The sequence below is a fragment of the Labeo rohita genome, chromosome 16 (genome assembly GCF_022985175.1).
Source record: "Labeo rohita strain BAU-BD-2019 chromosome 16, IGBB_LRoh.1.0, whole genome shotgun sequence".
Lineage (NCBI taxonomy): Eukaryota > Metazoa > Chordata > Actinopteri > Cypriniformes > Cyprinidae > Labeo > Labeo rohita.
Window position 1 is genome coordinate 38,037,453 of NC_066884.1, and position 72,089 is coordinate 38,109,541.

At 38.5% G+C, this 72,089-nt stretch overlaps 1 protein-coding gene across 1 annotated transcript; it reads right to left on the reverse strand.

Moving 5' to 3' along the window:
* Positions 1 to 21,930: 21,930 nt before the first annotated feature.
* Positions 21,931 to 26,314, reverse strand: irx1a (iroquois homeobox 1a). The gene is made up of 4 exons (XM_051132104.1): positions 25,957 to 26,314; positions 23,534 to 24,542; positions 23,232 to 23,304; positions 21,931 to 22,398 (listed from the first exon to the last, which is right to left on the reverse strand). The coding sequence occupies exons 1-4, from the start codon at positions 26,191 to 26,193 to the stop codon at positions 22,341 to 22,343; spliced, it is 1,377 nt and encodes a 458-aa protein (XP_050988061.1). The 5' UTR covers positions 26,194 to 26,314; the 3' UTR covers positions 21,931 to 22,340.
* Positions 26,315 to 72,089: the final 45,775 nt, after the last annotated feature.

Here is a 72,089-nt window from a genome sequence, read left to right on the forward strand (position 1 = left end):
GCAACAAAATGTTGATGGCTGTGACAAAAAAAGGTTATTGGCTACAAGCTTTTCGATATGCCCCGCCTCCACTTCAACAGGAAATATATTAGCAGAGAAAAGGAAATTACTTGATATAGAGTAGAAAGTGATCATTGAACAAAAGCCCCGTGCATGTGATGGGAACGGCTCTTCATGAGACAGCTGATCCTGACTGATCTGAGACCTCAGTAAATATGGAGTGCATCAGTCTTTCTTTCGGCACCAGCGTTATTTGTTCTCTCCTCATCCGTCCCACCAAACCAGCCAATGGCAATCACTAATTACGATTGGGATGCTTTCAATTATCTAGAAGGAGTGGTGACAAATCGCAGACTCCATGTCGTCTTCCTATTACACGCCTGCCCTCAAATGTCCTGTTGATGACCTTCTAAATAAAGAGGACAGAGAGAGGAGTAAAAAGACACCTTCCACCAAACTCAACCCGTCCTGGGGCAAAGCCGTCTCAGTCATGAACACTTCAGCATTAATTGTCACTGTCTGTCTTTTTCTTCCTCGTTTTCTCTTTCAGAGCTGTCTGACGTAAAGCATTCGTCAGGTGGAGCAGTAAAACTCCCTGTGGAAGTGAGAATAATAGAAATCATTTGTTCAGCTGCTGTTGGGAGACGAAGCAACAGAAACACACCGGATAATGAATAATGTGTGTTGAATAATGTGTAGTTATTTCCATATTTACTCAACAAAGCAAACCCAATTTACAGTAATGAAACAGTAATGAAAAATAATAATTAAAAAAATGTGAAATTTAATAATAATAATAATAATAATAATAATAATTCCAGCTCTAAATTTTGAGTTTTGTTTGACAATAAAATACACAGTAAAAAAACAAAAAACACAATTTGTTGAGACAACTTAAAAGAATTTGTTACCCTGTTGCCTTAACATTTTTAGTTCAGTCAACTCCAGTAAGTTCAGTCAACCTGAAATGTTGTACTAAGTGACAACTTAGATATTTGGTATAAAAAATTTGGTTTGTTAAACTTAAAAGCTGTAAGTTACCCAGCTGCCTTAAAAATTTAAGTTGAATCAACTCAAATATCTAAGCTGTCACTTAGTGCAATTTAACATTTCAAAAAAAGGCAGCCAGGTAACAAATTATTTTAAGTTGCCTTAACAAATTGCTTTTTACAGTGTAGTTGAAATATAATTTATAAAATATAAAATTCTAAGATAATTAATTCTAAGATATATTGGTGCTTAATTTTACAAGTCAGATTTTTTTTTGTTAAATAAAAAAAAAATTACATGAACCAAAAAATATTCTAATTGTTTAAATGAGTATTAAAGTGACAGTAAAGGCACATATTTCTACACATAGACGTTTTTTTTTTCTAACTTTTAACTTGAACTTTGTATTTGACAAATATTGCAACTGACCAGAATATAACACATAAGAAAAAAAAGTGACAAAATAAAAATAAAATAAGGAGATAAGAAGGTAATGTATCTGTATATAATATATCAGTGATTCCCTAGACTAGAATCATTTTTTAGGACTTCAGCAGGAGTCACTATAAAGAAGGCAGATGTTAATAGAGTGTAGATGCAGATTAAAGCTGCTCTTTCATGAATGGATGAGGTTAGTTTCTACATCCTTAGACCAAACAACTACACACATTATTAATAAACATCCACACGATCGCTGAAACGCGTTCACCGCATGTGAACCGTCATAGCATGTTTGTTAGTCAACTCAAATAGAGAGGGAATTTTCAATTCAAACTGGGTCAGGTCTCTTGCTGCCTGCAAATAAAAAAAAAAAGACAAAAAAGGCAAGAAAAAAGGCAGAAACCTCCCAGGGGGACGGAGAGATTACCCCAAACGATTGAATTAGCTTGGCAGCTATAGGGGGTGGAGGGAGGGAGGGAGGCGGGAATGCTAGAAACTAATGGTAAATAACAAGCTTTTGACAATTCTTCTGCTCTGCTCTCGGAGGGGAGGGCGGCGGAGGAATGCCAGAGACGGGACCTTTCCCCTCCGCTGTGTTCCTCCAACAAACAGTGTCAATGAGATGGCATCCTACCTCACACAAATTTGCATGGTTGTCACTGGACTGAAAGCGAGTTTAAAGGTACATCCTTTATGTGCCAGAAAAAGGATTAAATGCATCCCCACAAAGAGGCTTTGATTTCTCGCAAAAACATAAGAAGACTGGCCAGGACTCCAAGTTAAATCTACACCTCGCTCTTCTTCTTCAAATCTATTTTGCTTTCTGGTTTTTATTTTTTTGTTCTGTCTCTCAAGAGTCTATTGCAAAGAAAACTTTTCTGTTTTCTCTCTCAAAGGCAGGCTTTTAAACATGCACGAACTGTTAAAATAGCAAAAAACTAAAATAAGGATAACGTCTGGCCCTCAGAATGCTTTTCAAATGCAAAAATTTGGAGAAAGAATCTCGCTTCAAGTTAATTAAAACACTTACTGGCCAATAATTAACATATTACAGGAAGATGCAGCTAGAACTCTTATATATATATATATATATATATATATATATGTTGTTATATATATTTAAATTATATATATATATATATATATATATATATATAGCAACTGGGTTGTTTTGACCCAGCAGTTGAATTAAATGTTTACTCAACCTTTTCAGTAGTTTATTTAACTCAAATCACTATATGGTTGGCTTAAAATGCACCCAAAATAGGTTGAAATGAGCAGTCAGACACATAATTACTTGAAGCATCAGCAATAATCAAAAGGTGACCAAATAAAACTTTATTATTTAATTATAATTTTTTCTACTTATTAATAATTATTCACTTATTTAACATATTCATACTTGTTCATTTCCAACCTATTTTCGGTTCATTTTAAGCAAGAAATATAGTAATTGTTAAGCAATAGTTGAGTTAAATACAACTACACAGGAGGTTGGGTTAAACATTTAACCCATTGCTGAGTTGTTTTTAAGCCAGCATTTTTTAGAGTGTGTGTATAAGTATGCATCTACACTTACACTTTACTCATATCTATACTTATACTATGGATATAGTTATGGAATTGTAGGCCAATTATAATTGAAAGACATCTCATTTTAGCAGCCATAATTTACTATATATTTCATATATGTTTTATTATTCAGCTTTGGCTGTGTTGTTCCAATTTAGCAAATAATTTTAGCAAAATAAAAAATAAAATAAAATAAAATAAAATAAAAAAATAAAATAAAATAAAATAAAATAAAATAAAATAAAATGTATTCAACTAAATTGATATACTTAAAAAAAAAAAAAAAAAAAATAACCTACCTACCTATTTTTTGGATATTTAGCCTAGTATAAATCATGTTTTATTTGAAAAAATATTAATTAATTAATTAATGAATTAATAATAATAATAATAATAATAAACCATAAAACACAAATGATTGCTTCAGTTCAATATGATGAATTAATAAGCGAGGTGTGTAACTTCTGTGACTTCCTGACCACACCCCCTTTCTGCCATTGGTCAGATGCACTGATGGTCCCGCCCCCAAACTCACATTCAGTGCTTGTGATTATCAAACAAACTGCACTTTTAGCATCAAAAATATTTATACACATCACCTTTAAATCTACATGGTGTTTAAATTCAAGCGATCATTTAATCAGAGTGTAGTCAGTGGAGTATTTGCTCTTTCAGGATGTCTTTTATATAAATATGATATGTGCTATATGAGTCTAAGGGCGAGGGAAAAAACGTCAGTGAGAATTATTATTGTCTAAACCAGCATCCTGATCAGACCGGTCTTCACAGAAGCTCTCAAACGGATCCGGCTCTGTGTGGCGCGAGCTGGACCCCAGATGAACCATGAGGGTGGCAGATCAGATCAGATGAGTGCAGAAGGACCTGCATCTGACCTCTCCAAAAACTCCTTCAAGCGTGCCGTAGATGGCGCACATGTGGGCCATAGATCACGCTCTCGTGTCCCTTCATTCCAGCACATGGAGGCCGGTTTGTTTTTAATCATTCAGCCCATTAGCAACTGCACAGAGAGAGAGAGAGAGAGAGAGAGAGAGAGAGAGAGAGAGAGGCTGCTGCTTTGTTTTGGAGATATGAAGACAGGAGATGAATGATCACTGGCACAGGAAGGAGAAACAGAACGGAGAGCAGCCTAAAAGAAGCAGCCCGATTCTTCTGTGAGTTTATATTCACAGCATTACTAATGTGGCAGCGTTATTAATGGAGCGTGTCCTCAGATGAAGTCTGTGTCACCATCTGCAATGAACTATAATTATACATTTGCTAAAATAAGCTTACAAATGACAATGTGACAGTAAAACATTAATAACATTAAGGTTTTACAAACATATAATTTTCATTTAATTTTATTCATTTGTTAATGTGTATGACATTGCAAATCTAAATAGTCTAAAACCACATCCTCAAAACATAACTCAGTCATTGGTATGGATAAACATATATAAAAATGATATGGTTTGTTAGGATAGGACAATATTTGGCTGAGATACAACTATTTGATAATCTGGAATCTGAGGGTGCAAAAAAAAAAAAATCAAAATATTGAGAAAATAACTCTTAAAGTTGTCCAAATGAAGTTCTTAGCAATGCATATTACTCATAAAAAGTTCAGTTTTGATATAAAGTAGAGAATTTACAAAATATCTTCATGGAACATAATCTTTACTTAATATCCTAATGATTTTTGGCATGAAAGAAAAATAGATCATTTTGACCCATACCATGTATTGTTGGCTACTGCTACAAATATACCCGTGATACTTAAGACTGGTTTTGGTCACATATTACACTTAAGAAAGAAACATTATTAACATATCTTGTCAGAGGTCATTTGTCAATTGGAGAGGTGGAATAAATAAATAAATTCATAGCCTTCATTTTGAGAGACTTCCATATTTATTGTTTTGCATTTTTTTAAAAATATTATTTTTATTTTTTATTTATTTATTTATTTATTTATTATTACTTAGCTAAGTCCCATTTGTTGCCAGCTAACAATGGAAAACAAAGTGACTTCTTCATTAAAAGCTGCAGTACAGAACTTTGGCATATATATTGCCTCCTGTGGTATAATTGCTTTTTTGATTACATCAGTTATGCAGTTTCTAGACTTACCGTAGTGAATTGTAGCAATAACAGAGTTTTGAACTTTTTTTATGTACTTTCTTAAATAATGCAATTTTGTTCCATCCAAAATACTAAGTCAATAAACACAAACTTTTTAAAGCTGTAGCCTATTTTGTCCCAGTAGCCTACTTGAGAACCAGTACATTATTATTTCATGTGCATTAGATCGTGACTTTTGCCTCAATAAACTCCTAATTTGCTGCTTATTAGCAGTGTTGGGGGTAACGCAGTACAAGTAACATGAGTTACATACTAATATTACTATTTTCAAGTAACTAGTAAAGTAACGCATTACTTTTGAATTTTTAAGAAAATATCTGAGTTACTTTTTCAAATAAGTAACGCCAGTTACTTTTTCCCCCATTTATTGATTGTAAAGTCTCCTGTCTGGAAATTGGGAATAAACATGATGTTACTGTATTCTAGACTAAATGTGAACATGCATTAATTCATCTCACTCACAAAAAAACTGATTCAGTATTCCTCAAAATTAATACAAACAGTGCAATGCAAATTCAGAATATGAAGCAACCCTGCAATAATTAATATGTTAAATAAAACAAATATCCTTTATGTATTTAATCCCATTTTATGAACCAGTGTCTTTGGTGCTGACCTTCCATGATGCAATTCAACCATACTAATAAGCAAAAATTACTTTTAAACTAACATTTGTGCTTCATATATATATATATATATATATATATATATAGCAGAAGAGTGATCTCTTGCATAAATGTACTTTTCTTTCAACCTGAGGTGAATTCTTTTCACTTTTGGTGTTAAAGGGCTTTTACATTAGAATTCATTTATATTAAAACAAAGAATCAAGCCCTGCCCAGATTTAAAAAGTAATGCCAAAGTAACGTACATATTACTTTCAGAAAAAGTAACTAAGTAACATAGTTACTTTTTCAGGGAGTAACACAAAATTGTAATGCATTACTTTTAAAAGTAACTTTCCCTAACACTGCTTATTAGTAGTTAGTAAGGTAGTTGTTAAATTTAGGATTAGGGATGTAGAATATGGTCATGCAGAATATGTGCTAATAAGTACTAATAAAAGGCTGATATGTTATGAATAAGCATGCTAATAAACTACTAGTTAATAGTGAGAATTGGTCCCTATACTAAAGTGTTACCAAACATGCATGTCATTATTATGTGTATGCAACATATATTTGATCTGCACCTCTAAAGCATGATATAATGTAATACTGTTTATTACAATTATCACAAAGTGTTATGATGAATTGTTTTTGTTGATCCAAGTGAATTAAGCACAACAACAGCAGATTATGGGTAAGGTGTTGTGGAGTCTCTGTGACGTGTATTGCGGGGATCGGTCGCTCCGGCGCTGAATGAATCAGGAATCAGGCATAGAATGGCGCTACTGTGAGTCAGGAGCATGTCGTCAGGATGCAGCGATTGGGGCCGCTCTTTTACTTACACAAAGAGCCGGTCTACAGGGACACCATGGGAAGCGACTCCTCCTCCTTCTCCGTCCTCGCTGCCCCCCGTTCAGCCCTAGAACTATGGCATGTTGTTGGAAGTGTGTGCTTGTTTGTGTCTGGCTAACGAAAATAGATGCACTCTAATAATGCCCTATTCTCAATTTATATGAACAAAGATTGAGAGGGCCCCTCGAGAGGGAAGCGCCGTCCCGTAATGCGTCTTCATGTAGTCGGGGGGCCGTCATATTTCCAGAACGGCGGAGGAATCATCAAACAGTGGGATGCACTGACATCATTATTTCATGGAAACTTATGATGTGATTATTTGCTCTCAGAATGTACTGTGAGCGTAACAGTACCGCAGCAGAAATAACAGTGTCGAGCTTATTTTGACAGCGTTGGGCCGAGGCTGACTGAGCCGGAGATGTTGACTTTACTCAAATACATGCAAAATTAATTTGCCCACCAGCGGTGACTTTACATGATCCGATAATATGTGTCTATAGTTGTTGTAAATATTCACAACAAATTCCATCATTAACACAATATGTTTTTATATACACACCAGCAAATAATAATAAACCGCTGGTCTGAGTTTTAAGTCGACATGAGTATGAGTTCATGTTCTGGGTGTTTTAAATATTTTCCCAGCCAAACTGGGTTTAGGTTTGTGAAAAAGAAGTGCACTTAATTGTACCAAATGTGACCCTGGACCACAAAACCAGTCTTAAGTCGCTGGGGTATATTTGTAGCAATAGCCAAAAATACATTGCATGGGTCAAAATTACTGATTTTTGTTTTATGCCAAAAATCATTAGGATATTAAGTGAAGATCGTGTTCCATTAAGATATTTTGTAAATTTCCTACTGTAAATATATAAAAACTTAATTTTTGATTAATAATATGCATTGTTAAGAACTGTATCTGGACAACTTTAAAGGTGATTTTCTCAGTATTTTGACTTTTTAGCACCCTCAGATTCTAGATATTCAAATAGTTATATATCGACCAAATATAGTCCTATCCTAACAAATCACATATCAGTGGAAAGATTATTTATTCAGCTTTCAGATGATGTATAAATCTCAATTTGGAAAAATTGACCCTTATGACTGGTTTTGTGGTCCAGGGTCACAAATGTGCATTTATAGTGTACATCACATTTTGGATGTAATTTGTTTGAAAATGTGCAGATAATATAATATCAATGAAATAAAAGCCCACTTCAGTGTACTTAATGAGAGACACTTTAATGACACACTTAAGTACACTTTTAAAGTTCACTTGGTAATAATGTCAAGTTAAAAGAATTACTTCAAGGTACTTTTAAATCATTCTGTTCTTATAGATTTAGAGAAGTACACTTATTTTGATGTGTTGACTAACATATTAAAACATGTGAAGTACTTGATTATAATTTTCATTTATTTGAGTGTGTCATTCAAATTTAAAGTAATTATATTTTAATTGTACTAAACTGCAACTTAGTCATTATAAATGTGTAATGACAAATATAGTTAAATTCATGACATGCAAGTATATTTTAGTTTATCAGAGTTTATCATAAATGCTTGTCAGAACATTCAGAAGTAACACTTTAACCATATTTCACTACACAATAGAAGCAATTATTAAATTCAATTTTAAAAAGTCCTACTTAAGTGAGTCAAATGAACTCTAAAGTAATATAAATTTAAACTATTATACATTTTCATTTACAAATAATGCAGTCAAGCATCCAGTTTGCACTTAATATATTATTTTAAAGTATATTACTTCTGCAATAAGTACTCGTTTTAAAGGTATGTGAAAAGTGAACTTCTTTTTCACAAGAATTGTATTTCCATCTAGAAAATGATTGTTGTTGTGTTTTTAAAGACCCCATGAAATCCGGTTTTATTGGTGTTTTGTGTCTTGTAGGTCATGTCTGCTGATCTATAGGCAAATGTACCATAAAAGTTGACAAAACCAAGTGTAAATGCACAATTAAAATTCCCATGGTAGGAAAAAAATGCTACTAATTTGCAAGTACAGCCACCAGATGCAGATCATTCTGACACAATTTAACCTATTTTGATGACCCATTTTGGTCACACTTTATTTTAAGGTCCATTTCCCACTATTAACAATCAATAAACTTCTAATTTGCTGCTTATTAATAGTTCAGGGTAATTGGGTAGGATTAGGGATGTGGAATTTGGCCACGCAGAATAGGTGCTTTATAAATTCTAATAAACAGCCAATATGTTAATAATAGGCATGCTAATAATTAACTAGTTAATAATGAGAATTGTTCTCTATGCTAAAGTATGGGGAACTTATCCAATCAAATGCTCTCTAGAATGATAGCAAACCACACCTGCCTCTGGATAGCGATAGCAAGTAGCAAATCACGGTTCACAAATGTGACAGAAAAAATGATTGGGCATAGCTTTCAATATGTCCCATCCCAACTTCCTCTTTCAACAGGAGTATTTCCTGTTCATCATCACAGGAAAGAAAAATGAGCACATCAGTTTATAATGAATAAATATGGTGAGCAATCATGCAAACCGTACTTTTTTAATAGCAAATGTATTATAAAGCAAATAAAGGCTAGAAAAACACATCAATGAGTCTAACAGTAGTTTAAATAAGCAGACTTGGGAAGTGTAAAACAAGTACCTTATATTTGGAGCGGTGGTTTACCTAAACGAGTTAATGTGTGACACATTAGAGACCGCAGTAAGATGACACGCTACACACTTAACGAGTCAAACACATGTTCTGAATCTGCGCGACTGCTGGCAGACTTCACCGGCCGGTCGAGCGGCGAGTTGGATTACTTAACCCGATGGAGAGATTCTCCAATTTATAACAGAAGGAATAGAGAAAGGCTACAAACCACAAGGGGGCCCAAAGAAAAATAAATCTAGGGTTTCCCATTTCTGACACATGTAGAGGTAGTATGTGTGCGTTTAAATCACACGCCTTGTTGGAAAGGCTTGTGTATTTACCCAGAGTTTGCCGTCTCTCTCCCCAGAGGTCATTACGTAGAGGCATGGCTTCTCTCAACGTTCGCACTGACTGATGTTGTCCAGCATGTGTGCGTGAAACCGAGCCTGTCCTGCCTTGTTTGGGAGAAAGAGCTAATCAATTGTGGAACTGATATGCAGCTAAAACAAATTAGACTTCAAACTAATTCAAATATTCCTTGAGAGATGGATGCGGGACGTCGCTGCGGCGGCATATGCTGCGTTTCACCGCGCACGTCCTGAAAGCGAAGCCTGCAGAATGTAAACTTCGTGGCTGTGTTCGAATGATGCCAATATTTGGAAGAAAATCGGTCTTGAAAGCCTTTCTTGACATTAAAAAAAACAACAACTTAAAAAACAAATATATGTTTATTTACAACGCTGTCAGAATCAATTTTTCTCCTGCCATAACTCTCTTCATTGTCACTCCCTTTAATTGGGGTTACTATTGTGTTTTTATAAAATCTTAAATGTGTGTATCAGATTTAGCCAATTAACATACGCAAAGAGCAATGCAATGCATTTTTTTCTCAATAATATATCTCAGGCATGCTTATGTACATGTATTTTAAAGCACTGACACCGCTGACTCATTTTATAGTATACAGTCAGACCAAAATTTATTTAGACACCTTCAACATTTCTCACATTATCACAGTTTAGAAAATGGTAATAAACTATGACAAGAACTTAGAGTTAAACTGCGTCAGAACAAATTCATCTTGATAATGGCAGATAACTTTAAAAGAAAAGTCTGCAATGGATTACAATCAACCAAACATTTAGACAACCATTAGTATGACAATACTTACACAACTATCAATACTTTTTTGACCAATTACCAAGCAATGCTTAATTTCGTTCAGTCTCTGGTGTAAAAAAGGTCACATTAGCAATTAAAGAAAAAAACACTTAAGCAAAACATGGTCAGAAGCGTCTGAATATTTATTTATTTTTTATCAGTTTTATTGGTAGTCCACTGTATGAAGAATTTTTGGGTACATCATGTCACAGTTTGGTTTATTTTGCTATCCTCACTTACATAAATGAACTTCAAGTGTCCTGTACCCACTAGTAAAAAAAAAAAATATATATATATATATATATATATATATATATCAAAAATTATATCTGGTGTCTGAATAATTTTTGGTTTGACCGTATATAAAATGTATATAGTAGCCTATATATAGTCATTTTTACTAAATATAGTAACCACAGGTGAGTATTTTATGCATTGAAAAAAAATGTATATTCTTCAAAGTTGTAGATAGAACAAATTTCATGTTTAAATGTGTTACTTGGCATTTTTACTAGCAATTTCTGAGTGAAAACTATTACCACGCCATTTATTTTCTCACTGTGAACCATTATTTTTATTGCTCTAATAATCATTATATACTTAATGGTTCATATCCAGCTAAACTTCTTCATGACCTTCCCTTCACTCTCAATTACATGGCACAGCCACTTCTTTTCATTTACAAATCCATGAAGATGATCCAACTGGATGCGTAGCAAGTTTCAGCCTGTGGCTGTTTCCAGCACGATTAGCTAAACCTCTGAAATGAAAACAGGGCCAGCCATTTCTGAACTCCTGTTCAAACTTTTGGTGAGATTACAGTGGAGAAGCGCTCGTCCAAAAGTCCTCCTACAAACCAAATATTGCGCGTTGATAATTGCTCGTGCCACGCCTTTGGTAGCGGCGTAATCGCTACAGGCTGCTGAGGCTTTTTCCGAACTAATGTTTACAGTTGTTTTGGAGTGGACAAAGAAGGCACCCAGAGGACAGCAGGGTGTGTGTCTCTTCTCTGCAGATTGTGGTTAACCAGGTCTCATCTGGAGACCTTATGCTTGGCTCATCTCGCTCCAGTCCCCTTGTCTTTCCCCCTCCTGATATTGTCTACATTCCACATCAGCTATCTCTGGCTGAACATGTCATCCGCTGGTATGTGCTGATGGTTTGCTTTTATGGAGCTTTCATGTGTGCAGTGTGTGCAGTAATTGCTGGATGGGATGTACTCATAATAAATCAATTTGTCATATAAGGAGAATTCGCTGAGTGGAAGGGTTCACGGACAGGTTTGTGGCCTGTCGCGCTGCCTGATTCCCTGACTGTCGTGTCCCACCCTGAGCGACTGGGCCGCTGCCATCGATTGCACTACTGTGTGGCGTGAAGCTTTGCGTTTTTACAGCGATCGCTTTGTGATTTTGTGGTGCATCTGCAATTTGACAGACTTCGTGCTGAACTAAAGCTTTTTTAGTCAGTGATTGCACAATTAGGTGTGCATCCCAAAAATCTTTTTGATATATCTGCTGTAATGCTTTCCTCCAACACCAGGTTTTTAAACCAAACTTTGCAGCCAATGAAATTTCTTACACAGCATTTCAATAGTCTGCTTCAGTGTTCACTGTGAGCTGGTCAGAGTTCTTCTGAAACCCTCCACCTCCCCCAGCACCACCTGTCCAAATCTCGATTTTTTATTACACCAATTGTGCAACTTAAAGTTAAATATGTAATGCATGCATCAAAATGTTTAATTTATTTAGTTTTAAAAACTTTTAATACCAAAGATACAAATAATAATTATGTTTGAAAGTTGCCATGGGTATAAATGTGTGTCTTTGGTGCATCAGCGCTTGCGTTCTTGTTAACTTGTCCAAAAATTGTTTCCTCTTTTGATAGCTTTGCATACACATGGAAAAAAAACAATGATACATGCAAATTACAAAACGCAACTAACTGCATAATTGTAAATAGTAATAATGGGCTGATCAGTTACAAAAAATAATTTTAAAAAAAGCATGCACAATTAGGTCTTTTTGATCTTTTTGATATATTTGCTGCAGTACTTTTCTCCAACACCATGTTTTAAAATCAAGGTTTGCAGCCAATTAAATTTCTTACACAGCATTTTAATAGTCTGGTTCAGCATTCGCTATAAGCTGGTCAGAGTTCCTCTGAAACCCTCCATCATCCCCAGCACCACCTGTTTAGATCTAGATATTTTATTACACTAACTATGCAATTTAAAGGTTAAATGTGTAATGTATGCACAAAAATGTATTTAATTAAATATTTTTTTTTTATCAAAAATATAAATAATTATGTTTGGAAGTTGCCATAGGTATAAATGTGTCTCTTCAGTGCATCAGCACTTGTGTTCTTGTCCAAAAATGGTTTCCTCTTTTGATAGCTTTGCATACACGTGGGAAAAACAATAATAAATGTTGTATAATAGGCTGATCCTTAAAAAAAACACTTCCTGCATCTTTTGTTGTCAAAAAGCCATTATGTGGCTCAAATCTGACCAAAATTCTCCAAAGATTTTAAGGACGTCTCAACGCAGAGACCCAGTACAGTGATCACTTTGTGAATTGATGGTGCATCTGCAGTTTGAAAGACTTTTAAAGTCTAAAGTTCGAAAGCTTTTTAAGTCAATGATTGCACAATAAGGCATGCATCCCAAAAATCTTTTCGATATGTTTGCTGTAAGCTGGTCAGAGTCCCTTTGAAACCCTCCTCCTCCCCCAGCACCACCTCTTTAGATCTGGATTTTTTATTACACTAATTGTGCAACTCAAATGTTCAATGTGTAATGCATGCATCAAAATGTTATTTATTTTAAATACTTAAAAAAAAAAAAAAATCTTTTATTACAGAAGATACAAATACTTATATTTGGAAGTTGCCGTGGGTATAAATGTGTGACTTCGGTGCATTGCAGCTTGTGTTCTTTCCTAATTTTTGGCTGTTAACTTGTCCAAAAATGGTTTCCTCCTTTGATAGCTTTGCATACACATGGGAAAAACAATGATAAATGTAAATGACAAAATGCAACTAACTGCATAATTGTACATAGTAACAATAGGCTGATCATTAAAAAAAAAAAAAAAAAAAAAAAAAACACTCCCTGCATCTTTCTTTGTCAGTCTTATTGTTAAGTCAAAAGCGTTATGTGCTATTTGACCAATTATAGTGCACTTTATTTTAGTGTAAATTAGGCATGAACAGGTTGTGTGATGCCCTCATTCTCATACACCAGACAAATCTGACCAAAATTCTCCACTGATTTCGAGCACCTCTCAACGCAGAGACACAGTACCGTGTTTGATTACTCCGAGGGACTGGTAAACACCGACAGCTTTACCCACAATCCACCCTGATGCTAAGTCAAAACAGAGCACAGAGGAAATCACATCCTCCCGTACCGTGTCACACCAGGGCAGAAACTACATTAGCGGAGGAGAAAGAGATGAGGAGGAGGACGGGGGTGAAGGGATTGGGGGGTTGGGTGCTTTTATTCTGTAACACAACAGAGGACTCAGGCTGATACTCAATCGGAGCAGGCCTGTATTTTCTTCGCAAGGTCAGAGAGGGCAGCAGTCGGAGTGAATTGCAGAAACGGGGAGGGCGCTGGATAAACGTTTGCTTTCCCCGGCCGTGCTGGGATTAGACGAGGCCAGGTATAGCACACTTTAGAGCCAGCCAATTAACACCGTCAGCAGCGGAGGCCGTAAAGAAAGGCTCCTGCTACGGTGCGAGTCGCACGCTTTCGCTCGCCTTTTTTCATCGCGGGCCGAGCCGCGCACAGCTGTTAAACTGGCAGGTTTTTAAGCATTGCTGATGGGCGCAGGAGCTCCTAAAGATTTCTCAGCAGTGCTTCCTGAGGAGAGATGGAGGGTAAGCAATCAATGTGCCAGACCTTACAATGTGGCAATGGATGGCAGATAGCGGCTCCGGACCCCCCATCCCCGGCCCCAACCCTTGTTTTTTTTTAAGAGTGAGAAGTGGCTGATATTGATGTCGGGCCTGCACACAACAGGCTGGAATGGCCTGCTGGGAAGACTTGGAAGTTGGGTTGACTTCTTCATCCAATCCTTCGCTCCCCTGCCTGCCACACACCAACTGCTGGCATTTCAACAGCTTTGATACATATTTTAAAGGCTTCGCTGCATCAGAACCGTACTAATCTTAGTTAAAAGGGGCGGCGCTCTACACAGATTTCAGTGCGGTGACCCACTGACTTTTGATGGAAATCTCTGGGAAGCAGAGTCCCGTGATCTGGCCGAGGACGGACAACCTTTCTTTTTTTCTTTTTTCAACACGGTCAAACATACATTAGATAGTGGTGGACAAAGTGGGCACTTGTCCCCTCTGCCTTCTAGAGATTTTTGAAAAGGCTTCCAAATATATATATATGTCTTTCTATTGTTACAAGCTTCACTTTTCAATTGCACTGTTAGTTTTTTTTTTTTTTTTTTTTTTTTTGATCATTTCCTCTAAATTGAAAATTCTGTCATATAAGTACTCTTATGTCATTATCTTCACTTATATTCTGAGAAAAACAAAATGAGATATTTTCCAAAAAGTGAAAGCTACTATTTTCCAACAATAGAATATATATAAGAATACATAAAAAAATACAATACAATAAAACACAAAACAGCATGCAGTACCAAAAATGACTCAAAATATACTGTGACAATGGAAAGAGAAACTCAAATTAATCTATATTATGCCCACTTACAGGCTGTGAAAGAGAATATGGATACACACATCCTCGCTTGATAAGAGTGATGAATGCAGATGCGTGAAAATCCATCTCAGCGTTTTACAGTCGTGATGATGCATGGTTTGTTTTTCACATAATAGTGTTATTGGAGGTGATCGGTGTCAAGATGTTCTTTTATAATTCCCTCAGCTCAACACTGTCCCGGCAGCTGCTTTACACGGAAGGTAAAAAGAAGCAACAATAGGTTGACTTATTGCGTCGTGTCCTTTATCTTCTGCGGGCTGTTTTAGAATCGTAGCTCGGCTTGGCGTTCAAAGTAATGTCTTACTGTTTATTAAACCGTCACCCCCACCCATCCATCGCTTTCTTCCCCAAACCTTGCAGTTTATTGTTGCCAGGGTATTGAGATATACATCTGATCATTTCCTCATTCTCAGCAAATCTCTGACATTAGTGGCATCCGTGTCAGTGTACGCGTAAATCTTCTTCTATCTGCGGGACGAGCCGCACAATATGACTCACACTAAGTGACTGCTCAGCTATTATTGGTGCGGAACAGATAGCGAGTCGAAAAAAGAGACGGATAAAGAAAGGCGAGGAGAGTTGACCACATGCTGGACAATATTGGTGGCAGATGTGGCCACCAGATCGCGGTGAAAGCAGGATGGCATTTCCTCAGGATGAGACTATATATTTTTGAATCTTTGATGTGAGTGCTCTCCAGAAATATGGAGGATTTCGCGTGCATCTGATCTGGCGGCGTCAATCGTGGGGATCAACTGAAAAGTGAACCTTGCATTTCTGGCTTTGAGGGTTGCGACGGCGATTAGCATTATTCATTGTAGAGCTATTTCAGTCCCACTCCTGCTGTCCTTGGTTCAACTAGTGGTGCTTTCCCAATGCAGAAAAACTCATTTTGGTGCTGGTGTGTCTTGAGGAGTTGCCGGGTAATGCTATGTGCTTGCAAAGGTGTCCCTAATTCAGATGCCTTTGCTATGAGCTGTACATATGGCCTGAGTCATTCAGTGTGCATCTATGGGATTTTTTCACCTGTTTTCTGGTCCAGCAGGCCAAAACAGTGCATCTAATCACATAGTAAAGTAGCAAGACAACTTTCATCAACAACACACATGATTTTGAGAAATCACAATCACCGCAGAATGATTCATGTTTAACACTTAGGCTTACAAATTTTGAAAAAAGTATGTACATTAGTTTATTGTGCTGCTTGATATTGCTACTCTTAGTTATGAACACACTAACTATTTACTGCACATTGTCATTCTTTTGCTATTTTCCTATAGCAGCTAATGAACTGGAAGTCTCGCTCATAGACTTACTTCCACATTGAAGAATAAGGTGGATAACACTAATAATTTAATTAGTAGTAAATAATTCATTTATATTGTACAGTACATTATACAAATAATCGTATATTGACTTATTCTCAGTGCTTCGTAGTAGAGAATGGGTGCAAAAGTGTGATTCGCTTGTTTTGATTCTCTGATTGGTGGAGATGCTGTGCAGAATTATGGGTAATGTAGTTTTTCACCAGGAATTTCACTGTTAAACATGATTACTTAATTTGAAATCATGTGAACCGATGGCTTCAATTAAAAGCACATATTATCAATTAACATCCTGTCTTTGAAACCTTCTGTAGAAATCGATTCCCCTATGTAGTAAACGAATGGGATTTGTACTTCCGGAACCGACTGTTGTTTCTCTCTATACTGAAGGCAGCGTGATTGTTTAGCCACATGCTGACATTAGCTCAGCCTCGGGCTCTCGACGTATGATTGTTCAGTGAGAAAGCTGAGAATTCTTCCCTCAGCTGTGCTGGAGCTGCTTGTGAGACATGAGGAGTTTGTTTTGGTGTTGTGATGTCACCGAGGATGGGCCTTACTGTACGATCACACCCTGAATGCTAACGAGTCTTTTGCCAGCTGTCAGGGTTGGGCAACATCAAACACCTCCAGGTCACCGAGCCAAACAGGAATAAGGAACTGGTTGATCTCAACTGTGTCCACAATTGCTAACGTACACTCAACCATATCAGTGTTTGATCTGCGCCATCAAACGAATTCATCGAGCCCCCAGCAGCCATCGCTCGGCCAATAACACGCGAGTCGGCTAACTGCGGGTTCAGATCGCGATTCGCCACGGCCGGTCCGAGAAAAAATCGACATGGGCCGCGATGCAGATTAGAGGAGCCGATCTGATATCAGCCTCTGCGGCGCACATGTGCGGAGGGGAATAACAGAGCCGGGCCCCAGCTGCTGGGTGACACTTCAGATACATCCGTTCCTCTTTGTACAGACCTCTGGAATTAACCCAAACCCACAATGGCATCACATCAGAAAGCAGCGCAGGAAAGTCTGACTTTATTATCCGTCTCTGTGGAAATTTTCATGCGGAGGGATAAAGCTCTGTAACGGCTGTCTGCTGTTTATTAGGCGCAGCACAAGACAATAGCAGCCTCAGGGAAGGGTCAGAGAGTCTGTGTTGGGCTTCGCAGGAATGGACACCGGGAAAAAACTGCATTATAAGCAGACGTACAGCAGGCACTGGAGAGGACAACTGCCTGCGTGACATCTCTGCTACTAGTCGTCTCTTGCATTTGTGTTTGTTTATTTGATGTGTGTTTACGGTTTAAAAACCCAAACGCATCCAAAGGAATGCATTTAAATATTTCCAGAACGTGTCTCAAAAAAGATTAAACCACAGATTTATGTACGCTTTGATGCGTGACTTTCACTGCAGTGGACTGAGATTTAGAAAACAATTTTTAACCATTAAGGGTGTGATGTTACACAACCGATGACCTTTGACCCTTCCTCATAATTCTGTATGACTGTCCTTTTTATATATTTCTAGGTTTTTGTTTATGACAACATCAATTCTAAATGTTGCATGAAAGTGGTGGATTATCTACCTCTGTGGACAAGAAAGAAATGAATAAATTATTATTAAAAAAGACTGAAACGATTATATTGTTGTTTTAAAATACAAAGAACATATTTTTCCTCTTTGTGATTTTAAATTCATGCGTCAAAGGTTTTATATCCAGGGTTGCCAGGTTTTCACAACAAAACCCGCACAAATTGCTACTCGAAACTAGCCCAAAATTAGCCCGATCACGTTTCGAGGAATAAAATACACATTTTTTTTTTTTTATTCGTATTTCATGGGCTAAATATGACGTTATTGGGGTTGCTTCAACCCGCAAACATCAAAAACAACTCGTGTTAAAATATCCCAGTTCTGCAGGAAAACCGCGGACTTGGCAACAGTTTATAACGACAATTTATCTTAAACTACTTCTAGAACTGCTTGATTTTTGTATAATTTTTCACAGAATGCCAAGAAATCTGACTTACATTATATATATTTTCCTTGTCTATAGTCATAATATTCAAGTGGCAATAAAAAAAACAATAATAATAATAATTATTATTATTATTATTACTATTATTTGAATATGTAAAATATTAATCTAAATATAGACTAAACTAAATAATATAATTCACAAATATGATATACAACATATTGTTTCCCTGTAAAAATATTGAACAAGTATACTGTATAGGTTGTAAATAAAGATTTTTTTAAAGATGTTTTACAAGAAAATACTATTTTAGTCTTTCTACTTTAAATTTTCATGTTTAATTCAGTGTGTTACTAGATTAGCCATTACTGAGTGAAAATTGTTTTAAAGTAAATACTGCACCTTTTTTTCCCCCAGTGTACATTATATACATTTAAAAACTCACAATGGTCATATGTACATCTGTCACCACCAACACTTTTTCCAGATGATCGGTAGAATGATTTTTTTTTTTTTTCTGTGTGTCTGGTTTTTCACTACTGTTTTCCACCAGCACACAGCGATTGTAAAAGCCACTAGCAGTCTTCACTAGCAGTTGTCCCTTGTTGCTATTTGTGAGAGTGGCGTGAGAGCAGCTCTCTCTCCGTCTCTCTCGTTCTCTCTCTCTCTCTCTGGAAGCAGAGGCCCAGCCTCATCCGGTGGCATGTTCTACAGCAACCCATCGCTCCTGGGATGAAAAGACGATGACCAAGGTATCCGTCCCATTCACCCTCTATTGTTGTTTTGGAAAGCAGGAACAGCAGAGTAGTCAAACCATAACATGGTGTATGGCAAGTGTGGATGTGTGTGTGACTACTGGACTCCCCGACTCGCGGTTCCCAGCAGGGCCCGGCCATTGTTGAAGGTATTCACCCGGTGCACTCATGAAACTAGATAAATGGATTAGTTCTTCAGAGATACTGGCGGCATCTTCAAAAAGACAACAGCGTGGGGCGGTGCTGATGGTGGGGGTGGATGAAGGGGGCATTTGTGTTGTAGGGCGGGGGGTGTACCAATGACCTGTTTCTGCCAAAAAGACAAGACAGTGATAAACTTTCCTCCCTGTTCACCTCTCTCTGTCTCTCTCTCTCACTGACAGAGACACAGGCATCATGGGAGAGAATCACTCACACTATGCTGGAGCAACAGTTCCTGCGCAAGTATATAGTGCGCTGCTGCATTATTTATTATTCCTATCGGCTGGCTTTTATGTCACCACAGCACACACCATTATCCGTGTCTTTCAAATAAGATTATGATAATGATTTAAACGATTATTGCCATTTTTCCTCTATATTTGCAGCCCTCCCGCGCCTGCGTTTCGCTTTATTCTGTTACGTCGTTTTTTGGCTGTCGTTTATCGCCCGGGGCGGGTGTGAGAGGAGCTGGAAGTGTCAGAGTAATTATGGGTTCCAGCCCCGTTTATTTCTCGTTAGACAATTGACTGTACATCAAGTACAGAATGAGTAATTGCGTGCGCATTAGCGAATCCCAGCCCGATGGCCTCCAGCACGAACCCCATGCTAGTTCAGGACAAAAGATATAAATGAAACACCGGGAGCTTATTGCATTTCAACCACAACGAGCTCACCAAACGAGATGAAGACGAAATAACCGAGAGACAGAGAAAGAGAGAGAGAGAGCTGAGATTCGCGCACCTGCCCTCATTTCATCTCTATCCATTTTTAACAAGAGATTATTATTATTATTATTATTATTATTATTATTATTATTATTATCAGCAGCAGGATACAATTACAATTTGTGTAAGCGACATTCTGGTTAACATTTTTATGTGCGCAGTGTTTTTCCTTTAAAATCGGGGAAATATAATTAATTCAAAACGGTTATAGAACGTTTTAATACTAACAATAATAATAATAATAATAATAATAATAATAATAATAATAATAATAATAATAATAATAATAATAATAGGTAGATACAGAGTATAAGTATCTGCTACGATTTATTTATTCTCTGCTAAATAACGCCGAAAATAAACTAAAACAAGCGTTACATCATCAAGTTTTTCGTTGGGCCTATTATTTTTTTAAGTTGTTTAATGTTACTAATATAACATAAATAAAGAAATACATTACAAAAATGTATAATTTTAAAAACTAACAAAACACCTCCGAGTATTTCGATTTTCACGTTGCATAAAATCCTCTTTGAACGTTTTGACGTTTTCAAACTGATTTAATTTAATCTAACTATTATTTTGGGATGTTTCAAATTGTGGACTACTGAAATGTAAAACACTTTGATTATTTTAGTGCGTGCAATATGCAAACGGGCCTTATGTTTTGGTATAATGCAACTGGAATATTACATGTTATATAATAGTGCCTTGGTCAAATTTTCAGTATTTTAAACGACCGGGGAGTCAAATATTAGATCACTTTCTCATCTGAAATGCTGTCTGCACTTTTAGGGAAAAACAGGTTAGGTGATTTTATGAATTTCCTGTCTTTTTCCCCATGTAAACCAGCTGTAATGATTCTGCCAATCTACAGAGGTCGCTGCAAGCCTTAATTTATTTGCAATTCGGCATATTCTGGTTTCCTGCATCAAAACAGTTTTGAATGGAATAAAAAAATCCAGAGGGCAAGTAAATACACAGCCTAAATAAAACTGGCAATGCCATGCAAAATTACTTAACCTGTTTTTGTCAAAACAGCTGCATATTACTCGATATTAATCACTTTTGTGTGTGGTTTTTTAAGTCACCATTTGAACAGACTGAAGTAGACGTTTTTAATTACGTTTTTGTTCATTGATTCATTTTTAAAGGCTAAGCAGTTGTATTTGAATTATTTAACGAAATAATAATAATAATAATAATAATAATAATAATTTCGCTTTCAAAAAGATAACACATCCTGTCTAACAATTGTTTATATTTTAATTTGAAACTGTTTGGCTATTACCTGCAATTTTGTGAAACAAATTGTAATTATCAGGTTATAAATTGTAAACAATATGAGCGCTAGTGTCTCATGCTGATGACGCTGAAAGGCCTCAATCCACACTCCCCTCAACTGAATGTCACTCTCCTCAACAAATTAATAATTTATTATCGTATCGAGTTTTTTTTTTTTTTCCCTCCTCTGACAGATTAGATTTTAACCATTTGATTTTGTTTGCACAGGGCGTTCCCACATTATTACTTAATGATATTCCCAGCTGCTTCGGTCCATTTTCCGCCGCCAGCAGCCATCTGGTCTCTTATTAGCACCTCAATGCATTTGCAGCCAGCTCCATTTAACAATTGAATTTGAACACTCCCGCAAAATATCTGGAGATCCATTTTGGGCCTCATGCAAACGAAATAACCGACGGCGTTTTCCCTCCTCACTTTTAAGAGCTTTCGTTAGCATTATCGGCGATTATAAATAATGAAATTATATTTTGATGTATTCAGTCATAATAATACAATAATAATAATAAAGGCAGTCTGAAACATAAATGCGGTAACTTCACTAAAGCCTTTTTAAAAATCGAACGAAAGCACACACACCCTCAAAAGAATACTTTGAATTTGTCTATAATTTCATTTAGTTTATTAGACAAAATATATGATCTGAACAAACTCCGTCAACTCACTATTTACAAATGTGGGTCACCTTAAAGGAAAACACCAACACATGAAGACAAAATAAGCCTACCAATGTCCCACGGTAAGGAAGGGATCACAGGTGTCATTATGTACAACTCCAGCGGGCGCTAATCAAACTCGGCCGTTTGTTTTAGAGTAACTGAATGCTATGCTGAATTGATTTAGTTTTCATTGTCCCATTATGAGTGCCATCAGTCCTTTTTGCGGGGCAAATGTCTTGATCAAGCGGAAGAGAGAGCTGTGAGGACCCTCTGTGTCGATTCCTGCTGGTTTCTGGGGCTGTGGAGACAAACAGAGAGAAATAAATGTGGTGTGATGATGTCCTATCTTCACAACAACAGCTTGAAGTTTTAAAGTTTTAAACACTGAGCAATTATACGGTTAGCCACACATATAAATTTTCCACACGTTATAATATAGTTATAATAATTACACGAACGCCGACTGTATACATATATGCATGTAGACTAACCAACAATGAGCTCTGCTGTAAGTTATTAGGCTAACTGACGATTTTAAAAAAATAAAATAAAATAAACCGTAGCCGTGTAATAATAAATAATTTCCCACCAACATACTTTTTTTTTTTTTTTTTTTTTTTTTTTTCAAAAGCCTCTTTCGATCTAAAATACAACATTTCAATAGAATATGGCGATTTAGCAGCTAATCCACTGGCGCGACTTTTATGCAGGACATAAATAACCATAAGTCAAGTCACCAAAACCCCCTGCTAAAATTGTGGCACTTAAAAGGGGAAAGTTTGAGCAAGACTGCTCCCCCCGAGGTTCACTTTTCCCAAGGGTCTTTAGGAAAGGCACACAGCCTCGGTGACTTGATAAGTAGTTATTCTCCTGAGAGACAGAGTGTGTGTGTGGGGAGGGGAAATCGTGGCCTTTTGTCACCAGGAAAAGCACAACTATTTATTATAAGCGCTAAGCGCAGATTTTTCTCTGCCTGTCTGCTAGGAAATAGCTTTATCCCAAGAGTCCTTCTCCGATAAGCAGTTTTAAAAAGCAGCCGTTCGATGCGTTTCATCTCGTACGATGATAGCCAGCTACTGCTAATAATAATTAAAAAAAATAATAACAATAATGAATAAAATGCAAATTTACCTGTCGTGAAGAGGACGAAAGGATGACTTTAGAGGTTGCGTCGGTGATTCATTTCTGAGGACATTTTCCCGATCTGAGAATAACAAAACGTTGGAATTAGATGAATTGGAATTGGATTATTGCACAGAGTTGTTTTAATGTACTTCGTTATGTATTACATACAGGTCTATACATTGAGGGCAAAAACAGCAACAGCAATAATATTAATGATAATGATATTAATGGCGAAATTTAAAATAGCATTGCGGCCCTGTGGGTCACGTGTGTTCTGCGTGCACGGGCCTAGTGTGATTCGTGCATACCTATGTGTTTTGGACTCAGGTCCTCTGGCGCCTTCTCGCTGTTCGCGGCCGCCATCGATGACACCACCACCGACGTGGGCTGCTGCTGCTGCTGCTGCTGCTGCTGTGAGTGAACGGGATGATTGTGGTGATGCTGATTGACGCCCAAGAACGATCGGACGTTCAGCAGGGAGTTTTGGCCCAGAAACGCACCATTTGTCCAGTTGTGGAACTTCCCAATCTGGCACGTGTACAGTCCGTGGCTGGGCAGGAAGGCCGGGTGAGCGCCCGCGTGAGTGGCAGGAACCGAGGGTGACGTAGGTTTCTGCGCGCTATCTGGACTGGTGGCGGTTTCTGCTAACGACCATATTTTGGGCTTATTGCTAACCGGAACTTGAAAACCTCCCGGTCGCCCCGGCGACAGAACCCTGGTGTTGTTGTTGTTGCCGTCCGACGGCTCCTTGCTGCCGGAAATGGCGTTGGATTTGGATTTCTCGAAGGCCTCGTGAGCCTGCAGCGCGAGCGCATGCCGTTTCTCCTGCAGGCTCTCGAGCTCCCCGCGCTTTTCCTCGTCCTCCTCGTTGCTTTGATCCCCGTCGTTGTCGTCGATCTTGTCGATATCTATGCTCTCCAAATCTATTTCCTCTTCGTCTTCGTTCTTCTCAGCGTCCCCCTCGTTGTCGCTGCCAAAAATGTTGCCATCTTCGTCCTCCTTGCTTCTGGCGCCCCACGTCACCTTGTTCTCCTTCTTGAGTCTCCGCCTGGCGTTGGCGAACCAGGTGGACACTTGCGTGAGGGTCATCTTGGTGATGATGGCCAGCATGATCTTCTCGCCTTTGGTGGGATAGGGGTTTTTCCTGTGCTCGTTGAGCCAGGCCTTCAGGGTGCTGGTGCTCTCCCGTGTGGCGTTTTTGGGCCTGGCAGGGTCTCCGTACTGGAACTGGCCGTACGGGTAGAAGGCAGGGCTCGTGTGGGCAGCAAAGCTGGCAGGGTGAACGCCAGGGCTGTCTTTTAAATCATATTGAGAGCCCTGCAACGAGATCGACAGGAAAAAAAGCAACAAAAGATCATTCACGGGGAATTTATTACACACCACAAAGCGCACAAAATAAATTCGGGAATACGCTGTGCTAAATTGCAAAGCTAACTTTCACTTTCTCTTGCAAAATGATCAATAATTTCTTCTTAGTTTTATCTGGTCTCCTCCAGAAAACTTGACCGAGTTTTTTTGTTTGAAATATTGTTTTCCTCCCTGATAACGTTTGATTTGACCTTTGACCAGTATTGTTCTATAAAAAGGCTAGGCCACTAATAGTGATAACACACAATACCGATATATAAATATCCATTCCAAACGTCATAAGAATGACATTCTGGAAAATGAGAAGAACCCGGCCACTGTGGATCAACATGACCGCAATATTTCGAGTCCGATGTGTGTGGAATGAAGTGTATATTTAATGTAAGGCTCGCTCACGAAGTACAGGCCTTAGCCTATTCAGCAAGTGTTTTTATTTATTTATACAACATCATACAACAAACGAAGTCATTAAACTACAATGTTAGCCTTTCCATCGAAAAAGTAGAATTGCGAGAAAAAAAAAAATATTTCGCCTTTTTCCCCTTAAGAATTAAATCGTTTATATAATTTTAAATGATTTACCCTGCCAAAGAGATTAATGCACGCAATTTGAATTGAATTTATTATAAATTAGCGAAAGGCACAACTGATTAATAACTCTCACTTTCAATATCCTTGTTTTTTTTTCATGCAACGGGATTCTACGGTCAAGTATCACATTTCACCAACATAAACTCTTTTTGACCCTTTTACGAGCATTGGTATTTTTTAACATTTAGTACAAAACATGAAAGCATGAGGTAATAAACTGTACATCAGTTTCTGAGCCAGCAGGACCGTAATAAACAATAATTCCTTTTACGTTGTTTTCCATCGCGAACATCCAAATTCTCGATCGAAACAATTTAAACGAATTATTAAATAAAAAATAAACCTTAATTAGAATTATAGCGTGTTTTAAAACGTAGAAATTTGGTACACTATTCGTGTTGTCAAGAAAAAGCCGCACAACTGTTCTTCAACTCAAAACCCGAGCCGACATCAAACTTTTCTTACGGTGTAAAATGGCGGTGGGAAAGAATTTTTGGAATTTTATGCGTTCCAAATCCATAATGGCATTTTAACACAGCCTAATCTAAATGTGAGAATCTGCGAAGAAACTTCCCATGCACATTGCAAGCTTAAGTTACATGAACCAAGCATGTGCGGCAATCCCCCAAAAATGGCTGGCAGTCAACTACAGGACGCTCACAGAATAAACGCAATAAAAGGCATTAAAAAAAAAAAAAAAAAAAAAAAAAAAAAAAAAACAACAAAAAACAAAAGCGAGCAGCTTTCGTGAAAGTACGTGTGCTTTTCTTACCATCTGGGAGAAAAGAGCCAGATCGGCGCTGGTGTAAGGCAGAAAGGCGCTGTAGTTGTGCGCGTACGGGTACATGCCCAGCACCGAGGACACGGCAGCGGCCGCCGCCGACGCGCTTCCACCGAGCTCGGCGCTCCCTCCGCGGGACGACGGAGTCAGCACTCCCGGGCGATCGCCTCCGTACACCGCCTGGGAGGCACTTAAATACTGCGGGTAGCCCAGCTGGGGGAAAGACATCTCCTTCGCCACGTCGGAAGCCAAAACAAGGCGAAAAAGCAAATAGCCCACCACCAAAGCAAGAAGTGAAAGAAGAGTTTCTCTCTCAAGCCGCACGGAGTAAGAATGGGAAACGCGCGTCTTTAAATCTCAGCTTCTCTTTTGCAGCAAGTCCGTCGGATGTGATCAGATCAACAATTGAGCTCCAACTGATGTCTCTGCCCCTAGGTCCTGGGCTGATCTCTCAGATACAATTTGAAGTTGATGCTTTGATTGGCGTCCCAGGCTCCTCCTCGTTGGCGCATGTGGTTAGTGCATTGGCCAGGGCCACTTTTGCACTGTTTGGAGGATTGTATGTTAAATGTTTAGCATTAGAATCCATTCACTGTAGTGTGACAACCTGTCTACACGATTTTACAGCTGCCCAGCACTGGGGAAATGAACTGATAGGCACGCGGAACTTATTTGAATGGCTCGTAATTCTTATAAACACTGGAGAATTAAAGCAACACTCGCGATGACACTGATCTTCATAAGGTATTGACGATCAAACAACTGTATTCTTTTTGAAGGTGGCTTCTTCTTCTTCTTCTTTTTTTTTTTAGCGTACAGGATTAGACACATTTGGTAAAAATTATTCTCTGAATTGAATTATTCAAATGAAACACTGGCTTTTCTGTTTTCTCGGAGTGAGCTTAAATAATTAAAGATGTGCATTTCCATACTCTAAACCTCATGAATTTGTTTTTCCTTTATTCCTTTTGGTACTGACAAAAATACAGTTTCTAATGCATGAACTTTCAAACGACCTTTAAACTGATGTAGACTGTAATTATGCGAAACGACAGTTTTTTCCTTTGGTAAAACAAATTAATTAATTGTTCTCGATACTGACAATCAGGGCAGAAAATGTGTGTCAAATAGTCTAAAACATCCTAATACGTCTTTCTCGTCCATTTCTTCGCTCTCTCTCTCTTTTCCTCACACACATACACACACGCACGCACACACACTTATAACCCAGAGGCACTTACAAGCATGCACACGGGGGTGGGGGCGTTGGGGACTTTGTATTTATGTTTCATTGTTAAATACTGAACGAGGTGATGTCGTGAATAATCGTGAGCACTTCATTAACATGCACACGAGCGCCATTTAGCTACAAACCCCCAAAATTATTAATACCACTAATAATAGTCATGACAGATAAAGGGATCGCCTGTGGTCTAACAGTTTGTGATTTAATGTGTGTGTGGTAACAATAATCTCACTAATCCCGCCACATCTTTACCAAAATACCTCCCACTAATAACAAACCGTCTTTGTTTAATATATGCAACATATAACAAATATGCGACTTGCTGATATTCTTCAGAATAGGGGAAAAAATACAGATTTGTTTACAAAATGTAATTTTGCGAGACGATTTAATTTTACATCGCAATTTATTATTATTATTACTAATTTAAACTGGCAAATTAAAAATCGACATTTTTGAATTATTATAATTCAGTCGAGACATTAAATGCGTTAAATGCGAGCGTTTTCCTCTTAACCGAACCAAGTGCGCTGGTGCTCGGCTCTTGATTCGCCGCTCGTGTCCGGGGTCCGGGACTCGCTCTGTCATGGGGTCGCTGCTCAAGCGCTTCCAAAGTTGTGCTCGTTGAAAGGATATAGTGGATTTAATACTTTAACGGCTCAGATGAAGCCAGTGATTGTGATCTGCCCCAGATGGCCGCGAGTGGAGGATCTGTTGAAAATATCTGAGGGCACTGATGCCAATCAGAGGAACACATCAGACAGAAGGAGGAATGGCACTGGCGATAACCCGCTGGAAACGCGCAGAGCTGAAGATCATGCAGATATGACACTGAAAATATCTCTAAACGACGAAGACACAGACGTTAAGAAAGGACATTCAATCTTGAGAAATGTTGTAGAGGGGGAAAAAAGTTGGGGTGGCTCAATTACTCGCTTCTTTTTAAACATTCGCTTTTGTTATTTTATTTCATATAGAGTTTTTTTTTATTATTATTATTATTTTTAAATAAGCGCGTATTTCAATAATGTACTATTTACGGCAGAAACGTATTTTTTAGACATATAAATACTCGCTTTATTTGATTTTTTTCAGAGTCTATTTTGGTGGAGAATATCAAATTTCCTTTTTCGGGTCAATAGGGAAAATAAATGGTAAAGGGGTTGAAGTTTGACCCTCGTCAAACAAAGGCACGTGTAATCTATGGGCAATAAAGCGTGTTCACACTTAACTGATTTATGGGGCTTGTTAAACTCCCATTATCACTTTCCTTGCAACTGCAACAGCGAGAGACCAGTGCAACTTTAGTGGGTACCTGTAGCATGTTCTCTTCTGGTTTCTAAGTATGCTTTTTTATCTTATAAATAATAGCAATATTTTTCTCTCTATATCTGTGCAAGATGAAAATTTGACCATGCATGTGGATGCAATGCCAGGCGTGCATGTAGACACACATATCTATAAATTATGGAAAGTACACTAGTACACATGCCCTTAAGCAAGCTCTTATTTTTCAGCTCTTCTTCTGTCATATAAATAGCAAACCTAAGATGAGCAGAGCAGTGATTACAGTGCTGAATTCTGCATATTTCAAAGGTTACATTTTTTAGGCTGGGAAAAAAGCCTTTTTAGACTTTTAAACCATTTCAAAACAACAGGAGACACGCACACATTTTCACGGTGGAGTTTCGTGTGCTGTTTTATATTCAGAATCTGAAATGTTTGAAGGTTTGCTGTACAGTGACTCCGCTGCTGCCTGTGTGTCATTATAACACAAACACTGTGCCGTCTTGTTTGTCCAAGCCTTCCCATTAATGCACAAATGGATTTAAAAAAAACCAAAAAAAACGACCTGAATTTATTTTCTTTCAGACCGTTTCTGTCATCTGCATGCGAGCTTCATGAGACAGATCTTGCAGCGCAGACTCCTGTTTGTGTTTGGATTTCATAGAACTCAAAAATCAATGCGTTTCTCAAGCATGTCAATGTACATTCTTTAAGTACAGGTGTAGGGCAATTCTTACAACACTATGAAACTCGTGTTGCACAAACGAAAGCAGGGAATGGCATTCAACTAAACTGTCAACTTTAAACAGCCAAAAGCAATGAGATCAAAGGCATGCGCTGGAGTCTCTTCTCTCTCTAGATTACAGCCCTAACGGTTTGAACCCTTAATGCTATTAAAGGGAACCAGGACATCTCTCCCAACCATGGTTACTGAGTAAATCCCCTCTGGACTCAAAGATGACCAGAGCCAGGCTTGAGTCAGCAGTGGTCAAATGGAGCTTTTGCACCGACTTTCAGCACCAACCATCATTGTAGCATTTCATGCTCTGGGTTTTCGTGAGAGACGCCGTGCAAGTGCACTGGTTTAAACAGGCCCGTGATCCACAGTCTTGGCCGCACGGACTGTTTGCATCTCAGCTTGTGAGCTAATTACGGCAGGGCTCGTGTGTGTCTGTAAGAATAATCACTGCATGACTGGGACGTGAATGGTGCTTTGCAACTTTCAGCTTTAAATATACACAACATTTAATGTGTGCCAAAAACAATGCAAATTGAAAATATCAAGTACGGCAGCGCTCCAGTGGGTGTGCGTATATCATGTGTGAAATCACAGCTGATGAAAACACCCAGGATCCTTCAGCAGTTTGGGAATGTCTTGAGATTATCAATGTTGGGAACTGTTATCACGTCAGCGGCCGGCTGGACCACACATGATTGTCCCCTATTGTCCTCCTCTGTCTTCGGCGAGTTGACATGAGGTTAAAAATCTCTGGTATGTCCCTCTCGCCCAGGAGAGATTAACAAATTATATGTGCTGAAATCTAGTCCAGCTAAATTCGGAAGAAAGCAGTTACCACCAACCATCGCGACGTGCCGTTCGCTCCCAGCCCACAAATAAAGTTTATCCAATAACCCCAAATATCCCCCAACACCGCAATAAACCGGAGAGCAGTTAAATGCCTTATTAGAGTCCTGCTCTAGGAATTCGAGAGGAATGCCTGAACCACACCCAGGTACGGAAAGAGGGAATTTCAGGCTAATAAAAGACGTGTGTGGAAATGTCATAAGGCCAGAGTGCAGTGTGTGTGGCTGACAGCAGAGCATATGGAAAGAGATTTTACCTCGTTGTAGCGACACCTTGGCAGTGAATCTCCTACACTACTGGGCATCTGCTGGTTTGGCACTTGCCTGCAAACTTTCCACTCAATTGCAAATTCGCCAGAAAGGGACCAAAGCATAAAATAGTTGTTATAGTGCACTTGTCTGTAACGTTATTATTTCACATGCCATTGTCACCACTGTATTATTTTCTTTAATTCTGATTAGAGAACAAATAATGTTTTTGTTCCTTATATTTAAACGAAAACACATTAACACACAAAGTAAAAAGGAACAATAACTGGAATTAAATTACATGACAAGCATATTCTGCAGTCTGTGTGCTAAAACACAACCATCAATTGAACACTCAAACACATCAAAAGAATAGGGGAGTATTTTTCAGTATCAATAAGGTTTTGCGTGAAAAGTCCCATGACAAAAATACAGGGGTTTTGTATATTGGTCTTAATATATGTTACTATTTGTTTATTGTTTGTTTGTTTGTTTGTAATAACAACATTAACACAAAAACACACTCTTAGCTCAACTAATGAGGATAAGTTTTTAGTAGCCGATCAAAAATGTTGGTATATTTTTCATAATGGCGCAGACTGACACACATTTTACTTGTAGTAATTTTATATAATCCACTATTTATAATATCTTTTGAAGCAGCAGAAAAGTTTTGTGTGTGTGCACATTTGGACTTAAAATTTAAAAATGTTTTATCATAATAGTTTTTTTTTTTGGCTGAAATAGGTTATCATTGTGACAACTTACCCCACTTTTTTTTTTTTTTTTGCTTGTTTGTTTTGGTAACTATTTTTTAAATACTTAATAAGTGGACGTAAAATAATAAGGCTATTTTGAACAAAAAAAATGGATGTCAACTCCGGAAGCACAAAAGTGGATAGATAGTTAGATCTGGTAGATGTGGCTGTGTGTGTTTGTGTTAATCAGCGTCTTTCCCGCTGGATCCCGCACCTCTCGAAACACTCGCAGGGTTTTAGTAAAAAAGGCAACAAAACCTGCTCCCACCCACCCACCCACCCGGCCACCCCAGCATGCTCACATATCAAAGGCTGGCCAGGGTGCTGGCCATCCCAAAGGGCATTGTCAATGCTGATTAGCGGGTGGGTCACCTCTCTGAAGTGATTGGCTACTGAGAGAAAAAGAGAGAGGCAGAGAAATGTGAGAGGGGATGTTAATTGTTTTGGCTCTTTTCTAAGGAAAACATATCACCATGTGATCTAGTGGAGGTTAAGTACCCTCATTGCCACAGGGCCAGAGGTAATTAATAGACAGAATGGCTGTGTTTATGTGCATTAGTCTTTTATGGCTCTTTCAGTTGTAATGGTTTGTTAAATGGAGGCCTCCTCTCACCACAGATTGCAGGCTGATAAAAGACATCAGGTGGCCCGCGCTTAAATCTCAAGCACGCCACTTAATCCAAACCAACACCTCCGCGACATCGCTGAAGTGCGTGAGCAGAACTAGGCCAGCTTTTTTGCAACTTCTGTCGAAAGCTTCATGAAAACGATGTTTAAAAAGTGATTACATAATGCTGCAACTGAATGGAGGTTTTACAGAGATCGTTTAGCTTTTACACTTGTATAATCTATTCACTGTAGTGAATGTGCAAAATTTACCCTTAAGATATTTCTTCAGACGCACAGAACACACACGCAGATGCACACCCACAACGTGATACGGAGCATGCAAATCTGTTAATTGAATTTTAAAGAAGGCCTGTCCAAATGATGGATTTGTGCATATGCAGACTTTGATATCACCATATCTTGGGACAGAGTTAAAAGGAGAGTCGCACTTTTAAGCATAACTTTGACATTTTGTATGTTGAAAATCTGCTTTAATGAAATAAATCCTGTTTTAACTCTCGCTAATCATCTGTTTGTCTTTATTCTTATCACAGTCATCCATCTTCAGATCAGATATGTTTCACATGCGTGAGAACTTCTCCCTTTTTCAAAAGCAGTTTCACATTAGCCTCACATTAGTATGTCTTGCCATGATCAGGTTTGTAGTATTATCAGCGTTGTTAGATCTGGAGCAGTATCTTCAGGTGAACCACGAAGCGTTACGATCAAGCGTCTAATAATCGGCGAGTCTACGAGGCGCGCTAAACAAACGCACAGATTTCTTTCAACTCCGGATTACTCATTCACCTTCAGGCACAAAGGGATGCAGCAGACTAAGTCAGCGTGCCTCATTGAACTGTCAGCATCTATGAAGCCGCTCGCCGCGTACAAGGTTACGGAGCGGTAGGGCACGGAGGGGTCTGGCAGGTACGGCCTGGCAGAGCTCGTTCCTCGGTCCGGCCTCGTGTCACTTTCGTTCAGGGCCGAACGCTCTCAGGCGGAGCGTCCGGGGTTGTGGCCCGAGGGGGTGGCAGGTTGCATCCCCCGGTTTCGTATCAGCTCCACGTACAGGCGGCATTGATCCCAGCTGAAAAAAGCCATCCAAACAATGAGGTCCAATAGCAAGTCCATTTCAAGGGCCCAGCTGATTGGAGCCGGGTAATGCCGGCATTAGAGATACTCAGCTGGGCCGGCGAGTCGCGGAGCGCACCGTGAAATCTCTTGTTAAAGTAAGAAAAATAGTGTTTGCTCAGTAATTGAACAATTTTATTTTAGCCCCACCGGCCCCGGCGGCCCCCGCTCCTCCTCCTCCTCCTCCTGGTCCTCGCGCTCCGGCGCTCCCCTCCCCCTCGCCTTTGTGTGAGTACCCATCAAATCTGGATCGATCCTGCAGTGTCATTGTGTAAGGGGGTTATTTATGTGGGCATCCAATCTCCAGCTGCCGTTGTATTCGGGCAGGGAACAAGGCCAGAGATTTTGTTAACAGCGAAAAGAACATCAGAGGAGACACGGCGGCCGAAGCTCCGGCGCTTTCACAGCCGGTTAGTCTTTAAGTAGTAGATGTATTGAGTTCATCCTGGTGAAATAGACAACTAATTTACTGTTTTCTCTCTCCATCTACATGGATTACGAGAGGCGAACGAGACGACCGCGGGACACCCCCCCCACACCCGCGACCCCTCCCGGCAGGCTCGCCAAAAAACGAGCCCCGGCCCTATCTGCGGGAGAAATGAACGATCCTATTTATGTTAATGCATACATGAGCGTTACACAGGTTTTCCCATGATAAGGCTATAGGTTAATGAAATGCTCATTTCATTCTAGCAGTTGTTTTCTCTGTGAAGTTCCGATAAGTAGCGAACCAATGAAGCCTGTAATTACAATCTTACAGAAACCCGGCCAATCTGTATATAAATCTCACCATCCAATTACAAGATGTAATAATTTTGCAGTCAAGCTGGTAATGAGGTCTAATACTCATGCATGTGATAATCCCCCCTGGATGCTGACTCTATCAGATGTTAGCTTTGTAATTATGTGAGCAAAAAATCATTATTTCATGTTCAAGTAGAAAATGAGGTTGGTGGGAAGTTAATTTTCTCTATGCTCTGTGAAGCGTAGACAAGAATTTAATGATTTAATTACAGTTGTTAGCCCTTTTTTGCGAGAGGCTTAAATCGAGCTAAGCGTTTTTCATAGCCTGACATCAAGAGTCCGGGAACATCAAAGATCATGGCGGCGGAAGTGACGGGCGGCCCCCGGAATTTCCAGGAGCGGAATTTCGGTTATATCCTCATCGCCAAGGTAACCGCGGCCCCGGGACGCCGAGCCGCCAGATAAAAGCGACATCAACAAATATTAAGCGCCCGGGCTTTCTCCGTCGCTCGCTAATCCACTGTATGTGAATTTGTCATATCAGATTACTATGACAGTCATGGTGAGGTGGAGTGGAAGGCATCCACCCACCTCAAAAGGACAATATAGATTTCTCTCCACCTTTCTGGGAATTTCAAAACGGCTTCTGAGTGGTGTCTGTAGCCCTCTGATTTCCATATATCCTTTATGGAGGAGAGCGAGCGAGCGAGCGAGAGAAACAGTAAATACATTCCTCAGAGTAATCCCTAGAAAGGGGAGCGCTTTTTGCCAGTGGAAGAAAGCGCTTTGAGCTATGTAATTCAACTTCACAGCGACACCAGCTACTTGTTTATTCAAGGGTTGGGGAACGCTGCTCCGCTCCCTTTAACAGGCCTCTGTGAAGACTGCCAAATATTTAGCCTGTCCTCTCCTGCCTTTCATCTGCTCCCGCAACTTGACGCTCGAGATACTTCTCACCGCTCTCCTTACAAACTTCTGCTATGATTTGAATTTGACTTTGCAATAAAGGGTATATGCAGTCTAAAGTCACTCGAGGCGCTTTTTGTTCAATGACACCACAGAAGCCCTGGGAGGCATTTGAAGCCTTTCAGAACTCCAGGTTCGGGGAGAAAATATTTGTAAATGACTTGTCTTTGCTCGTGCATTCCACTCGTCGAAATTAAGCCCCACAGCCACGTGCATTTTAAACACTCCGACGCCTCTCGAAATCTCCAAAGGTGACAATTGCGTACCCCAAGGCTCCAGGAACGGATCCTCGGCGGCGACGGCGCTCTCGAGAGCCCCCCTCCCGCGCTCCGGGTCCCTGACCTTTAAATCTTCCGCCCTGATTTCGGCGCTTCACTGCGCTCTGTTAAACAAGAAGTGTTGTGACCCATAATTGTGGGCAGCCTCTCAGCAGGTTGGGAGAGCTCTTTCCGCCAGAGTGTCCGGTCCGGCTCCATCTGCTGCTGTCTTGTGCTGGTCCCACTGGGAAGCCCGGCTAATTTTGCAGTCAATTAGCAGAAGGACGCCTTTTGTTCTCTGGCCGTCCCAACGGGCCGCTGTGCCAGTCTGCCGCGATCTATGGACGCTGCATTCAGATGGTGCGCAGGGCTGTTTTTCATTCTCCCCGCTCTCTCCGGCGCCGGGCCCTCGCTGACCCTTTTGACATTGTTGGCCAAACGCTGTCGATCGCGCGGAGGCTTGAATGACGAATGCGAGATGGACCGAGAGTGCCTGGGTTAAATTCAACCGTGAATGAGAGGCATTAGAGGCTTCATTAGCTGTAGGATTAGATGTCATAAAGCCCTCATGGGCACATCATGAGCAATGAGTACGCTTAAAACCGGTGGATTATCACTGCAATAGACTAATTCTGCACTACGCCACTGACACAAGACTCTAATGTGCTAGAACCACACCAAATCTCTAATGATACACGAGAAACGCCATTCAATTCTCATCCGCGAAAGAAAATTGATTGAGATTACATGTTGATTGATATTAAGCTTTGCTGAGAATTTTCTGTTCCTGTAAAACATGTCACTTAAATGCACTAGACGTTGCTTTTCATGCATCTGTCAGACAAATAATGCAGAATTACACTACAATGGAAGTGTTTTGGATTAGTACTTTTTTTAATTGATACTTTTATTCAGCCCCGATGCATTACACTGATCAAAAGTGCCATTAAAGACATTTATAATGTTACAAAAGATTTTTATTTCAAATAAATGCTGTTCTTTAGTACTTTCTATTCATCAAAGAATTTTGAAAAATAAAATGTATTACAAAATATAAAACAGCAAATCAGCATATTAGAATGATTTCTGAAGGATCATGTGACACTGAAGACTGGAGTAATGATGCTGAAAATTCAGCTTTGATCACAGCAATCAATTACACTAGAACACATATTCAAATAGAAAATTGTTGTATTAAACACAGTAATGATTATTACATTTTATCAAATAAATGCAGGCTTAGTGAGCAGAATAAACTTCTGTCATAAAAGTACTTCCAATGTTACTAAGGAAATGCACTAAAAAGAAATCTAAAACTGCATTTAAAGAATAAAGTCTTGTGTATTTGGAGGAGTTTGCATACTTGCATACTGTAGATAAGGTGCTGATGCACATATTGATATACAATGCACTATAAATTGTTTTTATTACATCTGGCAAATAATTTAATCTGCCAGTTTAACCACAATGCATTGTAAATAAAGTGGGCATTCTAATAGTCAAGTATGATTTATATAATTTATATAATTATAGATAGATAGATAGATAGATAGATAGATTTTTTCATTAAATAAGTTCTTCCAAATCAACCACAATACATTATAAGTAAATGCCATGTATAATTATGTCCATAACTGGTTATTAAATATGATTTATAGTATTGTAAATTAACTTTTTATTTGACTATCTAATCATTTTAGGGTCCTATTAATAAAACAGTGTATCTATCATATTTGGAGGAATTATAAAATAAAACAATAAAATAAAATAACAAAAACTTACTTGTTCTTCTTTGTAACCTGTAGATGAATTGCTGCCACATTGATATGCTCTGAATGTAGTAAATTACTTGTCAAATAATTTAATTAAACCACAGTACATCAAGCCATGCCATGTATAATTATGTCAATAACTGGTTTATTTCAAAATCTAAATATGATTCATGTTGAATAAACCTTTTATTTGACTTTGTAATCATTTTTATTGTCCTGCTTAGGATAGCGACGTCATGTCACACACATTGATGTACCTTGAATGCAGTATAAATGAGTGCATCTGCCAAATAATTATAAGTCGCCGTTTTAACAACATGCCATGTGAAGTCTGACACTTACTCTGACACTTAAATACGATTCGTGGTGAATACACTTTTGATTTGACTTTCTAATCACTTTTCTGAAGGGGGGTGGCGGGGGGGTCCTGTTGAATATAGTAATGGCGTGTGATATCGGGAGGAATTCCGACGTGTGAAAGCGGGCCGCTCCGCCCGGTAACCTGTGGACGAAGCGCCGCCATTAGCCGGCGGTTACAAATGAGCTTCCCAGCCTCTCGGAGCTCTTTTTTGATAGATGAAGCACCCTGTCGGTCTCACCCCGCAGTCCTGGAGCAGCTCTACCTGGCCTCTCGCCGCGCTACCTGTCTCAAGTTAATAAATCATTTTGGTCCATAAAATATTCAAGGTGGGTGGGGAGGGCCGAGGTATCAGGCAAGCAGGGCAGGTTAAAGAATTTCTTAAATTTTTATAGCGTGACAGCCTGTCCCACATAAGCCCCTCAGCTGTCTCATGTTCTGGGGCAGAAATGATCCTCTGTGTCACTCTAATAGTCTAGAATTACACTTGTATCACTGTCACTAGCATATGGGGATGTGTAAACCCCCTAGGCCTGTGCTCCCTCTGCTTTCATGGCATTTAAAATGATAACATTTGGCCAAGCTAGTTTTGACAGAAAGAGTGAAGCTCTATTCTCTCTCTTCCCCCTCCACAGCGGGCGTATCGGTGACAAAGACAGCCACCAGGGGCCTGCCACCGAGCGGCCAATCATCAGGCTTTTTACTGGATAATGATGGCGGGCTCTGACTCTGTTAATAAGGGCCCGAGCACAGAGGGAGAGCGGCGGCAGAGCTGTTCGGCTGCCATTCACTTCATTATAGGCTCTCTTATTATAGAGCGCTCTCTGACTCGCTCCCGCTCTCCTCCACCTGATCGTATCGGTGCGGCTAAAGCGCCCCGTGACGTCGGCCTCGTGTTCTCCAAACCGATCGGAGGGCTTTCGATCGACTCGCCTCTCTCGTTTGTTATGCGAAAGGAATCGCGGCGCATACGGAGCGAAACGTGACTCGATTTCCCGTCACCAACGCGACGGCAATAGGAGAATCAAACTCTAATGTTATTAGTAACTTTAGAAGCACAACGAAATATTATAACCTGCTCAGTTCCAAACAATAACAAGCCTCAGGAAGTCTTCAAAAACATCACAGAAGAAGCTTGTCCACTTTGTTATATGTGACCCTGGACCACAAAACCAGTCTTATGTTGCACGGGTTTATTTGTAGCAATAGCCAAAAATACATTGTGTGTGTCAAATTTATCGATTTTTCTTTAATGCTAGGTAAAGATCATGTTCCATGAAGATATTTTGTAAATTTACTACTGTAAATATATTAAAACTTAATTTTTGATTAGTAATATGCATTGCTATAAACTTAATTTGGACAACTTTGAAGGTGATTTTGTCAGTATTTGGATTTTTTTGCACCATCAGATTCCAGATTTTTCAAATAGATGTATCTCGGCCAAATATTGACTTATCCTAACAAACCATACACCAGTGGAAAGCTTATTTATGTAGCTTTCAGATGACGTATGAATCTCAATTTTGAGAAATTTACACTTACGACTTACGGTTTTGTGGTCCAGGGTCACATATATGCAATACCTTTTACATTAACTTTATGTGAGAAAACAATTAAAACATCTCAGCCATATCTGATTGGCAAACTCAAAATATATCATTTATGGTCAAGATAAACTGTGATTCTACGAATTTTTTTTTTTTTAATGTCCTTTTCTGTTCCACAGGAAAATATATTAATATACCTGTCAAGTGTTTGAAAAAATATGTTTTTAAATGTTTTTGAAAGAAGTCTTCTGCTCACCAAGGCTGCATTTATTTGACCAAAACTAAGTAATAAAGTGAAATATTATTTTGATCTAAAATATATTTGTTTCTATTTTAATATATTTAAAATGTATTTTAATATATTTTGTCCAAATATTTTCATATATTCTATTTTAACAGATTTTTGCAACATTGTGAATGTCTTTACTGTCACTTCTGATCAATGTAATGCATCCTTGCTGAATAAAAATCTTAATTTCTTTTGTTGTCATTGTTGTTGTTTATATCTTATCAAACGTTTGAATGTTAGTGTATCATGATTTTCAAAAAATAAAATAATATTGATAACATTGATAATAATCAGAAATGTTTGTTAAGCAGCAAATCAGCATATTAGAATGATTTCTGAAGAATGATGTGACACTAAAGAATGGAGTAATGATGCTGAAAATTCAGCTTTAAATCACAGAAATACATTACGTTTTACCATATATTCACATAGAAAACAGCTATTTAAAATTGCAACAATATTTTACAGTATTTACTGTATTTTTGGCCAAATAAATGTCTCAAAAACATCACAGAAGAAGCTTGTCTGCCTTGTGTGAGATATAAAAAACGAAAACCAAACAACAACAACAGAAAAGGGTTAGGGTTAGGCTATATTTGACAGGCAATCTCAAAATATAGCATTTATGGTCATGATAAACTGTTATTTGGAAAAACATTTCTTCAAATTTTTTTTAGTTTAATTAAATAAAAAAGTTCACAATTTTTAATGGTTTTTCAAAGAAGTCTTTTTTGCTCACTAAGGCTGCATTTATTTGACCATAAATACAGTAAAAACAGTATTATTGCGAAATATTATCGTATTACATATAAATATATTATCTAAAATAATTTATTTTCTATTTTAATACATTTAACATGTATTTTAATATGTTCTGCCCTTAAAATTACATTCAAATACACATATTTTCATATATTTTATTTTAATAGATTTTTGTAACATTATGAATGTCTCTACTGTCACTTTTGATCAGTTTAATGCATCTTTATTTTAGTTGTTGTTTTTTAAATCTTCTCAAACTTTTGAATGTTAGCGTATGACGATTTAAAAAAAATACATAAATAAAAATAACTATTATTAGAAGTGTTTCTTGAGCAGCAAATCAGCATATTAGAATGATTTCTGAAGGATCATGTGACACTGAAGACTGGAGTAATGATGCTGAAAATTCAGTTTTGATCACAGAAATAAATTAGATTTTACTATATATTAACAATTTTAAATTGTAATAGTATTTCAACAAATATTTACTGTTTTTTATCAAATAAATGCAGCTTTTTCTGAGAAAAAAAAAAAAAAAAAAACTGAATTATTCCAAACTTTTATCCACTAGTGTATATATATTTATATTTTTTGGTGAACTATACCTTTAATACAAATAGATATAAGCGTGTTAATTGAGAACAGGAAATATGTCAACATGATGTAAAATGAATGTGCTGCTCTTACTGATGTATCCAGGCATTATGAAGGATAAACTGCATATGAAATAGTGATGACCGACCAATTAAGCCTCCGTCAGTGCTGCGTTTCTGCCTCCCCTCTTTTTTCCCCTTTTCTCTCGGTGCCCGTCCTCCCCCTCTCGCCGTTTTCTCTCAGTTGAACAGACTCCAGCAGCGTGACGGGGTCCCTCCGGATTCGGCCTCTCAAGTTGTTAAAGTGGGAATCAGCAATCTCTGCTTTCTACACCAACAGGGAGGGCGAGGACAGGAGCCTGGAACAGCCCTTCCGTTATTGAGCCTGAAGGTTCAGGTCCCGGCGCTTGTGGGTGAGAAACCCCTGCTCTCGCACTATTAATCATTATGTGACCCTTTAACACCTGCTACTAACTCTCTGCCTCCAACTGCCGCCGTATTGATATCGTTCCCTGTTGATTTCTTCATTTTCCGAGGCCGGCCAGGACCGAGGCCTTTGAAATTCCTCATAAATGTCAGTAATTGCGCATCAGAGTTCAGTGTATTACTTTCGCACTTTCTCTTTGGCCGGGTTTTTCTCTTTCTTCCCTCGCCCGCGCCCCTCGCTCGCGTGCAACTATGCGGCGGAGCCTCATGTATTTTGATGATATAAAATATGACCACATTTACATGCAAATAGAAGTTTGAGATTAATGGGGGAAGCAAACAGTGAAAAAAGGAGGACGGCACGGTAATACGCCATTATGCTGTTTAAATACATTTACCCGTGTTTGGAAGCTGAATTAGCATGGTCTGAGCACCAGGAAATCATGTTGGCCTGATTGCAATTTTGTTTTCCAATTGATCGTACAATTTCATCAAGTTCAGCTGTCATTTCTAATAGTAACCCAGGTTTACTGACTAAATTGAAGATTTGCGCTGTGGCGGAGAGATCTTGGCAGAACAGGTGAATTAGTCTGCTTTTTCAGTTTTTTTGCACTGGCCCATGACACCGAATTTAAAATTCAAATATTCCAAACATGTTTCCCGTGCGCATCTGAAGCGTGTCCGTGCCAGTTGGCAGTCACACATTGCATTTCTTTACTTTTGACTCATAATCGTCAACAAACTCTCACGTGGTCGTGTTAAGACCAGTATTAATTGACTCGAGATCGCAAGCGTGTCTTAAGACGTTCTCGGAGCCGCTCACAGGACGGCCCCGCCAAAGCAGGGGCCACCAAAGGCCTCGTAATATACAAACAATAAATCCATTTCTGTGGGCCCGGCGTTTGGCCCCGCAGATGAAATGATCATTTGAATATTTCACAACATCATCTAGGAGTGGAATAATCTATCAGTCACTCAAACGTCTGAGACGAGCGACCAAACAAACACCCCGAGCAAATGTCACTCATCTCTTACCCAAAATGATGCTGACAGCTAAATGCAGATCTCAATTTTACAGAGAAGGATTCATTACCTCTGAATAATAAATGGCAAAATAAATTGTCTAATCTTCTCTTTGTACACTCTTTGTCTGGTGGCCCTGAATAACAATCGCAAACAGATTTCAGCCTCAAGAAGGCACTGGAGAATAATGGCTTGTCCGCTTGAATTGTCTGACAGAACGCATTCAGATATCTTTTTGATATTTTTGCCGAGATAAAATGCATTTATATTTACAGATGCCTTTAATAATGGAGATGTTTAATCAATCACTTTTACAGGCAGCCCATATACAGAAATAAAAACTATTTATTATATTAATTATATATGGGATAGTTCAAGGATTTTTTTTTCTTTAAATGGAACAGATTTCTGTTTGCTCTGTTAATATTTTTAGTACAAAACATAATACATTTTTCTATTTCCCATTTATATATATATTTTTAAAATAATTAAATATTAAATAATAACATATTTTTGTATGTCAAAAATGTTGCATCACTATATTTAATAAATTATGTTCTTCAATAAAATATTTCATTATGTTTTCAGTTTTTTAATAATATTTACAGCTATAATGTAAACGGGTACATAATTGCAAAAATACATAAACAGTGTGAAAAAAAAAAAGAAAAGAAAATCCATAATATTATTATTATTTAAGTTTGTCAGGAAATCCCATCAAATTAAATAAATTAAATCTTCTCTGCATAAGAAAAAAAAAAAAAAAAAAAAAAATATATATATATATATATATATATATATGACCACGGCTGCATTTATTTGACCAAAGATACAGTAAAAACAGTAATATTTTTAATATATTCTGTCCTTAGAATTTTGTTTAAAATTAAATATTAAATAATTAAATAAATATGTTCATATATTCTATTTAATTTTTTTTTGTAACATTATGAATGTCTCTACTGTCACATTTGATCGATTTAATGCATCTTTACTAAATACCAAGTTAATTTCTTTTTGTTGTTTAAATCTTATCAAACTTATGAATGTTAGATCACGATTAAAAAAAACACTCATAACATTATAATCAAAAAATAAAATTAAATTTGAAATATGAAATATTGCTTTTTTTGCAACTAGCTGAAACTAGCTAAAGTTAAATAAAATACTCTATATCAATTTATTTTATTTTAGTATAACTGAGAGACTATTGCCATTTTTATTAATGCTTTGAATTCTTTTTTTTGCATTGTTTACAATGTTTTTATTCACTTCAGTTATTTTAGTATAACTTAAAATAATAATAATGAGAAATGTTCTCTCATAAAATAGCTAGTGTTGTTGTGAGCATATGGATATGTGGATATGAACTCTTCATTAAGTTCCTGCAGGAGTGAGTGTGTCTGCTGGAGTCTGAGCACACAATGGCCAGCGCCGCTGCCCCGGTGCGTCAGGCCGCTAATTTGGCTCACGGGGGAGTGGGTGGCTTAGCAGGCCAAACGTACGGCCTCTGACATCAGGGATCGATCGTGTTCGGAGGGCTTGAGGGGCAGAAGCGCAGGCCTCTCTCATTAGCTGACCGGACGGGAGCAGAGGTGCAAACTCATCCGTCCCAGAGGAAAACACTGAGCAAACTTACTTCAGCTCCTGCACGGCCATGACCACGACAAAGTCTCTGTGCAGCGCCTTGCGAAAGTCTCATTCCCCAGTGCTGATCTCGCACTGCAGATATTCCTTTCACTGACATTGTCAATGAATTATTTTTATGTGCAGATTCACACACTGTTCAGGTGTGGCTCATTTCAGGCAGCTGATTTGCTCCAGGACGATCCAGTCAGTCAGATGTTACTCACACATCACAGTTGAACAGGGCTTTGACTTTGAGTCATTGTAAGCAGGACCAGCCCAATCTCATTGTGCATATTTAATGGTGAATTCGTACAACCTCATTCCTTCAAATTTGTAAGATTTTTGAGTTCCCCAATTTGTATGAATTTGTACAAATGACCTATGAAATGACCTTAGGTCTAGACAAATCATATAAATCGCATGAATGAGGTTGTATGAATTCATATGAATTAGCCCCCTCCTAAAATATGTACCAATTGGCTGTGAGACAGCATTGGCAAGGCCTAAAACCAACATTTCCCCATACCTTTCAATGTAGAGTAACTTGAGTAAATTTACTGACCATAAATAAATAAATAAACAAATGTATTTGTGTGTGTGTGTGTCTGTGTATGTTTGTGTATATATACAAGGAACAAATTGACAAATTGGGGACAAAAAAACCAACATATAATTACATGTATTTGTTTGTTTGTTTACATTACAGAAATTAAACAAATCAATAAAGAAATAATGTAATATAACTGAACTGTAAAATATTTCATAATCATTTTAATTTATATAATAATTATATAAATTATAAGTTATTAAATTATATAATAATAACTTGTTTTTGTTACTATTATTATTTTTTTTTTCTTCCTTGAGATTCTCTCTGTCACCATCCGGGATGATGATGATGTTTATTATTATTATTATTATTATTATTATTAAAATGCTAATCAGTCTTACCATAGTTAACTAAAAATAAACCATAAAGAATGTATAATTTAAATAAAAAAAAAAAAGCATAAACTGAAATTAAACCAACTGTAAAAATCACTAAAATACTTGTTTTATCTAAAGTTAGTTGCAAAGTTCATTTAGTTTAACGTGATGTGAAATTACTCAAACTAAAACAGACATTTATTTTAAACTAAATGAACATATGTACAAACCACAAACAAACAACTAAAACTTGAAAACAAAATTAAAAACTGCTTTAAAACACGAAGACAAACTGTAAGAGCATCTCAATAATACCAAAATAACACTGATACTAATATTTAAGTTTTTTTTTTTTCTTGCTTTCAAAAGTTAAACCACAGAGCTTTTATTGTGGTGGAAAACCACAGGGAAGCTTCTCTTTTGAAATGCTTCTCTTTTGTTGATTGACAACAGCTTTATCTCAATGCAAACTAGGGAAGATGTGGTCACACTTTATTTTAAGGTCCGGTTCTCACTATTAACAAACCATTAACTGACTTTTGCCTCAATAAACTCCTAATTTGCAGCTTATTAGTAGTTAAGGTTAAGTTCAGGTTTTGGGTAGAATTAGGGATGTAGAATATGGTCATGCAGAATAGGTGCTTTATAAGCTCTAAGACACAGCCAATATGTTAATAATAGACTAAGATACGCTAATAAGCAACTTGGTCTCTATACTAAAGTGTTTTCGAAGATGTTTGATGTGTTTTGGATTAATAAAAAAGTTACCAGCCAACTGCTGAGTGACACTGTTTCACATACTTGCCAACGCTGATTTTTGCTCACATTTGGTGCTTGACCAGTGTTAATCTAAGGCCATTCACCTTTCAGCGCTCGAGTCGCTCCAATGCTAATGTGCTATTGTGTTTCTAATGTGAAACCTCAAACTTTATCTACTTTATTGAATCCACTGATCAGTGCATTTCCTTGAGTCAGGAATGAGAAGGATCTTTTTAATCAACTTAATTGCTCTCTTTCACTCCCTCTTTCTTCGTCGAAGAGGCGCACGCAACTCCTCGCCACCGCTCTCCACTTTAAAGTGTAAAATTCAAGCGGTTAAGCAACAAGGTTGTTTCCTCCTCGCTAATTAATTGGACAGAAAGGACTGATTCAGTAGTTTTACAGCACAAAGTGGCTGCTTATACTAACAAGACTCAGATAAAGGTCTCGGGTAATGAGAGGAGAATCTCATCAGGGCCGGAGTTTACATCATCAGAACAAAACAGAGCAGCCCAAGGTAGTAATCACCATAATGTCAGCTTATTTATATTTGTGTTTAACGGCCCCGCATAATCAGGCCGTTTCACGAGCACTAGAAATAAGAACAAAGAGACGCCGGAGGTAATTGGTGAGAGGCCCCGTTCCCGCATCCCACCGGCGCGCGGTTAAACAGATAAAACACGCAGGAAATTGATACTCGATGCTCTTCGGGAAAATCCTCCCTCCAGACTGCAGACGTCGAACGGGAGCTGCCCAGGTGCCAGCGAATCGCTCGCGTTGCTCGTCCGACTCGTTTTCTGCAATAAAAAGCGTGCGGGATTTGACAGGCCTGCTTAGCACTGTCTTTGAAAGCATTTTTAATGACTCTCAAAGCTGCGCTGCGCTATATCGAGTGCCAGCTTCCCATGATATTCCTACATTAATGGGCTTTCCGAGAGCTCCAAACGAGTCTCCTTAACAAGGCCACATAAACAGTTGTCATTGAAGCAAATTCATTCCCCACTCAGGGCAAATTGCTCATAAAGAAAGTCCCCGGCCAAAACGCCGTTTCTGCGCTAGTTTATCAGCGTCGGTCGCATATTTGAGGCTCTTAATTGGTGACATTTCGTTCTCGCCAATGTTCTGCTTCAATCTTTTGGCAGTCACTCACCCCTACTTGAAAATGACAGGAATATGTAGAGAGGCCACTTTTTCGGCTTTTCTGCTCGTGGATTAATGTCTGGTTGGGTGGAACGGCGCGAAAGGCCCCGGAGATTGGAAATGACTGGATGTCAAACTTATTTTACTTTATGAGGCATATTTTTTTCGTACTGTGAAGTTATTAGTTGTACAAAGAACACTGCGGTTCAGAAGTTTGGGGTGGATACGATTTAATGTTTTTGCTCTTTTGCTCACCGAAGGCTGCATTCATTTAATCAAAAATGTGAAATATTTTTACAGTTTCAAATAGCTGTTTTCATGTGAATATGTGTTAAGATGTAATTAACTGCTGTGATCAAAGCTGAATTTTCAGCATCATTACCCTAGTCTTCAGTGTCACCCCTTGTAAAAAAAAAAAAAAAAAGATTTTAAATGCATTAATTTTTATACTACGTATAGTTCAAGTTTATCAACATATTTACTGACATATTGCTTGAGACTTACTGATATAAAATTATTTTAAAAAGTTGTACTTAAACTAAGTACTAATTGAGTTACTTGAATTTACTAATTGAGCACAAAGCACATTTCTTAACATTAAGTCTAAAATAAGTTTTAATGTCACTATTGATGAGGATTGTATGATCTGTAAATATTTTGCATTTAAAGGCTGATTTTATTTAAAGCGTACCTGCAGTAAACTTGCAATAGTTCCACTTTAGCACAAACAAATATACTTCAGTATATCTTTAGTTGGACTTCAGCACTACTTCCGCACAATTAAAGTGCACTAAGTACAAAACTAGTTGTTCCAGTTTAGCTTTAAATATACCAGTTTAGTATATTAAAACAATTAAGCAGAGTATTTTTATTAAGTACATAATATGTAAATGTATTTGTAGTATACTTAGCATGAAAAAAAGTATTTTAAATACATTTTAGTATATTTATTTTTCACTAGGGACACGATCCTTTTGAAATCATTCAAATATGCTGATATTGCTGCACAATATTTTTGAGGAAACTATGATATAGTACTATTCAAAAGTTTGGGGTAAGCAAGATTACAAAACAAAAAACAAAACAAAATAAAATAAAATAAAATAAAATAAAATAAAATAAAATACAAAATATAAAATATAAAACAAAACTAAACAATACAAAACAATAGCAATGGGTCATTTTAAAATTGATCAAAAATGAGAGTAAAAACATACATTGTTACAAAAATTTATTTTTATTTAAAAATATATTTTAAAATAGAATATATTCAAATATTTGGATTTAAATATAATTTAAGGGACAGAATATATATTATAGCAGAACAGTTATTTTAAATTGTAATAATATTTCACAGTATTACTGTTTTTACTGTATTTTATCATCAAATAAATGCAGCTCTTGTGAGACTTCAAACTTTTGAAAATTTATTTACTTATTTATTTTAAGAACAGCATTTATCTAAAGCAGAAATCTTTTGTGACATTATAAATATCTTCTTGCTAAAACTAAAGCATGCATTTCTAAAAAAACCCAACTGAATCCCAACTTTTGAACAGTATAGTGAACTCCGATTCAGAGAGTAGGATATAAACAAGAAGCAAAAGTATCGGTGCACTAACTAACGGCACAATTTCACGGACGCTGGTCATTGTTGGTGAGAATCCAAAGAGGAAGTGTAACTGCTGGGATCGCTCTGGGGTTTGTTTGGTCCTGCCATCTACACAGGTTGCTCCTCTGACTGGAACCAGATGGTTCGCTTCAGATAATATCATCTCGGCTCTTTAAAAAAGAGAGGGCGGGGGTCTCTCGCGCCACTCTCTGAGGTCTTCGGCTACTTTGTAACGCTGCACATTATTCATGCCATGACATGGGGTCTCGCAATTCAAGCTGTCTGTTTACTCAAAAGCTTGAAGCAGCACCATGTCCAGAAGCTTTGAGGGTCCAGCTCAGGCCTGAGATCGGGGCTAATGTGACACCCGAGGCCTAATCTTCTTAGTGGACCAGGATAAAATGAGTATCCATTACCGAATCAACCTTCATCCGCCCCCTCCCCTCGAGCCAGCGGCCCTCCGATAGCCAGCCATGAGACAATTGCTTGATTGGGCCCTTAATCAGGTATTAGCCACTAAAGCTGTAAGGGAAAGCAGCTAAGCTCCAAATTTTCTCCATCTGCACTTGCAGACCCAACTGGTTTGGCCCTGCTAGATCAAAGATGGCTGGTAAAAATCAGATTAGGGAGCGGAGAGGGGGGCGAGGAGCAGGCCAGAAGGGCCACAACAGGCCCAATCCAAGAAGAGCCCCGCTTTCCTGGCATAATCCTACAGCTAAGCTTGCCGTTTGAAGCACGGGGCCTTTTGTGCTAGCGCTTCGGCAGAGTGGAAGGAAAGAGGTTAACAAACCGCTCTTGGTTTCGCGCGTGCGTGCCGCATCGTATGCAGAACGGCTGCTCGGCGTGTCGGGAGAAAGTCAGGTAATGCTTGAAAACACAGCTAACGGGAAATGGCTCTGAACAAACATTCTTCCAGTAACACGGGCAGATTTCAACGCCTCAGCACACAAACGCCATATATTCACTGCTTATGGAACTCTCTTTCTAAAACATTTCAGTTTTTAAATGTTTCTGCTTAGTTTTCAGAACATTCAAAAGTAACACTTCTATAATGTTTCCAAAATGATACAATGGAATGGAACGCTCACTTAATGTCTTCCATAATGTTTGCATAACCAAGAAAAAGACTTTTAAAACATTTACTTGTTGGACATTCAGAAATAACGTTATTAGGAAATTTAGGGGGTGTTTACACAACACCGTTTTCAACTAAAAATGGAAAACTTGTATGTGTTTTGCTGTTTATTCACACAACAACTACCTTTTGGGGGTCTGAAAATGCAAACAAGTTCCAAAATGCAAGTTTTTTGAAAATGATACTGTTATAGTCTCAGTGTAAACAACAAAAATGCTGATTTGTGAACATTATGACAAGGTGCACAAGCATATTACATGTTCAGTCTATAGGCATGCTTGGACTTCTTTACAAAGTGATATCCAACTACTGGTCTGGCATGAATAACACAGCATTTTCAGTCATTTTCTCAAATTGGGATCATTTTGACAATGTTTTCATCTGCACATGAAACTTTACAAGAATACAAAGGAAAAAACTTTTGCGTTTTTAGTCATGTTTGTGTAAATGTAGCCTTAGAGAAAATAATGTTTGCAAAATGATAAAATGGAATGTTCCTTTGATGTCTCTCGAACATGTGCATAACCGAGAAAAAAACATTTTTACAACATTTAAACAACTGGACCTCTCGGAAGTTCAAAGAACATGACGTTAACATTAGTAAAACATTTCACATTTCATTTTGTTAGCTGGGGAAGTACAGCGTTTCTGAAGCACTGCGAGGCTTTCCTCATGTATTATTAGCAGTAGTTTATTTGCCAGTATTGTGGAAGCAATTATCACTTTGGAGGGGGGCAGATTAGTTCGCAAGATGGCAGTCTCCTGTCCTGTGTACACAGAGCCATGTGGGCCAGGAGAGATCAGAGCCATATTCCTGATGATGACCTCGCTCCAAATCCACACAACACACCCCGAGCGCTTCTACATCCACTGGCTTTACCGTCCTTATGGGTTACACACACACACACACACGCTTCTGCTTCTGTCACAGTTCAGTCCAAAACACACTCGTTAAGAAGTGTCTCCTCAAATAATGACTGATGAATGCTGATAAATCAAAGAACTGAGTCCTAATACTTAACACATTATTTACTTAGTATTTCTCACCATTTTTCTTATTCACATAAGCACAACCGTATATGTATTTTTATTAAATGTGTTTTTCACTTGCTTATCTGTATTTTATTTTAATTATCTGTCTAATCTCTCTGTGCAGCTCAAAGCTTCTGTCACTAAGACAAATTGTGTTTGAATAAATTTCATTCTGATTATACAAGTGCATTTTTTCCTGATTATAGAAGTATTAGATTATATATTGGCTGCCATAGTGAAAAACAAATGTACTAAAATGTATTTAAAAAAACATTTATTTCATGCTAAGTGAACTACAAATACATCTACATATTATGTACTTAATAAAAATACCCTGCAATTGTACTTTTAGTATACTAAATGGCTATATATAACAACAACTAATTTTGTACTTAATGCACTTTAATTGTGCAGAAGTCCAACTAAAAAATATACTTAAGTATATTTGATTGTGCTAAAGTGGAACTACTGCAAGTTTACTTTAGGTGCACTTTAAATGTTTTGCATTTAAAGATTCATATTATTTAAAGATCATAAGATCCTCATCAATAGTGACATTAAAACACATTTTAGGCTTTATATTAAGAAATGTGCATTGCGCACAAGTAGTACTCCAGATAAAGTTCATTTACGATTTTTTATATCAGTAAGTCTCGAGTGATATGTCAGCAAATATGTTAATAGACTTGAACTATACTTAGTATAAAATAAATTCATTTTAAATCTATTTTTATTAGGCTGTACAAGTCACTTAAATTGTATGAAACTGACTGAAAAACAAGTTTAAACTAAAAAAAAAAAAAAAATTGGTTCAATTAATTTGCTGAGTTAAGGTAATGTAATGGGGAGGAAAAAAAGACTTCCTGATCATATTTTTTTTACAGTATAGAGTTACAGTCTCAGATCTCAATCTGTGTTCAGATTTGCACCAATTCATGAATGTTTCATTCATCTTACAGAATTTTAGAAGAAATATCTCAGACAGTACAGTTTTAATAAAACAAACTCACAGTCTAAGAAATGTTTCTTTTTTTCAGGGTGATGGCAGTCAGATAATGAGTTGCTTGTGGTGAAGATACATTCTTTTGTTTTTCTCAGACAGGCTGGATATTTGAGGTTTGACTTGATGTTTTACTGTGTTTACTGCATCAGGAGACCAGGAAGAGCAGCCATATGTACAAACACAACATGAGCTAGTCTGTTTAGAAAGCTGTTGTACACACACACACAGTCTGGTCAGCTATCCTTGTAAGGACTCTCCATAGGTGTAAGGGTTTTTATACTGTACAAACCATATTTTCTGTTGTCCTTCACCAACCCTACACCTAAACCGTCCAGTCACAGGAAACTTTCTACATTTTTACTTTCTCAAAAAAACTCATTCTGTATGATTTATAAGCTTTTGCACTCATGGGGACCTCAGTCTAGGTCTCCACAGTGACACGAGTCCCCGTGAGTGTGTGTATTCAGGTTTAAGTCCCCACCAGGATGTATAAACCAAACCAAACTGACACACCAACAATTGATAAAGTTGGGGTGAAAAAAAAAAAAAGACAACAATATATTAGGAAACTGTGTTGTACATTACAAAAATGAGATGAATAGTTCCACTTGCATTCTTTTCTAAATTTTGAACAGAACGAGTTTATAGAATAAATAAACTAATAGAATGAAATAAAATAATAGGTTGAATAAATGAATGGGTGGATTTTGTAATGTAAAGCTGATGTCCAGTTTACCTTCATGGGTGATGGAAAAGAAGTCCATTATGGGTATATTGGCAGTAAATGAAGTATTAACAAGGTTGTAGATTGTTCCCAGACGTCATTATTACACAAAGTAAAAGCTGTTTTTCCCCTCTAAAAGCTTAAAACTTCAACATGAGAGTTGCTCTTCATCACTTTAGGCAGTCTTAATGTCTAGCAATCATTATTTTCAAGTACTGGCAGCTGCCCTGTTGAGAGATACTCTGATTCTTGATGCCATAAAGTCACAGTCAACTGGCTGAACTCATTAATGTGGATTATGTTGATGGTGAGAGGAATAAAGGTGAAGTGCTACTTGAAGAGGATCGAGGACTGAGGGCAGAACAGCCCTAAAATCACCGGAGAGTTTGTACGTGTAAGTGTGTGTCGAAGGGGTGAAAGTGCTGAAATGATTATTGACCAGAGCCTATTTACTTCACACTTTTCGATGATCGCTGTAAAAGCAAAGGTGTCTGTTTAATTGCGGAGGAACAGCGAGTGTCAGGGGAGCTTCTGCCAAACACCGACTCCTGCACGCCAGTTTGACTTCTGCATCTTCAAGGGTAAAGACAGCTACAGCCTCAAATAAAATAAAATAAAATAAATAATAATAATAATAAAAATAAAATAAATGTAGTCTTTACACCAAACTGTTTTATCTAAAATTAGAAAGTTGCACAATAAAGCATTAAGCAACAAGCAGGTGAAATCATGATAAAAACATTGCCTCAAAAATCATAATTTGTCAGTAATTTTTATTTATTTATTCATTCAACTTTAAGACATGAGTTAGTTCTGTATGAAGTATTATCATAATTTGTTCAAGAATGCTATTTTGTTACATATTTAGTATCTAATGGCATCCAGGTAATGCATTTGATAATAATAATAACAATAATAATAATAATAATCACCACTGTACTTAACTGTTTACTGTGTTTTAGTGTTCTGTATTAACTTGGTGACTGACACAGTGGCCTTACAATGTATTCTGACTGCTAAGCCACACTTAAAAACAATATTTATTTTAAAGAAAGATGCAAAACATAAGCAAAAGATATTAAGAATATCAGTAACTTTTAAATGATAAAGCAAAGGCAGATAATAAACATAATGCGACTGTGTTCAACTGTGGTTGTGAACACAGAGGGCTTAAAAAGTATTTAAAAAAAAAAAAAAATCACCAGCTGATTAACAGAGGGAAAAATAGTTCTGTTAGTTAGTTGTGTAAGAAGTACTATTGGTTTGTGCATGCTATTATTAAGTGTGACTTAACAGAGCCACTGTACACCAACTTCAGACTTTGTGGCTCATCAGCAGAAAGTTTCCATCTCATAATTAGAAACGGCGCAGACGTCACACAGAGCTGTGCACGTGGAGCTGGTATTGCGTTTGTGGCTGAAATCAGTGCAGCGAAGGCGGACGCCTCTCCCCTCAGAAGGTCACGGATCTCATGGCACCAGGATGCTCGCTGCCTCTCTTCGATTGTCTGATTTTTTCTCCTTCATTACCGCTAGCAGCTGTGAATAAGACGGCCCCGCTCTCTTCTTCCCCCAGCTGAACTCGCTAAGTGCTGTTGTGCAGTTTTATCAGAGTAGCTGGAGGACTCCTGGGAGATGCACTATCTCCTCTGGCCCTGAAAATTGATATTGAACATGGGGGGAGAATCTCACGAGCTGGTAGCAATTAGCTAAAAAGGATTTGCAACTCTCTGTGATTCATCGCACGAGAGATCGAAGTCATTTAAAGAGACGATTTTGACTCGCTCTCGCCCTCTTTTCGAGATACGGCTCTGTTAGTCCCTTACAAGCTGGTGTGACATTTCCTATTTTAAGGCCTATTTCTCTTCCTGAAAAGTCGCAGTGTGCCGCGGCACAAACGGGGCCTTTGATTCGCTCGTGTTTGCGCACCTAACGCCGGCCCGCGAGCTTCATATATTGGCTGCTCCGGGTTTGACTCGTGAATTGGCGGAGTAATGAGACGAGGAGGAGAGTTCATTAAGAAAGAGAAATGTTTGCCGGGGCTTTAACAAACACATGGCTGCCGAACTGCGCTCGAGTCCTCGATCTGTGTTTTCTCTGCACACTCGACAAATATTTCAGGCAATTAAAAGGAAATCTGGGCTCTAATAAACTCAGCGTTCAGCCAAGTTTCATTTATAGCGCTCGTGTGTGTGCTGAGAGTTCATTCTAGTGCACGCCGTTCCGCAGACGTTTTTGTCCACATTAAAGAGACAGTGATAAACTGCTCCTCCACCTTCATTATTTTAATGCGCAGAGTCAATGTCGTTTTAGCCAAGTGGTCTTTTATTTGATTTTTATTTTTTACACATTTACAGTAGCTGGTTTTTGCATCGAGAGAATTTGTTTTAGGTTTCCATACAGATATTAATGCAGTTTCACATTTGCTGTCCTTTTATGTGGCTAATTACCAGAAAGTTTGCTCACAAGCTAGGCCTGCTATTTGTTCACAATGAAAAAACAGTCCTAAAAGGAATTATACACATTATTTATAATTTGATGTCGTTCCTCTGAGTTCAAAATGTTGATACAGTGTATATGCTATTTTAAGTTATCTGTAAAAAAAACAAAAAAAAACAAAAAAAAAAAAACATGCAGTTCTAGCACTTTATAGTTTCTGTGGCGGAAATTAAATACAGTAACCAGATTAATGTAAACTAATTTTAAAGACTGAAGATTAATTTTGTAGCACCTTACTTGGACATTTAACCATAATGCACATTGTAATGCATTGCTCATTTTTATTAAAAAAAGGTTAAAATGCATTATAATAGTTGTAGATTCCTTGTCACATTTGAAATTGTTTGTTTGCTAAGTGTTTCGTCGCATTATACTTTCTAAAGGTGCAACGATAAATGATTATAACACATTATAACTGTGGTTACAATTGTTCTTGAGATCACACAATGCGTTATTTGTTAAGTCTGACGTCACACGTCACCGCTTCGGTTTCAGATCAGATGCCACGAGAAAACAACAAACGGTGCTAATATACACTCACAATGTGATTCTACCAAGAAAAAATTATAATCCTCCCCTTTTTCTCCATACTGAAATCCCAGATAGCCAGACAATGAGAATATACATATAAATAACTATAAAAACTATTTGTGTTTGGGACGCTGTGAGCGTGTAGACTGTAGTGTACAAGGTACGTTTGAAAATGGTTTGCTTAAATGTTTAATATGAATAAACGGTGCTCATAAATGGCTCATAAGTTGAGGCTTGGACCCTGAAACAGCATTCGTTGGACGCATTACAAATAAGCTGCATCACAAGGCATAATAATGCACTAAAAATACTTCTAAATGCATTATAAAGACTTCAAGAGTTCCTAAATTAAATTCAAACTACAAATATGCCAAATATCATTAAAATTATATTTCATTTTCATTGCTTAAATAAATTGTTAAATGCATTTAATTGTAAGCGCTCTAGGGCTAAACTACATGGAGTTGGACTTCTTTATCTTCTGTTTTGTTTCTCAGGGAGGGTGGCATCATCATAAATGTGTGTCAGATGGAATAAATTATGATTCTGCCATCCCATAGACATAATTTCAAACACACAACACACTTATGAAGCGGCACGGTGAACTCTTAAGAGTTTTTAACATCCATGTGCGAACGGGGAAGGTGACCGAAGTCTCGTGTCAAACATGACCCACACAGATGCAATTAAAAACAGCAAGCTCACCCCGGAAAAGATGCCGCGTCAACAAAGCAGAGTTCGAGTTCGCGGCAGGCGACGCTCGGGATCTCATCAGCATGCGCGGACTGGCGGGTCCGCCCTGGTGAAAGCTATCGTTTAAGAATTGAGCGGCGGCCATTAATAGAGCCAGAAAGATGACAGATGACTTCATATGCCATGCAAGCAGGCCCAGACAATAGCTTTAGCTATGACAGATTGCCTGGCTGTAACCCACTTTATGTTAAACTCATTCTCACTGTCCAATTTCACAAGTGTAATTTTGTTCCTCCGCGTGGCATTGTCCTCGGCGGACTAACCGAGTTCCTTTGGTAATGATTCCCTTTTCTATTGTATTGTTTTCTGCATAATCGGACCGGTAGTCAAGGGTTTGGGTGACACAGCCATCTGTCAAGTTCATTTGCTTTGTAAGGTGTGCTCGGAATAATGGTCCATACAACTGGAGGCTATCCGTTATCAAAGAAGAATATCCCCCGTACCTCGCTCGATGCGCCCGAGACGTTTCCCCCTCCTCCCTTCCTCTTATTATGCTATACCCTTGGCTCCATCACCTCATTTTTTTCGGCAGCTGTCACATGGGCATCTTGTATTATGAAATTTAAAGCCACGATTCAATTAAGGGTATGAGTTATCATCCTTACCGGCTCACCTCTGCTCCGTGGGGGCGGCTCCGCAGACTGCAGCGCTCACCAGAAATGATCTGCCGCTCGTTGAGCCTGTCAGCTCTCATTTGGGAGAGTCCAGTTTAATCTGGACCCGCGCTGAAATCTCATACTGCCACCGCTGCGTTTTCATCTGTCTTGCCTACCAGAGCCAAAAGTTGACTGCTGAAATATACCGTCTATATTGAGCGGGTCGCGCCGACCGGGATGGCGAATGCGCGCCGTTCCCGAAAGCCCCTGGAAGACACGTGGGGAAGACCTTTCCGACGCACCGAGGATATGGCCGGGAGTAGGCCGGTGGGACGTAAAAACTGGACGAGGATATTTGCCGCGGCTTATCGCTTTATTCTCCCCCTAACGTGCTTTAATAAGCGCTATTTGCCACTCAAAACCAAAGCCGGACTGGCAGCTCTGTTCAATGTTAAAACACATTTCCCTTCACCGGCGGACTGAAGCAGCTTAGGAGTTGAAAAATACTGTATTCGATTAAGATCATGTATATACATGGATCAAAATACTTTACAAATGTAGCACTGCTCACCAACTGATCTTCTGCAGCGAATGGGTGCCGTCAGAATGCGAGTCCAAACAGCTGATAAAAACATCACAATAATCCACACCACTCCAGTCCATCAGTTAAGCCAAAAGCTGCATGTTTGTAAGAAACAAATCCATCAAATCCTTCAAACCATCGCTTCTGGCATCTGAATCAGGAGAGAAATATGCATAGATCAAAAAACTCTTTACAAATAAATAACCAGCTGTGATACTTCTGGGCTCTCCAGGCAACCCTTATAAGTGGCTTTAGATTAGCGCTTCATTAAAGTTGAGCTCAAACTGGCAAAAACCCAAGATGTTTCCCAATTTGCACACTACCACACTAATTTATGCCATTTTGTGGTACATGTAGCACGAGTAGTGCAGAGCAGAGCACTTCAAATACCTAGATGGTGCACTTAACCGATAAAACAAAGTATTGAAAGTTGGACACTGTCGCAGCTTTTTATATGTATTTGATTAGCAGAACCACAGTGTTCCTTATGTCGCCAATGTTTGTCCTATACGAACATTCCGCTTATCCAAATTAACCATTTTCATGCGGCTTGACAGATCCCCTGAGATTCACTATGGTGGCATTCACCAGCAGAGATGGCAGTGCAGGAATGGACATGATAAAACGTCAGGGAGCGTGAATGCCAACCAAATGTCTGCAGAAGCTCTCCAACAGGCTGGCAGAGAGCTGATCTGAGGGGATCCAGATCAGCTGTGCGGGGTATTGGGCGGTAATGGCCGCCATACTACCTGGCATTGAGGAGGTTCATTAGCCGAGCGCTTGGCCCCATTCAGCGCACTGTGATGCCCGTAGCGTTTGGCGTCACAGCGCCCAGGCTTTTATCCACATCCTGGGAGACCTATTAGAGGCTATTTGCGATTATATGGTTGTACTCTTAGATGGGTTCAGTGCACGGCCTATCTTTGACATTTGTGCGGTTGGGTGCAGATTCCAAACTGAGCATAATGTCAAAAAATGATTAAACTGGCAATGAGGCAAGCTACTGTGTTAGGCCTCATGTTTTCAAGGCTTAAAATTAACGTAATTATAATATTCATCAGCCATACTGAAAAAAATATTTCACCCAACAATAAAACTTGCTAAAATGTCCTCACCCTCAGGGCATTCAAGAAATAGATTCATTTGTTTCTTCATCAGATTTGGGAACATGCGTCATTCCATCAGTGTCTAACCAATGGATCCTCTGCAGTGAATGGGTGCCATCAGATTGAGAGTCCAAACAGCTGATAAAAACATCACAATAATCCAAACAACTCCACTTGATCAATAGAAACAAATGTTTTGGATTGTTTTGGCTTGTAAACAGTGCTTGATCTGTGCATATTTCTCTCCTGATTCAGACCAGACCACTGTTTTCACTGGAGGAAGCGTTATTATGGATTATGGACTCGTATTTTAGTTAAATACATCTTGATGGATTTGGAGTGGTGTGGATTACTTTTGGATTATTGTGATGTTTTTATTAGCTGTTTGGACTCTCATTCTGACGGCACCCATTCACTGCAGAGGATCCAGTGGTGAGACAGTAATCTGTAAGGTTTGGGGTTTGGGTTTAGCTTGTGTAGATACACATGTGTCTTGTGTTTCTAAGAGTCTTCAAGGAGGCTTTATTAAATAATTCTGCCAAAATAATTATTTTGTTAATTTAAGCCATGATAATCCTCTCTTAGTAATTGTTATTCATGATAAATGTAACGTGAAATGGTTTGCGAGAGAGGATTTTGCAGGGTCTGCAACATTTTCATCTATTATTTTTGATTCTCTCTTATAGCTGACAAATGCAGCGGTAACCACTTTAGCACTTTCATAGAATCGAGCGGGCGATGCGTCTGCTGTGAGGTTTTATTAAAGTTTATTGGCCATGTAAAAACCTCTCTGTAGAAAATAACTGGCTTCGTCTGTCCTGTCACCATGAATTTAGGCGCGGTGTCTATCCGCTGCTCCCGAAGCCTCCAGCGGAGCTACAGGTAGGAACAGTCTTCTTCAATTAAATCTAATCATCCCTCTAAATCAATAATTGTGCTAAAGGCTGCCTTCAAATCTGGGAGGGATTCACGTCTAATGTGCTGATCCAGCTTGTCTGGGCCAGCCTCCTTGTGTACTGAAACCAAAGCAATTTAGTCGTTGCCTACGGGCCTTCTGGCAGTCCTGGAGTCGGAGTGCAGCGAGGACTCGGAGATACGATTTAATCTGATACATCTGTGTGCGCGCTGGAGTTAAGCGCGGCTAGAGCGGGGGCTATGTTTCAAGTGAGAAGTATTATCGCTTTCCTACAATAACAATGGCACGGAGCGTGGGGAGACCTTGGAAAAACAGCTCGCGTCAACCTAATCTGACTTCTCCTCCTGGCCCGGGCCGCGTTGCGAAATCCAGCCTGGAGACGGGAAAACCTCGCCGCCGACCAATCGCGTCTCCAGACCAGGCCGAAGGAAATGAAATAGGTGGCTTAGAGAGTATCCATCCGTCCGTCCGTGCGTGCGTGCGTGCGTTCGCATGTTCTTCTTGGATGCGAGCGCAGCGGTGAGTCATATCCACTACTGTTTGTTCCAGACACCAAAATGTTGGCCTCGAAATCACCGACGCACTATTTTTTATCAGACAGCGCATGGGGAAATCTGCAAATGAATCATTGGCACGGTGACATCAGGCCATAAATTCTTCTCGGCTCTGTCCGCAAACTTCTAGTGTCTCATAGTTTTTCATAGCTTTCATTGCAGAAACAACACAAGCCTAATTTAGGAGATGCAAATCTGGCAGGATGAGCGCCGTTTTTTGGGTTTATCTGGAAAAGAACAGAAGCTCCTCCACTGTGATTAACCTCCCATCTAAAACACAGATGTGCGAGTTTAGATGCGAGCGTGCAGTTTACAGCCATGTGAAAAGTCAAATTAAAAAGAGAACATTTTCATTTTTCACTGAAATGTTCCTTGTAGCCTGTCATCCTCAAACGACCACCAACAACAAAACTGTATAAAACAGCACAATTTAAAATGAGATATTAATTGCTTAGCACTTTTCTTTTGCAGTTGCAAAAACTTGCCATGACATCAAGCACTGATATCGAGTGATGTTAACCAATCTACGGTCCTCGCATCACTGAGGATGTGACTGCGTTCCCTCTCGACTTATACGGATAATATGCCTGCTCCCTCATTCCCACGAGCCCTTTATATGAGCTAAGTCACCAGAGGATACGTCTCAGACGGTGAATGACCATTATCTGTTTCAAATGCTTCAAGGGGCTCGCGATAAGAATTTCAGAGCAGGGCGGCAAAGGTTAAAAGGAGAGATAGTTCTTGTCATCGTTCATCTGGTGGATGGGAGAGCGGCAACGGGAATGGCGCGATATCTTAAAATAGGCGAGTGATGGAGGCGAAGAGCAGATAGACACTTTAAGCAGCTCAAGTCACAGTTCAACAACCACTAGTGCTGTAAGACAGGACAGTTCAGCAGGATCCGCATCCAAGTTGGCCCGTTCTCCAACTTATGAAGCTGGCTATTTCACCGATGATGAATCTCAGATGATACGGAGCCAAAAAGAGCTTCACAAATGTTTGTTGGCAGGTCTCCAGTATGAAGTTGGATATTTGACCAATAATAACTGCCATTCAGTAGTGATTTCAACATTTAAAGGTGCTAGTTGATGATTTTATTGGGTTTTCGTTGGTCGCCTTTAGCCATTTCGTTGACTAGAAGTGACTTTGCAACAGCATGTCAACTAAATCTCATTAGAGTATGACTAGTTAGGTTAGGGTTAGGGGGAGTAGAATAAGTTTGGATGTACTTGTAAACAGTGCTGTGCAGTAACTGATTACATGTAACCTGGATTACGTAATCAGATTTAAAAAATACTTGTAATTAGATTACATAACATTACATGATTACACACTATTCACACACCAGCAATAAATTAATCAGAATTTACATAAGTCTTCTTTTTCATTTTTTAAATTTCCTTTCCGCTTATATACATCCAGAAAGTCTTCTAGTTTTGTGGACATTCACACAAAGACCAGGTCACTAGTCATGTGGATATGATTACAGAAAACTGAGAAGCCACACAGCATTTGACCACTGGATTTACAAAAATCAATTCAGTTTTAGGAAGTGTTTTCTCAGCATTTCATGGTTTTGTCTTTCGAACAAATTAAAACTCACAAATTTAGGTTGTTTCTTATTTACATGTAATGCAGGGAACTTCTTTTCAGGGAACTTGAAATATTCCTTTGATTTGAAGGGAATAAGTAAATAATTAAATAAACACATTTGCATGTTCACAGTTCTCTAACGTTGGTTAATGGTCTCATGACATGCATGCAAACAAATATTTATTTTTGTTGATTGTGATTTTTAAGTGTTGATTGTTGTTATTTAACAATTATTTTAATTTCACATTTTTATGATTTGAATAATTATTAGTTTTTCAATAAGCTCATGAACCCCAGTTTGGCAAACCTTGAAAAAATATCAATACGGTACAAGATTATCCTATTAAAATCAGCGTGATAAACGAGTTAGGTCAAAAGTAATACAAAAGTGGTCTGATTACCTAAAATGTGTAACGCAATAGGTTATGTAACTACAATCATGAAATCTGGAATCAGTAACAGACTATAATTCATAAGTCTACCCAGCACTGCTTTTAAAGTTACTTATAGTCAGTAGAAAGTCAAGTGTTAACAGATATACTATCTACTTATACTCTGTTGACACGTCCTAGTTGACATGGACATTGCAAAGTTACTTACAGTCAACAGAATGTCTGAAGAAGACCATCAAAAATGCCGTGATGGTTAACACTGTTCAGAGGTCCATTGCAACATGAATAACATGAATAACTCTTGTTTATAGAGACAGCATTAACCACTTGACAGAAGAGTGTGTGTGTCACTGCATCTACATAAAAATAAAGTAAAAACTCCTTTGTTGGCCCACGATTAAATTTTTATGAGTTATGCGAATGTTCTTTTATAGGCGTCACCCTGAGAAACAATTCCTGTCTGAACAGACCTTAAATGATGTACAAGCTATAATTTGTTAGACAAACGGGAATAAAACATTTGCCTGATGAAACGGCCTATTTCAAAGAAAACACGGCTGGATAGACAAGGTTACGCAGTTATCCTTAAACACCTAAGTGACACGGCTCTAGGAATGCTGTAATTATCAGGTTGATTAATATCTAGTCAGCCCAAGGCCAGACTCTGAGGGAAGCTCGGTAAGTGAGACTTTAATAAGTGTTTTGCTCAGACAGCTCCTCCAGCAAGACCTCACTCTCCATATCATTCAGCATTTTGGAGACTAGCTGCTAATATTTTGACCCTAACCTCACTGCATCTTTCCCGTCCACCCTCAGAGACCCCGCTAAGTGCGAATGACTAGAATCGCTGTCGTATCTCCGCTCGCGAGGAAAAACTGTCCTTATCTGAGCTGCGCTCTGTCAATACCTCATTGTTCAGATACTCACAGACAGGAGCATTAAAAAGAGCTTTTTAATTGCTGCTAGCTGCGCGCCTGTTGAAGTTCACACCGCAGACCCCGTGCTAGGAACTACTCGTGCATATCATCGTTTTAAGGATAATCAAAACCGCGGATGGCGTCGAACCGAGTCCAGCTGGTTCGGCGGGATTTATTTATTTTGAAACGCGAGCTCTCAGACGAAGATAAAAATGGTTCATGGGAATCAGCTGATTAGCTAATAGGTATTATTAGCGATTACTCTCGTCCTACTTGGGAGGAGATTAGCAAGTGCCGGAGAGAGACAGACGCGCCGCATTCCAGCGCAGTGAGAGAAGAGGCAAGGTGTTCATAGACATGAACCCGCAGTCAAGCACTCATTTTCAGACAATTCATCAAGCCCACATCTCATATTTCAAAAGCCTCTCGTCCTCCCACACCTGCACATGTTTTACATATTTTTTGTGGTGTGTCTCACAGACAGTTGTTTGTCTCGCAATGTAAATCCGGGTGATGAATAAATCACATAATTCCTGTTGATTTGAGCTCATCCATTCATGCAGCATGTTTTAAGCGTTTTATGAGAGAAACGATCTGTTCACAACCGGTAATAATACACCTCCTTCTATATTTTCAACTTACCACTTGATCTTTCCACCTTTTATGTTTAGACAACCGTCAAACGCTTTACGCAGTAATTGGTTTGGAAGATCCATGGCTAAAAATCATTCATTAATATTAAAATAAACATTGAACATTGACAGAAATGATCTTAAGCTTGATCATCTGTGTCAATATTCAGTCTAATATTAGTTATATTAGACTTCTACAGTCCAATATATACCTCATTTTTTTTTTTTTTTTTTTAAATGTTTAATTTGAGCTATTTTTATTCAGAGGAGTCATTATTCCGGCTAAACTGCTTTTGTAGCAAAACAGATTCAGTATGTTTAGAGAAAGATGTAAAATACAGTATATACATGTATTTAAATGATCGAGGCATGTTTTACACAATTTTCTTCTCAGTAAATCAGGAGGGTCCAATCCTGCTCCTGGAGGGAGTTTAGCTCCAACCCTAATTAAACACACCTGAACCAGCCAATCAAGGTCTTCAGGATTACTAGAAATTTTCAGACAGGTGTGTTGAGGCAGGTCGGAGCAAAACGCCACAGGACGTTGACCCCTCCAGAAGCAGGACTTGACACCCAGGCGCTAAATGAAGCAAAAAACGAATGAATGATTTCTAAACATTTTTTATGGACAACAGCAGTAAAATGTTTTCATAAGAATGATGAGGTAAACCAACCATTGAACCAAGTGAAACAGACAGTTTGAACTGATTAACAGATGATTCACCATCACATTTTTCACCAGTGAATTTAAAACAGAAACAGTATTGAAACACCAGCCCTTGTGTTCTCATAATCATTAGCTACAAGACAGTGAGGTAACACAAAACTAGTCAAATCACAATGTTTTCTTTTTTAAGTAAGAGAAAGTTCATGAATTGCTTTAAATGTGTTAAAATGATCACGATGTTGCTTAAATTCATATCGCAATAAAATCATCAAAGATATAGGCCTACTGTGAATACTCACTATATCACCCAGCTCTAATTGTTATATAATTAACAAATCCAAAGCGCTCTTGGCATGTTACTTTTCCTTATGCCAACTCTGAAAATTTTGCGTGGTCACTTGCCAGCAGCACCAGAGGGCCCAGAACAGCCTCACCAATTAACAGCACAGCAGGATTCATTGCCCTGCTTTTAACAATCATTATAGATTGCGGGCGAACATGTGTTGATGGTTAATTTTATTTCCAAGAGAGCACGAAACAATTAGCCTCTTAAAGTGTGCTTGCAATAGTCTACTTACAGCTAGACTGGCTCTTGAATTGGACTGGGAGGAGAAAGAGCGATCTGGGCTTCCAGTGACGTCTACCGATCCCACGTCACGCCGCTCCCCATCAGCCAGACTGTAGAGGCTGGGTTACCGATTTAGGCTCGCACATATTCATGGACACAGCTGGGACAGTTTAATGACTTAATTCTAGTTAATTACTCACCCCAGTGCAGCTGACCAAACTCCATCACAGACTCTCTACGCATGGCTGAGTTATGGTCAGGTTTGGGAGGGGATGTGGGAGCCGGAGAATGATGGACAGACAGAAGCATTTTTGCAGTGAAGAACTGGGACGGGTTGCACGAGCCGTTTGTAAGTTCTTACTTAAACTGGAACGCAAACGTTAGAGGCGTAGTAACCACTGGCTAGTTTGTAATTCTTGTTTTGGCTGCAGCATTTGTTCTTAAGGGTGTGTTCACATAGTTTGGTTTCGTTTGCTTCATTTGGACCAAAATGGAAAATGATTCATTTGGTCCTGGTGTTCGCACTGGCATTTCTGACAGCGAACCTAAAGATCCCAAACCTAAAGGCATAGTGATACGTCCACAATCTGATTGGTCGTGTTGAATGATGTATATTTTGTGATGGAACTCACCGAACGGCCCAAACAAAAGGTGTGCTCGACTTAAAGTGGTGCTGCACAGACCTACCGGTGTATGATATCAAAGCACCCAATCACCGATCGGTCTGCTCAGCGCCGCTTTAAGTCGAAAACACCTAATGCCGTCTGCTGGACTAAGCACGCTCTTTGTTGCATAAATCTATTATTTTATTTTCAGAAAGAGATGGCAGCAATCACACTTACTCAAACCGCACTAACAGAGCAACTGCACCAGATTTTGTTTTAATCGAACCAAACATGACAAGCGTGAATACACCCTAAGACAGAATGTAACTAGTGTAACCATCCACGTGCCACAGATTAAGCCCGGTTCTACCCCCCGATGCTTTGTTGATTATGCATCTGCATTATTTGCATTGTAAGTTGTCTGTTAAAGGGGTCATCGGATGCCCATTTTCCACAAGTTGATATGATTCTTTAGGGTCTTAATGAAAAGTCTGTAATATACTTTGGTTAAAAATTCTCAATGGTTGTATAAAACAACACCCTTTTTACCTTGTCAAAATGGGCTCTGCAAAAATCATCTCATTCTGGTCGAGGCTGCTTTAAATGCAAATGAGCTCTGCTCGCCCCGCCCCTCTCTTCTCTCTGTGGAGTGACAAGCTGCTCAGAGAGATTGTTTACTTTAGCCGCAAACATGCTAACTAGTACATTATTAGGAAAGGCGATAGCAAAGATTCATAAAAAAACCCCCCTTATACTCACTTCTGCTGTAAGTGAAGCTGGATCACAAATGATTCGCGTGAACATAGACGGATATATGTAGATCGGGAGGTGCATTCCCTTCACAAACAAACGTAATCCACTGCATCTTCAGCTGCTCAGATGTCGGGAGTAAATGACCACCACTATGTTCATTATTACATCCAGCAACACAACACCTCAATCGCTCAATTCTTGTCTAACTTACATCCCTGCTCCGGCATCCAAACAATGGAGGTTGGACTGTTACAGCTGATCTGAGGTAAGACGCTCATGTCAATCAACTATGGTGGGAGTGGCCTCTGTCATGTGACGCCACAACAAGAGGCATCTGAGAACGGCTCGATTTGAAAAAGGGGATATTATTTTTACATATTAATTAAAAACACTGCATGGATTTGTATAATTATAGGGTAGATTTATACAAACACTGCCAACACACATTAATGTTCAAACAACACGTAAAAGTGAACTTAGCATCCGATGACCCCTTTAAATAACGCACAATCGCATACTTGATTTCAGTAGCAGCCTTCAAATTCATGAGCAAAAGTTGCATTTAAATGCCATAAATATCTGTAAAAGCTGGCGTATGCAGTGTCTGCACTACTAGTGTCACTTAGCATAACTACAAAAATAAGCATGTCTTTAAACAACCTTTGCAAACGGCCACCCCACCTCAAACATCACAAACACACATCTTGCTGGTCTATGAAAGTGAAGGCTTGTCTTCACGGATAAAAGTGGGATATTTTCAATAAAAGGTTCAACATATGAGGCATATTTTAACTAGATGTTTAGCTGACTATATGTTGAGAAGAAAGTTCGTCATATCAATCGAAACCCAAATATTCCACCAAATTCCTTCATCTTGTAAAAACACTACTCTTGATTTAGCTCATTGTCTGACTCTGTGTATTTTGGCAAGACTTCGATTTTTGGCTTACACTTCTGTAACATAATCCGAATTTGACAGGCTTCTGTAAATATTCTGTTATGTTTCATCTAAGTTTAAAAACTCAAAATTCAAAAATATTTAGTAGTGTGTAAGACGTAACTTAGTACCCCTAACAGGGCTCGACAATAAGGAGTGCCCGATGGCCCAGGGCCAGCGTGAAAGACGCTCGGGACAGTTTATCATTTTCACGTGTTTTTTAACCTTGATAATTAAAAATTTTAAGCGATCACATTGAGACACGTCTCTGACGGACAAAAAGCCTAAAAAAGTATTAGCTTTGTAGCTTTAACAATGATCAATACATACCTAAATTATACAGTGGAGACAGATGCACCATATTTCAACCGATCTCTTATTCTGGGCTTGCACACAAATTGCATGCAATCTTCTGTCAAAATATCATGTGTGTGGAAATATTACGAACTCTTTCGACATACGCTAACAGAGGCCAGAGAAACTAAAGACGATCGCAGAGAGAAAAAAAAATACTGTAGCCGACAGACCTAGACACAGTGCACAATGTACGAAATATTGCAAATATTGAATGTATCTGTGAGGGGAACTGACTGTTTTAACAAAAATTTACATGGCGTTTTCTTTTCATTTGCCCATGTATATTTGAAGCGCTTCATAAGCACGGCGCTGCTTTGTTTACAGCGGTAACCATAGAACCATAGGTTTAGGTGTGGTATCGAAATTGGAATGGAGAATTGTACAATTTTATTTGGTATGTAAACTGTTGGTGTCACATAAGCTTATTTATTAACATAAAAGATAACATGAGTCAAAAGCAATGATAACAGCAACTATTCAATATTTTTGTGGTAGGGCCAAGTGAAAATTTGAACCACTGGCCCGACTGGGCCAGTAGAAAAAAAATCCTTAGTGTTGAGCCCTGCCTAAGTTGTAACTGCTGCAACCAGCCCCTGTTGATGATTTGATCTTAATTTGGGGACAGAATGGAGTTTCAGAAAACAAGCCATTATGGTTGATTACAGAATTGTACAAATGCATATTTGCAGGATGTCCTTTGTTTTTTGCAGCTTGAGTAGGTTTAATTAATTCCAACGTATGGCAACGCACATTCCAGTGGCAACTTGGCCTATCTATATTCTTGTGGACCTCGAGGACCCTGAAATGCTGAAAATCTTCCCTACCCGCTACTCCCGAGTGTCTTTATTTCAGCTACAGTGCCAACGACTTATGCAGAGCTTCAGAACCAGTGGCTTTTGCATGTGCAAATGAATTCACTCAAAACGATTTACTGCCCTGGAGCAGCTAATGGGAAACAAGGGTAAAAACATGAAGACCGTTTTCAGGGATTTCCTGCTGGCTTCCAATTTGTCTGAAGCCCCCGCGACCAGTAATTTATTACCTTGCTGTTTATAGCTATTGATTTCACCCACAGAGCCTCCTGACATCCAGTGTTGGGGTTTGAGATGCGGAGGGCAGGGGCTGCTCCTCCCGGTGCTCCGGGGTCAGGTAAGGTAGCACAGGGGTCTGCCTGGGGTCACGCGGCCCCAGCAGGAGAGCCCGAGAGTGGGCAGAGCGTTTGCGGATTAAGGACCCGAGGACCAGAACCGTCCACGTACCACCAATTAAGCCCGACTCTGCCCCGCTGACGCGGGACACCGCGGGGCCGGGTATTGGGCCCCTTGTTGATTATGCATTTGCATTGTTCCCAGATGTGTAACTAGGCAATTGTGCTGGGCCATAAAACAGCATGGCTGCTTAAAAGGTTCTGAAATGGAAATAGAGGCAGGCTTGTCCATTCATTTACCTCAACTGTGTCAATCTCCCACAAACGCTATTACAACCTTAAACCGGCAGAATGGGGAGCAAAACCACGGCTCCCACTGAGGAGGAGTTGGTGAAAGAGACAGTAAAGGAGGGAGGGGAAAAGCTAAACAAAAAGGACAACAAGAGGGAAAGGAAATTAATGACTCTTCACATATTGCCTGTGTTTCTTTTGTGGAGGCCGACAAAAGAGAAGCAGGTTCGAGAGGATGTGGGGCTGGGGAGCCGGTGGATATCAGGCCTGTAAATTCCACCAAACATTAATAACTTCATTACATGGCAATTACCGGCCAGAGGTGGTGAAACGGAGTATCCCACTTCCACATACGTTTGTCCAAGACTCAGCACTTCTCGCCCTTCTCCTTTTCTCTCTCGCCCCCTCTCTCTGCCCCCATCTTTCTTTCTGTCTTCTAAAGGCAGAAAGGTCAAACCATTACATCGTCTGAATGAAATGTTCCTGACTTCCTCTGATGTATAGGCGACTGGCCCTGAAAGCCACTGGTATTGTTCAGGTGTGTAATAATTAATGCAGCTTTGGAACGGCTCTCCTGGGACGAACGGAGGGGCGGGAACGCTGTCGATTCCACACCAACTGACTCCGGATCAAAAGGCCAAAACGGGAAGCCAAAGAGCAACACTACAATGCTCAGTTTACTTATTTGCTATCAGTTGTCTTTTTTGAAACGCACACACCCTGCCACGCCCTGGTTACGTCTGTAATATAAGTCCGTTTAAAGCATTAATGTCTGTGTGTGTAATTAAATGAGGCTAAATAAACGTCTGCTAGTACTTTCATATTACAAAACCACACTGTGAACCCACATTGTACTTATTTACTGACTACATATTATACATTAACCACCCCTGAGTGTCATTATTCCCAGAGAAATGAAAACGTTTGTGTGTGATCATTAAACAGGCGTGACTGCTTAAATGAAATGCGATAGAATAATAGTAAACGTCTGTTAATTGGTTTAAAAAGGCATATTAGGATACTGCAAGTGAATTAGCAGTAAAGTACTGTATAAACAAAAAAAATAAAAGGATGGTTTTACTTTAACAAAACAATCCTTGCACTTTTAGAGTAAAATAATATTAAAATGTATTTTAAACATACTGCCAGTGTTAATGCTATTAAAATGAATATATCTCATTTAAAAATAAATAAATGAACAATATTTAATGCAAGTAAAAGTTAATAAAAGTAAATATTACCCATGCTGTCAGTAAACAAAATGCTGTCATCTTATAGTTTATGATGACAATAAAATAACTTTCCAATCGTGACAGAGCATATTTAATGAGTATAATTTAATTCATTAGTTTCTTCTTATACGTGTCAGCAGTGCATATTAAAGTTACAATTAAGTTGTTTAGTTTATTGCATCATTTTGGCACCCTGATGTTATGTTGTGTTCATAACGCTGCGCTCTGTCTGTATACTGTATGTTTTTTAATCATTGTTCACTGCATTAATGAGCTTTTATTACGACTTATCAACCACAGCTCTTTTTTTCTGTGTTTGTGTGCTTAAAAGTCTGTATTAAGCGATACATGCAATGAAATAGTTGCGATGCATGTGGACGCACACAGACTGAAATGATATAGGCACGCAGAGACATGAAACAGCAATCAAGTCTTTGATGTGAGCCTCAGGCAACAAGTCAACCTGAACCACCTTTACAAGGAACTATTCATAATTGCTGCATGTTCATACAAAGACATGTATTGTTTCCTTCTCAGATGCTCAATTTGAAAATGTATTCCTGTGAAGGCGCATTAACCCGTATCTGTGTTTGACCTAGTTTGTTTGACGAAATGATCATTTAATCAAGCCCTCCTCATATCTGAGGACGCGGCTCTGTGCGAGTCGAAATATCGCAGCGTCTATACGCGCTTATTGTTCTTCTGCAAACACCTTAAGGTGTTAAACAACCCGAGCAAATTGATTTACGACCAAGATAAACATTTCCACAGTGCTTCTTTCTTAATTCCAGGAAGCCGGCGCTCAATAATCAACCCTTGTCAGTGTTGATGGAAGACATCAGGATTCACACAATGCAGCGTGTTAAACATCAAACTGTGGTGTGAAAGAAGCATCTCTGCTCTCTAACTCTCTGACTCAGATTGCTCGCAGAAGCTGCTGCTGGTGACACTTCCGCTGAAATCCCAGCAGAAATCAGCCTTACGAGCTAACGGCGCATTAAGACGAGATAATTAAGGGTCTTTGACAGCATGAACACACAGTGGAGTGAGAACAGCTTTTATTTAGGTTCACTAATGGGCTGTTGAATAATGAGAGCCGTTGTTAACTTTAGGAATCCTTTTCCTCATTAAGACTCTTCTAGAAAACAATCATTGTTCCTGTCTCTGTTCCTGACTAAATCTCTCTCATCTACATCCCTCTGTTTGAGCACTTAGGGATAATATTTCAAATAATGAAGTTAAAAAAAAAATGGATATCTTGACCTCATTTAGTTTATCATGTACTTGCCCTCTTTATATATGGGTAGTTGACAAATAGTCAGTAAAAAAAAAAAAAAAAAAATTGTAAAAGACCATTTTTGAAGAAGAAATGCATATTTATGTAGTGTCAACTCTGACCTTCAAGAAAATTTAAAGGGTCCCTAACCTTGTCATATATATATATATATATATATTTTTTTTTTTTACTAAACTATACCATAATTTTGTCCTATGATGTGACAAAGCAAAGAAAAAAAAAAAAAAACTTCTAAAACTCTTTAAAATATATAAATAGAGATTTAGAGAGCAATTTATCTTCACGGTTAGACACTTATTTTCATATAGTGTTATTTATTTTATTATGAAATTACAATTAACATATTATGTTAATTCCCCATGACTTGTTGGACAATTTCAAGACAAACTTTGACAACAAGACAAACTTTGCAGTCATTCGTTCAAAACAGTTGAAAATTAAACCATTTTAAGATGAGATATATTTCTATCTCCCCTACTGCAATACTCAACAGTTTTTTGTAAGATATTTTGAGATAAAATCTGAGGTTCTTTTACCACAGGACATTATGTCACATTGAAGGACAGAAATGGTAATTATTAAAGTATTTCTATTTCATTCTGAACATGTAAAATGTGAAAGAACGTGTAATTTTGTCTTGCAGTCAAATCAGTATGTTACTGAAACTCTTTTAGCCCCCCTGCTACATGTGCAGCACAGATAAATATGATTGATATTTATGATACAGCTAAATATTATTGATACATGATTGAAACTATATTCATTAAGATGTGAATATTTTTTTTTTCTTTTTTTAACAATATAGCTACTCTTTTTAAGGCATGATTTTAATTCTATTCACTTTCTGCATGGTTCTCTTAGGATCTCCTCCCTTCTGGTGGATCCCGGTTAATTTTCTGTCTATATTTCCGTGTCCTCTCTCTTTCAATAATTTCTCTCCCAAACAGAGTTTCACATTTTGTTTTTTTTTTTTTTTTTTTTTACTTATTTTCAACTTTTTAACAGTACAAGTTTTCTGCAAAAACATGAGAAAATAGTTCCATTTAAGAACAAAACAAATCTTATTTATTTAAAATGCTTTTTAAAGAGACCTTGTCCTCTGGTGTGACTGCACACCGGAGGACATTTTCTGTCATACCATAGGACGTTTCAGCCTTTTGTGTCAATTAATGACCTTGCTATTCTGAGCTCACCTGTCATTAGCAGTTTGCAAGACACATTTGCATCATTTTCCATGAATACGTTAAAAAAATGAATTTAGGGGTGTCACACCAAAGGACAACAAAATGTTGTGGTTCCAAAAAAGTTAAATATTTTAACAATTCTCAGACAAAAATGTACCATGTGCACGTCATAGGCTTGACAAGGGGCTTCAGTAATACAACCATAAATGGGGTCCTTCAACTAATAAAATTTATTTCTGGAATTGGCCATTAATTCAGGATATGGCGTCACACCAGAGGACATGGTTTTCAGAGACAAAATGTATCAAGCTCCTACACTTTTAGAAATATATGGACAAAAAAAAAAAAAAAAAGACTACCATTTACTAAAACAGACACTTGTACCATTATGCCGGAGGTATTTATTAACATTTTAATCCTTTTCTTTCTAATTTATAAAAGCTGTCATTT

What these genes read in the sequence shown, in the direction of transcription:
- irx1a (XM_051132104.1), bottom strand. Translation starts at nt 26,193, where the DNA reads ATGTCTTTCCCCCAGCTGGGCTACCCGCAGTATTTAAGTGCCTCCCAG. An exon ending in TGGCTCTTTTCTCCCAGATG is followed by an intron (nt 24,543 to 25,956) that starts GTAAGAAAAGCA and finishes ATCTCGTTGCAG; the next exon opens with GGCTCTCAATATGATTTAAA. An exon ending in CCTGAGTCCAAAACACATAG is followed by an intron (nt 23,305 to 23,533) that starts GTATGCACGAAT and finishes TGTTATTCTCAG; the next exon opens with ATCGGGAAAATGTCCTCAGA.